The following is a 72,089-nucleotide window of genomic DNA, read 5'->3' on the forward strand; positions in this document are numbered from 1 at the left end:
CCACGAAGTTGGCTAAGTTGTATAGATAAATTCTTTTCTCCTTCATGTACTTAGAAGTGTATTTTATATGATTTCCATTGATACTAACAGGGTGAGCGATAGCGGTAAACACAGCTAAAATAATGAGAAAATTGTATATTAGGTTTCTGTCCTGGCAGAGTTTTCTTGGAAACACCAGTCTGGATATTTCAAAAACCTTCAGGCAGGCCCTCAAATCATGAGGGTAATGTGCTTTAAAAATAATAAGATTTCATAAATACAAATCAATAGTGAGGTTCAGTTTTGTCTTTCCAATGGGTTCCTTGGCCTTCATGGGCTGCTTGGTCTCACTCTTCAGTCCCGCGAGTCCAAAACACTATCTTTTCTTTAAAATAAGAAGCTGAAATCTCTTTTACCCCTGACTCTGGGAGCCGGAGCTTCCAGAAGACTACTGAATATTGCCAGCCTCTTAATCAAATAATCAGAAATTTTTTATTTTCTCTATTTTTCAGAGGTTGAGGATTGTACAGTATGTTAATGAACAGCTTTCAAGATCCTTCCCCTTTCCCCTCCTGCCTTCTTTCAGGAGTTTATTTTTAAAAGTACCATCCAGGGCATTGGAATAGCAATAAAGAATAGGTTAAAGCCTCTGATGTTTCATTCCAGGAAAGCTGAAAAGATTAATGCACTTGTCTGCAACTTGAGCCTTTGCTATTCCCAGCTCTCCAGAAACCAAACAGCATGTACAGCAATTTCTTTATTACTTAAATCACATTGCACGATTATTACACCACTTCGGCTGGAAGGCAGCAAAATTGCACTGGCCGCCAAGGTGAAAGGTGACCGAAAGAAGGTCAGCTTGGCAGCTGATGGGGAAATCTTGTTGGCTTCATAGGACAACATTGTAGGTGTAGTAACTTGGAAGGCCTGGAAGGTAGAGGCTACCCCCTCCCTGCATTTTGACATCTTTTGTTGTTGCTTTGCATGGGAGAAAGGCTCATTCTGGCAGCTACGGTGGGCGCTGTCCTCGGGACTGGAGCTCCTGGAAGCACCGGCTGTTACGGCTGGATCTAGAAAACCAAGCTTCTCTCTCACACCTCAAACACCCAGCGCGGAGCAGTCACAGTGGGTTGCACATGTCCAAGTGTTGGCTACGTTTCTCTCCATTCAGGGTTTTATCCTTAGACCACACAGATTAGCAGTGGCACAAGTCAGATCAAAGTGTAACATCATCCAGCACGGAGCAAAGAGCTTCATCTGCCAATGATGGTTTTTAACAAAGCCTTTAGTACACAAGGTAGTACCTTACAAAAACAATTTGGAGTTCCTGTACAAAGCTCTGGGCTGTTGGGTTCGGTCCTTTTTTCATGCAACCCTTTCTCGTAACCTCATCATTGCTCAGATCAATGCTTTGAGAGAGAGGTTCAGGAGAACTTGAGGTTAGGCCCATGAGAAAGCAAGTATCCCTTTAACTGCAATTTTGCGTTACGGGTATTGGACCAGCTCTTCAGCTACTAACACAGACATGGCAGATCTCATTTTTCTAAATGCTACGGCTCTTGTAGTAATATTATACACCGTAAAAATGGGCACAAATTGGAGAGCACTGCATCGTTATTATTTGCACAGCACAAACATATAATTAGATGGTGTATGAGGACAGAGTTAATGGCATTTGCTAATTGTTAATATTAAATTACGTATGTTTCAAAAGATTTGTTTTTTACATTATTCTTTAATTTGGATTTTCTTGCTTTCATCTTTTTTTTTTTCCCTAAACATCTTCTCAAAGGTTAGACTATTGCTGCTATTAATATTTCTGGGTATTCCTAACTTTAGCTGTATCTATTTTTTGAGATTATTTATATGTTGAGTATCTCTGTTAATAGTAACCAGACTCTTTAGGATGGCAAGTATGAGTGACAGCCAAAGAAATCACTTTATACAGGATTCCTGACACAATATTTTGACAATTTCATTTTAAGTAAGACACTATGATTGTCAGTTCAGTTACAATACGGTTGTTGCTCCCTAGTGGAAAAAAATTCAGAAAATTGAAGGAAATCAAATTCCCGGCTAAGTGATTTTTACAGTAAAACATTCAGGTCTTGCCCTCACCTCTCATTGCACATGTACAACATTGCATGATGCTTGAAATGCGTAAGGAGAGAGCAAATGCCTAGCAAACGTCTGAGAACCCAGGCATACTTTGAATAAGCATCTAGAAAATACAGGTAATTCATCACTCTTCGTAGGCTGGTAATAGTGTTTTGCCATTTCTGCTCATTTTCTGCCTAATGCAATGCCCAGAACAACACACAATATTGCTGATGGAAATGCTTTGGGGATTTCTTTTTATTTTTAAGCCAAAAAAAATTCTCACGGGAATTGAAAGGGAAAATGTAAAGCAGTGCGTATGCATAGCTTTCTTGGACGTCATGGGGGTAGGGCAGGAAGAGCGTTAGGAAGAAATGAGGTGGCACTTGCGGGGAATTGTTGGGGAAACATTTATTTCTATGGTAGAAAGAGAAGTTTTTAAAGTGGAAATGTTACAGGAAATGTATTTGTTATAAATACATAAATATAAATCTGCTCTTCTTGCAACTTTTACCAAAAAAAGTGGTTTTTGTATCACCGGGTCTTTTGGACAAAGGGAACAGGTAAAGCTGGCTCTGGGGCCAGGAGTCTTAGATGGATGCTTTGGGAGAAAGTGGGTGGGAGAAGTCCAAGTCTTGACTGTTCGATTTAGGGCCCAGAGGCTGAACCCTCTATAATAACTCTCCCTGCCTCGGTTCTTCAATACCAAGTTTAGACGGTTTCCCTTCTGTTCAAACACATAACGAAAATGCATTTTGAAGCTGTAATTATATTGTTGAATGGAGTATGTGTTTTCTGGACAACTCTAAATTGTATGCCACAAACCCAAAGGAGAGTTGGGATTAACTGGGGCAGGTCATTGGAGCATTTTGAAGAGTTATGGGATTAAATTAAGAAAGGGAAAATTCAGGCTGAGTATCAGGAAAATCTTGTTGTTAATAAGCTTATGTTGCTATGATTTATATAGCCATTACTGCCTAGAAGCTTACATCAGGGCCTCTCTACAGATCTATAAATTAAAGATTAGGACCTCACTTTAGAGATAGACAATGGATGATACGATACCGAAGTTGCTGCTGGAGTAGGTGCTGGACAAACGCATTCTTAAAGTCAGAGCTTAGACCAAACAATTTGCCATGCAAATACATCAGGCAGAAATTCTAGAGCAGGAGGAAGAGCCCAATCGAAATACAAATGATGACAAAGCACATTGTGGATAGAGAGTGGATTGTAAGGCAGGCCTCTGCGGATCAGACTGCCATGGAGCTACTGAACCTCAGTGCCTCCTGCTATCTTGAGGGGGAGTCTCTTTGGATTTGACAGAGGGAAATGCAGTCCAGCTGATGCAAACCCATCTTGGGCTGAGCACATGCAGGGATAATTGAACAGGGTTTTTTCTTGGTGTCTTGTTGGAACACTCTCTCACTCCAGCCCATCCAAACCCTTTGCTCTCTGATAGTCCTTCCAGCTACTTCTTGAACCTGAAGACTCTTTTGGTGGCACGCTTCATCTTTATTCAATGGCTGCCTGGAGATTTTGCCTTCTTCTCTTCACCACAGATCTGCATATGGGCTGTGTGTCCTGTATACATGTACTTGCTTTTAGGGATTCAGTGTCCGGGTCTCATGGATTGATTGCCGTCTTGATTCATGGCTGTTGAACTCAGCCCAAGAGTGGGATGTCTCTGTTTGTCAGTGTTACCTCTCACAAAGGTCACTATAGGCCTGAGCAGGTTCACAGAGAGAGTATGGGTCTCGTAAGGCAGCGTATCCTCATCCTGGTTCACGTGGGCACCAGCAATGACGAGAGGAGCTCTTGTCAAGAGCGGCAGAGCCAGCTCAGGGTGGTGGCGGGTCACGATAGCCCACGTTGGCAGGGCAGCTGTGACACCTCGGTGCAACAACGGTCTGTTTACATTTCTTCCAGTCCCAGGGCAGGGTCTGAGCGCAGCCGAAGGATCTCTGCCCCATGCCCCGGGGCACCAGATAGATGATCTTCAGGGGCTCCACAGGGCACACCTTGATATGTCTAACTTAGGCACGCCTGCCCCACTGCCAGGTCTCTGCTGACAAATGTGTAATACTTACTTCATCTCCCCACTCCAAACTTTGGACAATTTTAGACATTCATTTCACTAATAAATGTGGAGATGTTGGAGTTGGCTGATGAACTATCTGGGATTTAAACTCTGCCATTGCATCACATTTGATTTGATATAAAGCAAGGTCACTCCTCATCCTTTAGGTTATTCAGGATTAGAAAATTGAAGCCATTTGAACTGAGATGATATTTCTTAATGTAATAATGGCTGGGAAATTGAACTGTAAGAATGGCTTCTTGTTCTTAGTTCATAGGAGGTGCTTTTTAAAAATTAGAGTAGAAGGAGGATGGCTATAGTTTAATCCCAAGATAAATCATGTTTCCAAAATGGCTAGCAAAACTCAGGAATTGATATGATTAGCAGACTTAAAGCTGTGGCAGGGCAAGTTAAAGTGCTCACTAATGATTTTCACTGGATTACAGAGGGATACATAGGATTCTTAATACTCTGTCCGTTCTTTGCACCATTATATGTTGCAGGTGGTTTTCTGTCAGGATTGTTTCACAATAAAGGCAAATAATGACAAATACAACCAGTTCACCTGATCTTCACATTTCTGTGGCGTTGCAGTTTTTTAAATCTTTCTCCAAATTCTTGAAGACACCAGCAGGAGAAAACATACTGAACTGGTTAAAATAATTTTAGTTAAAATCCCTCTCTCTCCTACTCTGTGTATATTTAAGCATGGAACAGCTTTTTACCCAAAGTGAGAATTTTAGCAGAAAGCTGTTGTTTGGGTTAAAATATCTCCAATTTTGATCACTGAACATTTTGATTCTTTGCATACTCTTTTCATTTTCTTCCTCCCTCTTGCTTGGCTTCAGTCCAGCAGGAAAAGAAGGCAGGGTTTTTTGGTTGGGTGGGGTTTTTTTTGCTTATTTTAAGTTTTGCAAAAAAAAAAAAAAAATTGCAGTCCAAAAGATATCCATGTATTTTGAGATAGAAAACACTTTTTCTCAAACAGCTGCAACACACCAGCTGCTCCTGTCGCTCTTCACTCATCTGAATTCTTTCTACCCTCCTCCTTTCCTCATTAAATTCCCTCTTTCAACTTGCTACTTCCATTGTTCAACGATGAACTTCTGGCTGTTGGAGACATGACCTATTTAGCTACGTTCACAGGAGGAGGAGAATGGGCTTCTGTGAGGGCTGCCTCCTAGCCCAGACCACAGGCAGTGCCACAAGCCTTGCATTCATTTTCCACCTTTATTCAAACAAAAGTCCCATTGCTTGAGAATCGGAATCTGTGTTCGGTGTTGTGTAAAACAGGGTTTGCCTTTTGTTCTCCCATACGCGTTTTGCTGTTAGAGAGCTTTTGGATTGGCAACTCTGATGAATGAAGACAGAGACATTGTCAGAAAATGCCTTATTTTCCTTTTGGAAATGCTCACTAACTATGACAAGAATGTTCATTGTTTTGGTGAAAAACATAATCTCTTTTTTTTTTCCTAAAGAATCCAAATGCGGAAGGGCGTACCCCTTCCCTGTAAAAAGTGTGAATTCAGAATTGGTTGAATTTGATTTGTTTCATCTAAATAGGCTGCTGTAGAAGAAGGAAACAATCTAATCTCTTTGTCCATCTTTGACAAAACAAACAAAAGTGGATTGAAATTCATGATAGAACAACTTGTTAACAGCAGGGACAGTAAGACTGGAACAGGCAGCCTAGGGAAAGTGAAATTTCCGTCATCGATGGGCTTTACAGGGAGGTTAAGCAATCCTTTGTTGCCAGTGGTGTATATATACACACCAGTTACACCTCTGGGATAACGTGCGGACTAAGTCTTAAGCAGCATTTTGCAGAATACCAAGGTTGAGAAAGACCATCAAAACCTGAAGAGAATTAAGTAAACCAACTGAAAACTGGTAGAAATCAAAAGAAATGATGCATTTTCAGCTGTAATTTTGTCCATCTCTCTCCCATTAGATAAAACCCCAGGTATTTCCCTGCAATAATTTCTGACCCTGGTGCCAAGTGAGGTGGACAGGGTAGCACCAGCTCTTGGATATGCTGGGGGAGTGGTGGTGTCCTATTAGACTGGCCTTGCACAGGCAGAAATCCCTGGGTCTTGAACTGGTCAACACTGGCTCTACCTCACTGAAGTCAGCAGAGTTATTTCTGCTTATACCAGCTGGGAATAAAGTCCCTAAGTCTCTACATTAACATAATCCTCTGCAATGTTGCTGGAAAAGGTTTATTTTGCCTACTAAAAGAGCAAAGGAGAGAGAGAGTGCCACAAAGAGACAGCAACAGGCAGCTTATCCAAGCTGAGGGTGCCTCTGTGGATTAGAGTAGTGCAGGAAAGGAAAAAAAAAAAAAATTAAAGTATATGTTATCTTTTGAGAATATTTGCAATCAAGTCCTGCCTCTGTAGTGAAGGTAGGTCTTTGTAACGAAGGCTGGTTGGACTCTAGCTCTTGCTTTATTTAAGTTTGTTATGGGCACAGTAGGAAAGCAGATAGGGACGGGTATATGGTGGATCAACACGTAAGGCAAGGCTTTCTCTAGCCGCTTGTAATTTTAGCTGTCAGCTGAGTTGTTTACACAGTTAAATAAACGGATCCCAGTCTCACTCCCTCTTATCTCTGGTACACACACATCGCGGGAACAAGTTAGAGAGGCCCCTCTAAAAATATTGCCTGCTTACTGCTGGGCGCTGGGTCAGGAGCCCTGAATTTGTTCCAGCTGCCTCCATATATTAGATTAGAGCCCTTGCTCTCTCTTCTGCTTGCATCTCCTCTCCGTGGGAGCACGCACAGGCTCAGCGTTGGTTGCATGGCTTTGTTTTCCAGGAGAGTCCATCTGCTCCTGCCTCGTGTAATCCCATTACAAGAATTCCTGGGTTTGAGCCCTGCTGCTGGCTGCTGTGAGTGACATTTTTCATTTCCCCCTCTTGCTTGCCAAGGCTCAGCACCATCCTGGAGAGGCCTCGCTCTCCCTTTCCGACTTTTTCCTTTGCTATCCGCTCATTGATCCACACTGAGCACATTCAAATGCTTCCTCTGTCTGATGGAAGAAGCGAGGACACTCCGGGCGAAACCAGGTTCACAAATGATCAGAGAGTCATCCATCCTCCCAAGGTCAAGCACACCAAAGCTTAATGCTCTTTTTCTCTTGCACACGTACAGCTGCATCAGTTCACTCCAGGAAAGATGGCAGCAAAGTCTGTGTTTCTGCCAGTAGCTGCTTGCAGTAAATCAAAGCAAATCAGGCACAGACACCACAGGTTACTAAACTCTTCAGCTGACTTTATTTTAGCTGCGAGGCAGGTGATGTGTCTGACTCTAAAGCATCTGGATCTGAATTTCCTCGTGGGGGAAAATATCGAACCACTCTTGGTGATTCCAGTGGACGTTTTCGCCTCCTAAAGGTTTCTTATGGTGGCTCTTAAGAGTTGCTTTTGTTGAACTGTGGTGGGGAAACGGGCAGAAGAGACTTTTCCAGCCTTTCCCCTGGACTGCATGCTGTTAAGCAAAATAGGCAGGAAAGAGCCTTCAGCGTAACGTAGCCTTAAGAGCTGAGGATACTGAGGGACCAACATACAGAGCAGAAGTCCCTCCGTACCAGGCATGCGCTCAGCCGGCTGAGTTGGAGGGAAGAGGAGCCACAGAGATCTGGATTCACTTTTATCTGCAGCATCATTTTCCAAGTGACCAAAGGAAGGGCAGAATTACGATCCCACCTTGCAACACAGCAGGGGCCTCTCTAAATTCTGGCTTTGCTCAGTGATTGAGTTTAATCTGAGCAGTGAAAACTCACAGGGAGGGAGGGAGGAGTTAAGAACCAGGCTGTAATTTATCCTGCAAAACACCCGCCACGCCGAAGGCTTGGGGGGAAGGTTCTGCTCCTGGCTGTATGGCACGACAGCAAAGCAGGATGTCTCCGTTCGTGTCGGTGTACTGCAGTGTTTGAATTACTACCCTGATGAGAGGAAGCTTGCACCTGAAGGGAAGATGCTGTGTGAAAAACACAACCTGCCTGGAACGGGGTCATTGAGTTCATAACATCAATATCTAGTCAGCACCTACAGATTGTTTCCAAAGCTCATTATTTCAGAGAACTGCTGTACATGTGAGTGAAACTCATTACCTGAGAGGCTTGTTATATTTTCTAGTCGCTGACAAAATGTGGGCATTACTTGGCTACCTTAATTAATGCACGATTACACACTGAAATGTACCATTTGTATTTAGATATGAGTTTTGTTGCTGGAGCCACTGAAATCCATCTTTCAGAGAAGCCATCAAAGGCCAAGCAGCCTCATCCGACATGGCAATTAAAAATATTTTTCCCTTTTGTAGCTGAGAACTTAACCTCAATGCTCCAGCGGGACTCCAGGACCAGGTTTGAAACTGCTGCAGGGATGCTGCACCCTGCCCAGCGTTTGCTCGATGGCTGCGGTCCTCCACTCTGGAGGGCCCCATTTTACTGGTAAAATGACACCAGCCTCCCCTATGACTTGCAAACAAACTTGTGAGTAATACTTTATATATGTGAATCTCTTCTTTGCAATAATACATTACATCCTTTATATGAAAAGAAGCCAGCCTAAATATTTCACTGTAGGTACCAACGGCAATACTATAGGACGCCCTTGGGAGTCATATGGATATCTTGGAGGTAAAGCTGAATTGGTGCGTGGATTATCCAGCACTGTCCTAACGTGGCCCATATCCTTGCACTCCTGAGCAATAACCAGCGGTGAGTGGGGAAAACATTTCAGCTAGCAAGTTGGTTTTTTTGTTCCCCCCCCCCCAGCTTTCTGCTATAACTATGGCTGCAGTACGAAGGGACCCAGACGTGCCCCCCGCCACGGAGCCCCAGGGAAGCTGCAACAGGACATGAACAGCAGAAGGAAAAAGAGATAGGAGGAGGTGATGAATTTGCCCGAGGGCACCCAACAACCTGGTAGCAAGGTTGAGTAGAGCAGAAGTGTTGTCAGCCCAGAGGGTTGAGTTAGCATCACTAAAGCTGAGATTTATTGGTCCTAATTTGGTTATCTAAACCCAAGCTGAGCTACGCCACCCGTATAGGCAATGGAGAGAATCAGGCAGCTCAGAGCAATTCATCCTCTCTTAGGACAGGTACTTTAGGTAGGCCAGATGGTTCACTCGATGCTTCTGGGTGGAATAAAGCTGAAATTTCCTCCCAACACTTAAATCAGCAGTGTAATCAAACCTGAATTACATCCAAATCTTGACCTGCTGGAATAAACAAGGAATGCAGTTTGAAAAATGTGCCTTGTTTTGAAAACAACATTTTAACTTTTTGGAAATGTCACACAGCTGCACCTGAAACTCTGCCAGAGCTGAACCGGTACTGTGGGAAGGGAGGTGAGCAGGTTGGCGAAACCAGCCTCAGGATTCGGGTTTGTGTCACAGTTTTAATTCCAAGTTAGGAATTTTTCAGTAAATGTTTTCAGAAATAGTTAACTTCAAAAGAGCACGCTTAATTGGCAGGTTTGGAGAAAGGCAGGGCATTTTTTTCCTGAAGTCTTCTCTGAATTTTTTTTTTTTTTTTGAAGTTTTATCGTTTTTCACTGGAAATAGAAGTTTGGGTATGCGCTCAAGTGCTTGAATAAACAAAGAAAGGTTTTTCTAATTTTGCTGCTGAATGCAGTACACTGCATTAAGTAATTTTACTTTTGCTGATGTTCTGTATTTGTGCAGTGCCTGCTGCAATGGAGCACTGTTTTGAACAATGATGATAACAACAATAATGCATTAACAATAATTACAAAAGCAGGTCAAAGATTTATTTTCCCTTCAGCTTTCATATAATTATTCTATTCAGCTTGCTAGAAGTATCTCCTTTTCCATGAGAAATTTAGCTTCTCATGAAAGCAGTAGGGGTTTTTTTATGTGTTGTTTTTTTTTTTTCTTTTTTTTTTTTTTTAAACCTATCAGGATTTAAGAGGAAACTAAAAGAAAAAAAATCAAATTTCTTTGTTCAAAGAAAGTGCATAAACTCCAACTGTGAATTACAAATAGCCCCTGGGAGTGAGGTCTAGTGATTAAAGAAGAGGAATGGAAGTCGGGGTAATCATGTTAAGCCAGTGTGTCTTTGAATCCTATAGCATTTAAAAAGGTATGGAGGCTTATGACTTCTGTTACTAGCAGAAGACTCAAGGGCAAACATTTATAAAACAGAATTTAGCCACTTCTAATATCAGCTATATCGCATTCACCTACTGCTTGTATACAACAAATATATGAATTGACACACTTTTAAATTTACTACTACATCTTTCCTGTTGAATAGGTAGTCTGTGAGATGGCTGAAGGGGCTTGTGTGTAGGGGTGTGGGATCCACCTGTAGTGCTGACCTAGGCAGAGGCATTAAAACATACGTGTGTGCTTCCGATTACCACAGCAGCACCTTATGGGAATGGGAATGTGGGTATCCCATCCCTTTCTTCCGCTCCATGGGTGTAATTCCCCAGCCAGATTTATCTGCCCAGGTTGAATCTACCTGGATTTACCTTACCAGGGTCAACTAGCTAAATGTTGGCCATGAGATGAAAGCATCTCCAAAGGGTGACTTCTTCCATCCTCAGGTAGATGTCCAGCACACGTAGGATGGATGAACCTGCAGAGCTGCCCGCTTGTTTCCTTCAGCTCTGGGGGGAGTCTGAAATGACCAACTATAACACCTAACCTTTAGGTAGCTAAAGCTAAATGACATGAACTCCGCTCTAAGTCTTCAAGAGCATGCCAGGATGCCCAGGATGGACTATGGTGGGGAGTCTCAGTAGTCTAGGAGGGTGGCTGAGATAGTGACAGTGCTCCAGGACATCAAAGTGGCATTTTATACAGAAATTTTTCCAAGTTTTGACTGATCATTTTTCAACACTCGATTTCCTCTATGAAAAAAAATTTGTATTTTGAGGGGTGGGAGAAAAACTCTTCTATTTCTTGACCCTGTGCAGAACGGGTTCAGATAAGTAAATCTCCTTGGCAGCTGCCCTGTAGTCACAGGTTCCGGTTCACCCAGAAAACCCAGCCTCCTGGCTGTAAGGCTGCTTCTGGGCCTGACTGTGATCCAACAACTTCCTAAGCAGATGCTCCTTCCATTTACAGATCCCTTTCAACAGTTTGTTAAAGCTCCCTTTCACTAACAGCTGCTTTTTTAAACTACGGGGGGAAAGGTGCAAGACAAGTGGCTCTTCCTATTGTGCTCCAGGAGAAAGCCGAGGTGGGAGGTCACCTTATTGCCAGGCGTGCTGGAGCAATGTCGAGCTGCTCTAGAGGAGATGACTTCCCTCGCAAGCACAAAGCCAGCATGCAAATTCTTCTGACTTTGCTCCTTGAGCGTGTGGGGTCCTGGAAACCTCCCTGTCACTCTCTAATCCGTTGCGCTGTTGCACTGACGGACAGAAGAGCCCTTCTTGCCAGTGGGGCTCGTGGGCATGAATAAACCATAAGCCACGTGGCCGTACCAGCAGCCTGCTGAGGCTGATAGTGGACAGGACCTGCCAAGCAAGCCCGGTGCCACCGCAGCTCTGCGGCACAGGCAGGACTCCCGGCTCCAAGGCAACCAGATCACAATGTCTCTTAAAATCATCTTACAGTGCCCCAGCAGGGCATCGCAGGGATTAGTCCATATTTGCACGACTGATCGGATAGTTTTGGAGGAGGAAACGTCTGCTACTGAAAAGCAGGTAGTTTTGCTCCGCGGCCGTGCAGGGAGCTAAGGGCAGAGCCTGCAGTCCAAGTCCCACGGCCCCCGGGGCAATGGGCCGTTAACAGTTCCTGTTAATGACGCGCTGGTCTGGTTCTCAGGACAGAAGTGCTGGAAATGCCTGGGAACGGCAAGATGGTCCTTCTCTCCGAGCCCCAGCACCACCGCAAGCTAACCGGGTTAGCGTGGCTCCCGCCGCTCCGCTGCGCCTGCACAATTTTGCAGTAAGTTCCTCTGACAGCTTGGTATCGCTGTAACATCTTGCCGTGCTGTCGGATACCTCGCCCGGTAAGAGACGTGCGAGCTCCCCGACGCTCACGCAGCGCTAATTCCATACCTTAACATACGGCTCTGCTGTGCCTCCCGTGGAGAGCAGCAGGGAGACCCAGGCTAATGTCTTCATCCCGTCAGGATCCAATGTGTCTTGTGAAGGTGTGAGGAAGGCAGAGCACAGACGAAGGCCAGACGACGTCCCATCTGCCACCCAAATTGGGCAATAAGAACCGGGGTGCAGCACTGGACCCCCGCCAGCCCCCTGCGGGTCTGGATGAGGGCCGTGTCTGGGGCTTGGCCAGAGGGGCACACGTGGGGCACGCTCCAGCTCCTGTCTGGAGGAGAACGAGCTGATCAAGTGTGCTCTACTTCACGTTCCTCATTACAAAGCCTCTGGGTAATAAAAGCTAATGAACTAAATGTCACTTCAAGCCCTGCTGTCTCCTCCTCTCCTTCCCCTCTCCTCCTCCTCACGGACTCATCTCTTCTGTCACCTCATGTCTCTATCCTCACCTAAATCCAAAGATTCGGGCTCTTCATTAGGAAACAGGTAATTTAATAGGGATGCCAGTTAAGAAAAGAGCCTCTCTTTCTTCCTCCCTCTCAAAAGTTTGAGCCCGAGACCTCTGCCACCCCACGGGACAGCTAGGATGTAGCACATGTGGTCCCCCCCGCATCGCTATGGGAAGATGGAGGGTTTTGGAGCTCTTGGTTTGACACAAGAGCTATGACCTCATGCACAAGACACTTCATAGCAGCTTCTCATTGCAGCTTGCTGGGCAGGACAGCATCTGCCCAGGCCTTCAGCCAGCTGTAGGTGCACCACACCAGCTCAGTCCCTTCTCCTGAGGGCAGTTCAGAGGAGGACGTCAAAGTGCGTGCTCTGAATAACCCTCTGGAGACATCTCTTTCTTCCCCTTGACCATGGAAGTAGCCTGGGGTGGTGAAGTCCCCAATTTCGTTGTCTCTGAAAGATGCCTGGAGTGCTCTGCATGCCCCAGGGAGCCATTTGCAGCCACGGCAAACCGGGGAACACGCTTTCATTTTTATCCCCAATGACCTGGTTTCCTACTTGGGTTTCATAACAGTTACTGCCAGACTGGTCAGAGTTAAATCCAAGGAAGCTGCAAAACAGTTCCCGAAGAATTAGCAAGAAAGATAAAGCATATGCAGATAAAACAGCCTCCGGTACACAGCTTGAAAGGAGCACCGAGAACACCGGCTGGACTGTCGAGGAGGGGAGGATTTACGGCCAGCTCCACCTGGACCACGGTGTCCTACCCCTTCCTCACATCAAAGGATATTTCTCCCCCATGCAGTGAGTAGCTCTCAGTAAAAAAGGCAACAGGGGGTAGGAGGCTGGCTGGAGACGGAAACTGCCCATGATACGTTAGAGAAAGATCTGACAGACCGGGAAGACGTTATTCAAGGGAGAAAAAGCAAATGTTGCGTGGAACACAAGCTGTTCCTCATGGCTTGGGGAGGTGGAACAAACTGGACCTGTCTGAGCTCAGAATGGAGGGGTTAAACTTGGCCAAGGGAAAACACATGCGGGGTCTCTCTGCTTCCTCTGCACATTGCAGGGATGAATAAGTCGTGCTTTGTTTTAAAGTTGTTGTTTTGCAGGCTTCGCTCTGCGTAACAGCGGGCACAAGCTGCGGCACGCTCAGCCCCCAGGCTGAAGGGTCACGAGTGGGTGTGCGCTAGCGAGTGGAGGGGTATGCACGCCGCTGGTCAGAGGCGTGGAGATGGGAGTAGAAAGGGATCCAGTGCTCCCAGGAGGAACAGTGGGGAAACTCAGCCTGGAGCCCTGCCGAGGCAATGTAATCCTATTCTGGGTGGATTATCACACAAAAAGTGGAAGACAGTCCTGGTTCTCCACTTGCTCACTCCAGTGGATGCCGGGAGGACCTGGGCTGGAGCTAGTATGCCTCTTCAGCCCCACTGCAGAGCAATGAGCAGTCACAGTCTAGGCAAGGGAAGGTTTTCTGGGCTATTTTAAGGTCCGTCAAGGGATTTGCTTCCTTCTCTAAGTATGACCAGTCTGTTATTGTGTGAGGCAAGTCCTCCAAACATACAGGCACAGGACACAGGGAGACGGGAAGAAGAGAGAAGGTGTTGGTGATGGAGCGTGTGTTGGGGCTGGTGGTGGATGTTCCTGTTTCGGGCCAAAGGTAGGAGGGAATGGGCTGCAGAAAGAGCAGGTGAGACTGCAATAATGCTGCAAGGGTCACGGCTGAGGCCATCCTCCTCTGCCCACTCTCCTGGGGCTCCTGCCCAAGAGGCCACCAGACCTCCCAGCAGGGCATCAGCTCCGAGTGTTTCTGTGGAAACCAGCCAGTGGCTTTTTTTTGTTTCCTTCCTCCAGGCTGGACCTGTCCCAGGGAATATCGCAGCCACAGGCACTGTTTTCTCCTCTGCACTGAGTTGCCCTACCAGCTACTGCAAGAAATGGAGAAGAGACAGGAGATGATGCGAGAGAGACAGCTTCATTGCCTGCTCCTTCCCTTTGCAAAGCTCTGTCAAGGATAACAACCCCGTATTTAGTGTAATTTACAGTAACTGTGTTTTAATAGATGTTGTGGGATCCTTAGCCTTATTATGAAAATCCTCTTATGAGCAGCAGCTCCTTTAATAACCTGGGCTGCAGAAAGTGTCTGTCTATTTACATCTATTTGCATGTATTTGCATGCAAGTTGCTAATATAAAAATCTAAAAAGCTCTGATGACTTCACATTTTTTAAGTCTGCCCATAATCTGAAGGACTAGGAATTTGATAGCACGATTTTGGTTACATGTGCAAGCATTGCCCCAGTGCTAACGAAGAGGCAGGGTCCAGTCCGCGAGAGAGCCGGGCTCCTTGTCTGTGTGGACACTGCCCAAAGGATTTGATTTTGGAAGGATCCATAAGTGGATCCTTTGAAACCCCAGCCTTGTGATCAACAGTCCCCCTGAGCTCTCTGTGTCTCTAAGGCCCGTTTACCTATTTTCTTAGTGCCAGGTGGCAAAATTATGGAAAATGAAGTTGCTACAGCAAAAAGAAAAATAAAAAGAGTGCTGTCAAAACCCGAAGTGCTTCATCTAGGAAATGGGATGATCACACACCCATGTGTGAGTAGGTTGATACCTGGGGAAAGGGGAATACGCTGCGAGATCCCAAGGATTCATTCTCAAACCTTACTGATACTGAAAGAGAGCTTCTTCCCTGCAAAATCCCACACAAACTGTGAGGTAAGATTGCAACTGGTTTGAAAATGGGATTTCCATTGTTTGGGAAACGTTGCCACTTCCCATTGGAACTTCTGGTTCAGGAAAAAAGCCTGAATAATAATCATGCAAAAACCAGTGAACAGGAATTCTGAACATTTTCTATATTGGACGTTGCATGATAGTTGTTTCACACAGCTACATCATCCGAGTTCAGTAATTTCAAAACTTATCATTCTGATGAAATAAAAATGTTGTTTAGATGATCCTAAACATTGCGATATGAAATCTGAAGCATGAGACAATGTGAATTATGATATAATAAAATTGATCAAAAGAAACGAAGCATAACAATAACATAGAAAAAAAGTGCAGATTTACTGTCTTGAAACAACAGATTTAGGACACTACTGAAATGAAACAAGACCACTGAAATGAAACAATTCGACTTCCCATAGAAAATTATGTGTAAATTGGCGTATTTGCACAATGTTTCAATTCTGCATGAGAAAACTCCAAATTTTAAGCACGACATAAATAACCAGGGCCAAAAGTACATGCCCAGCACTTCCTGCAAACCCACAGCTTTGCATCTAGAATGAATTTGCCTGAATACAGCAACATGCTGCAGATCTGGGGAGATCTCATCTGCTGCTCTGAGATGAGAAACCCTTTCCCACAACTAGGCCAGCACAAAGCACGTACCTGAAATCCACTGAAAAAACCTCCCATTAATTGCTGGATATTGCTGTAACTCCTCTGAAGTCTAATTGGGAATATCTTGCAGAACAGAGCATGTAGCAGCCCTGTCAACCTTGGTATCCCCATCCTCGTACTGCCCCTTCCATCTAAACCACTGCTAATTTAGCCCTGAACTCATCAGCAGCTGAATTCAATCTGAAAGAGCCTTGGATCAATCCCTGTTGATGAGCTCATGCCCAGGCTCATTACACTTTCTTTCACCTCTCAGTTTTGATCACAAGGAGCACACGAAGTGCGGAGGTTCTCGTGAGAAAGGCTCTGTCCTCTGAGATTTCTAGTCCTGCTTTTTAGACCCAGGGAGTCTGGACAGTGCAGAGAAGCACCCAGGTTTATGGATTCTAGTATGAATTAAGTACAATTTCAGAAACTTGGGGGGATTATCTAGTGACCCAATAATCTTCACCTGGCTCGCAGAAAGATCCTCAGTAGAGTCAATCCCTGCACCTGGCTCCTGGTGCGTTTTTCCTGCAGGTGGACACTTTGCTAGCAAAGCTCAGCCCCAGGGAAATAAAGCAAATGAAATAAAGACGGTGATGTAAGATGCAATAACCACAAACCCAGCAAATTTAAAAATTAAATGTAAAAGGATCGCTCTCATAGACACAATATCTCACGGGCAGCATCGCTAATCCCACACATTCAAAAAGTTTGTGTCTACCTTCCAAGTCATCAGCGCTGCTGAAATACCAGGAGAGTTGCAGAGATAATAAACAGAGGGCTCTCTTTATCTGCTGTCTCAGACACTCAAACTACTGTACAGCCGCCCAAATTTTCAAGCTTTTCTTTACAAAGGCTGGAAAGGTCTTGTTTCTTTTTAAATAAAAGCTAAGACTGCCTGCATTATAAGTGCTGGCAGTGCTTCACGTAGGTTTTGTAGCTGGATAGCCTCGTGCTCTAGGTGAGCATAGCAGCCAAGAAACTTTTAGGTAATAAATATACTTTTCCATCAATCGGTGATGACAGGAATTGCCCAGAAGCACAACTGTGGAGTTAAAAAAAAAAAAGCCTGTGCCTCCAGATTCAGACAAGCTGTGACAGTCCAGAACTTGTACGCTGATCCTGCTAACACATCTGATAAAGGCAAAGGTGAGGGTATTTGGATCGTCACCGAGAGCTGCCCTGAGGACTCGGATACCTCTCCTGCCTCTGATACCCAGCATTCAGCCCCTGGCCCTCCAGGCTCGGTGAGCCGTTGGCAGTCCCGGGGCACCATCCCATCCTCCCCGCGTCTCTCCCGCCCTCCCTCTCACGAGCCATCAACCTGGCAGCGCTTGGGAGTCTGATAAAAGCTGCCATTACTTTCCTCCCCAATCCTCTTCAGCCAGCCCATCTCAGTTTCGTTTTCGAGCGTCTCACAGAAACAATATTATGTCCCCATCAATTACCACTATTAGGTTAGTGCCAGCAATCTAGTCCTTGGGGTGGCATCTTTAGTGCTATTAAGGATAAGAAGCAGCATCAGGGTCTCTGCTCCTCTTCCCCCCTTGCAAGTGAAAGCCCTTGTTGGAGACTTCTTTCAATATTTCATTAATTCTCAGACATATGCTCCAGGAATGTCAAAATGTTAGGATCTTCTGGAATGAAGCGATAAACAGAACTGACATGGAATTAAACACTGAATTACCTAGAGAGCCAACATCGTTTATTTGGGTGTACGTTACTACAGCTACAGCCCTTGCAGATGCACCTCCACCCCCTAACTTTACCCAAAGCAAAAAAAAAAAAACCCAAACGGAAATAAAAATAAAATGTAATAATCTCAGGAAATTTGTGTGTCTTCTCTGTTATTGAATGGATGTGCTTGGTGTGTATGGCTAGCTGATTTAAGCTAATTATTTTCTGTGTTTATATTTATTGGCTGTGATTAGTTATGCAACAAAGACTATGGGAGAACAAATCATGTCAGTGCAGCTAATTGGAGATAACACAAGAGGTAGTGAAAGCCGTAATTTTTATATTTTACGCATGAAAAGCAGACCTAATCCTGCTGGTTGTAAATCAATAAAGTGCTGTTGAGGTCTCCATCTGAGGATATGAACCAAGGGCTGAAAAACAGCACACTCTATGAGCTGTCCTGATTTTCTGGGCTCTGTCTATAAAGCTACCGAAAACCACAGATTTTAGTGGAGTAAAGCTGGGGCTGGGGTCAGAACTGCACTGGAATAAGATATTGCAGAAAATGAGATATATGGGATTTTGTTCCTTTGGAGTGAAGGCTGCTGTGAGGCTATCCGACTACAAATTTTAGGGCTTTTTACAAATTGAATATGAACCTCTTCTGCTCATCTTTAGATTGCCAGACTAGAAATATCTATTTTCACAAACCCTCCAAAACTCTGCCACTCAGACCCCAACAGGAGCCCCAGCTCTAGGCAAGGCACAGTGCCTAAAATGAGCCCGTCCGGGAAGCCACCTCCTGTCACAGCTCCTGCCTCGCTTCCCTGCCCTTCCCAAAATCTGGGCAGTCATTTGCATCTGCCCGTGACAACCCCAGCATCAGCTCGCGCTCAGTTTCCTCTGCTGTGCCGGCACGTAGCGGCAGTCAAACTCCATCTCTCCAGCGCATGTATCCAGCCCCAGGACCGTGCTGCCAACACGCTTTGCAACGCATCGTGCATTTATGTGCCTAGCCCTGCTCTGAAGAAGGGCAGTGCTACCGTCTCCACTTTCCAGTGAGGAATCAGCCTCTTGGAGCACCTGATGACAAGGTTTGTCAGGGCGCTGAGGCACCTGCAGATGCAAACAGATGCCTGGTGCTATATCCAGGATGTCTAACGTGCCTGGTTCATCTTCTTGCCTACAGCTGGAGCTATAGGTGCTCAAACAGCCCTTGAAATCAGACCCTAAGGCTGGGATTCATCTGGCGTCTGGCAGGGGACTGGGGAGATGTCACCTCCCAGAGGCCCCGGGCTCTTTCCCGTGACCACCGACGAAGCTGAGAGTGCCCAGCTCTGACGTAGAGGTCTGTTTTCAGAGAGCTGGATCCAGGAGCGATGAATCCAACCTCTGCTGACTCTCCTCGTGCTCTGGGCTGACCCAGGGAGCTCAAATGTGCCACCCAACACCCCCTTCCCTGTGTCCTACGAACTGCTGACCCTTTGAAGGGGTCTGCAGGCATTTCTCTGGCTGGATTCAGCATCCCCTCTCCTCCCGACGGACACCACCAGCCTTTGCACCCAACGATGAACAAGAAGCAATCTTGCCCTGCGCCGCCCTTTCTTCCCACCAATGCCGTGTTTGTTTGTTTATTTCTGGAGTGCAGACCCTGCTAATTTATGTTAATTGGAATTGCACAGGTAGAGGGTTTTTTTCCCCTCTCCACGTCCCCCCGCATCCTGCTGTGAAATCAAGCTGGCTTTATAATCTCCTAGAGCAGCCTGCAGCCTGCTGGAACAACGGGAGCCTTAGCATGCAAAGCATGTTGATGAGTTGCCTTTTTTTTTTCCTTTCTTTTTTCCCTGTTCCTCATGAGGAAGTTTGCATATTTGGATAGTTTTGAAGGCTCGCTGAGCCATGATTACAATCCCCTGTTATTTATTTATTTAGCAAGAAACCGCCATTTACGAGGCTGGCTGCCCTGCGGCACTGTAACAGGATGGTTTTCTCCACCCCTTTTGCTGGCTCCCATACACCGTTTTGGGGAAGAAGAAGCAAGAAAAGGCATCTGTGCTCCTCGTGCCTCTGTGCCGGGCAACACTTGTCGTTTGGTCCGTGGTGTGGGTCTGAGTTGCAAGCCCACGGCGTGGGAGTCGGGGAGCTTTGCCTTTAGCTGCTAGGGGAATGGGGTCTGGCTGTCTTCCTCAAGAAACCGAAAAAGCGCTGCTTGTCCTGCTCTTTTTTTTTCCCCTTAGAGCAGATTTGAAGGGGAAACCCTCCTTCCCCTCAGGGATGGCTGTGGATGCGCAGGTTGGGACCCAGGAGCTTCTCTCCCGAGAGGCCCCATGGAAGGAGAGAGCACCTGGGGAGGGGGGACCTCTAAGCTCCAGGGGCACACCACCCTACTGCTATTTTAAGAAGCTCAGGAAACGCAAATCCTAAGAGTTTTGGGGGCTTTGATAGCTAAGGGAGTTTTTAAAAACTGGCTTATATCATGAGAAAATTTGTTTTAGCCACCAGACAAAAGCAGGGGCTTTTATCTTCTGTAGGGAATTAGCCCAGATGCATAACACTGTAATGGAGATCAGAACTTGACCACAAATATCTCATTAGCTTGAAAAGTTACCTGTTTTATTTCTGTCCAAAGGATATTTTACTTGGGTGCTTTCATCTTAAAAACAATAACTTCTAGAAAACCGAGCTTTAATGTCATGTGTGTTTTTGCTTTCTTTGAGGAGTGGAAAATGCCACACACTGTGGCATATGCACAGGATTGAGTCACAAGGGAGAAAAATAAACAGTCGTCTTTCTTGGTTTGATCTATGTACATCTGTTTCCTGGGAGAGAGGTGAAATGGGATATTTACTTGGGTAAGTATTGTAAGCCAGATGCACTCCACTGTGAAATAAATAAAAAATGATATTAAAATTAACTATGTAAAAGGGATCTGGAGCTGGGCTTTTCATCAGAAACTGGAGGTTTTGCGTATAGCATGCATATCAAGACTATGAATATTCTCATCTCTAAGGTTCCCAAATGAAATGTCAGTCCCATCAGAGATAAAAGCAAAACTCCTTGCTTTTAATGAGACTGGGATTTCCCTCTGTGCCTGACGGGGCTGCTCTACTAATCTTGCTGTTGGCTGTGGTCTGGGGGAGAACCAGCACTCTGGGCTGGCACACAGAAATCACAGGCTCTCTCACCCCTTCCCTGCTGCCTGGACAGACACTCACTGACTGAGCAAAGACTTCAGATGCTGCCCCAGCACCTCTGCATCATGTCAAGAGACACTCGCTCCGTGGGCAGGCGACGTGTGGTCCTCAGAGAAGTCATGGCTTCAGAAGGGACTTGCATGTTCCTGCTAAGAGTAAACTGTGATCTGATCACTGTCCGAAATAAGCTGTAGGAGAATGGCCTCTATCAGATGTATAGGAGCTCGCTAACCCAGCAGACCGCTTTTAGTAGCTTGAAGATGAATATTAGAAGAATTAAAAGAAAAAAAAAATACCCATGTTTTAACAAGGTGGGTAATTTATCATTACAGGGCTTACTGAGGGATGATGTTCGTTCTCTGTCATCTGCTGTCTTTAAGTCAAGATGGGACATCTTGCTAAAAGATACATTCTGGTTTAAACCCATGTTGTTGGGCTCAGAAAAGGAATTGCTCTGCGACATTGTACAGCAGGAAATCAGACTTGATGGTTGTAATTGTGTTCCTATCTGGCCTTAAAATCTATTGATCTGTGAAAATAATTGCCAGAGTTTACTGATTTCCCTGAATGTTTGATGGTAGGTAAGAAATACTTCTGTCTCCTGTGGCCTGAGCTGCCCTGAAAGAATTTCCTCTTTGCATTGAGCAGGAATTAGGAAAAAAAAAAAAAATTGATTCAGCATAACCAAAGAAAATTTTTAAATGGATCTTTGTTTAGCTGTTTGATATATTTTTTTCTGTACTTGCTCAATGGAATCTGGCTGTCAGGACCACTCAGCATCATCCCGTGGGTGGGCCTGGGAATGCTGGTACGCAGAGAAACACGGGCACTTTCCGACTTACTTGATTTAATTGCAAGCCATCACATTACTCTCGCTCAACTGGCGTGACTAAAATTGTGGACATACACCAAGCTGTGTCCTAATCAAGGCTGAAGGGTAAAAATAGAAAGTTGTTTTTACTTCACACACAAAGAAAGGCTAGAGCATGTAGAACAGAAGAGAAGACTTTTTTATTTTTCCAGGAAAGAGTCCTGATCCTGCAAGGCACTCGGCTCCGCGAGGCGCTGCTCCGGAGCCACAGGCTGTGCTGGAGTTTCTCAACGCCTGGCAGAACGCACTGCGAACAGAGCGAGCTGGGTGCGTTTTCTGAGTGTAAGTGCTACATAAACGGTGCAGAGACCTTGTATGGGTCTGTAAACACAAGGTAAGTGTTTCTTTCTGTACAGCAGGCAACCTGTCCCGACACATTGAAATATGCTTGTTTGCACTTGGCATTTTAAAAGGAGAGCCGTTCTCCTCCTGTGCACCGAGCCTGCTCCTTCCTCTTGCCAAGACCTGCATGTTTTGTCTTCCCAGTTATCACTGTGGAAACTCAAACATGATATTAGTTTAATTAGAGATCAACTCCTTTTATGGAATGCAAATGCCCTATCCGACTAAATCCCCCTTCTGAAGTTGGCAGATGCAAATTAAATCCTGTGCACTGAAGTGTAATTTGGCTTTGAACACTCTTAAAGGCCCTCAGTGATTCAGTGGGTGGAGGGGAATTAGTCTTAAGCTGCATTTGTTGCTTTCTCCTCCCTTAATTTGTTTATATGAATGCTACTGAAGCAATATTGAATGTAGACAAATTGCCAAGTGACACAAATGAATGAAAGCCAAGGTTTTACTGTTAGTTTTTGGAGCTGTAAATAACATCAGTCCAGTCTACTTGAAATAATGGTAAATAATGGGCCATCTGCCACTTCACCTCCCGTCATGTTCTCAGTGACCAGCGGGCTTGGAACAGCCAAGCGGTCCCTCCTGCGGTCACACAAGGGCAGCAGCGCTGGCCTCGGGCGTTTCTGAGCGCTCCAAGAGCCCCATTTTTCAGTGAAATGCTTTTCTTTAGCTGTTACATCCCCCGCCTGATGGCTGACTTCGGAATCCCCATCTCACTTAGAGAACCCTTGAAGCTCTCCCCACTGATGCACTAAGCTGGTTCCTCCAGACACCATCCTTCTGGTGGGCCTCCGCAAAAATTTGTGTCTAGGATTACCAACAGAAGTATCACACTGAGGATCTGCAGGAGGCTCTTAGGAGCTCACACAGCGCGTTGTTTCTCAGCTTCTTTAAATTAACAGACAACATAGACGTTTTGCAAAAACAACCTATGACAACTGCATTGCCACAAATATAGCCAGCTAACGGATACCACTTTGAACGTCCCCTTTTATTCTCCTTCACTGCATTGACTTGGAAGTAGATGTCTATGACTATGTGGGCCAAATACCATAATGTGAGTCTGATCACATTATATCAGTCTGATCAATCCTTTTACTCCGTACATTGCAATTTAAGCAAGAGGTGTTTTAAGCCAGCCCCAACAGATTAATTACAGACCATAGTCAGCATTTTTCTTCATTGCTCTTAGATCAGACAGCGATCTAGCCCAAGTATTTTTGCTTCACTGTAATGTTTCTACAGCTTTTATTTTGGAGTCTCTGTTTCCTCCCATGTTCTTCCTGTCTCTGATGATGTATTCTTGGGTCTGAATTCAAAGTATATGTTCATCTCACCAGCAGGCGTATTATCACACTGCACAAATTGCTTGTGTCCCACACTCACCAAATGGCTTTCATCCAGTACCTTCAGGTTTTTTTTTATAAGGAGTGATTTTAAAGCCTTCCATGTGCTATTTTGTAGAAATGAATCAAACAAGAGAATCTGTAGGTAACAGGCACTTCAATTCCTGTTCCTGGTTTTCTGCTGAACATTTTAACAACTGAGCAAGTAAGTGCCTTTCAATTACCTGCTTGTTGCAGACACTCCCTGCTTATGTTTTATAACAATGATTTTGGATCAAGAGGTTTGCAGCTAAAGGGATAAACATTTAGCCCAGATAAGCAGATTTGTAGAAATTATTGTTATCCAGAGCTGGTTTGATTCATTAGGAACCAGCAGTGGACAGCTCTTGAAATCCGACGGGGATAAATTTATCCCTCCAAAGTGAAATCTGCTAAGGGATTAGTCTGAATTATGTTATATTCATAATAGCACTTCCTTCTGTTATTTAATATGGCAAAAATAACCATGTGAGAGAAATTATTTTCTCCACCAGTCTCCCTGACCTCAACAAAGACCTAAAACACATTTGCAGGGAGATTTCTGGGTCCTCCCAGCAGGAGAAATGGGGTAGGAAGGATTCAGAACCAAAGTGCAATGAGATCCTGGACATTTAATTGTGTGGGCTGCAGGGATGGGCAACAGGAAAAGGGCCGTATAAATTAGCGGGTGATACTGATCCCAAACCACTGATATTCTCAGTGCATTATGGTAACAAGCATTTTGCTGCAACCCGCATTTGCACAGAGGCTTCTTTGACCCTAGAGATGGACTCACCGTATCGTGTTTGAAGGTTTCCACCTTTTCTATTCTGACCTAGCAGCTTTTCTTGTTTATATTTATTTCTCTCTCTCTCTCTCTCTTGCTCTACCTTCTACCTCCTTTCCTTCCTTCTGTTTTCATGAGCAATTTTTTTTGCAGAGGAACATTATTTTGGGAGAGGGGTGAGTATTTGCCTGTCCTATGCAGTAGGGCACGCAGCTCCCTGGGCAGAAGGTCACCTAGAAAGACCTCATACATCACGCTGTTCCCATCTTTTAATCTATGAATCGTCCAGGGGAGAAGGCCACTGACATAAAGCACAGACAAGGGTGGGCAGCAAAGCATGCACTTGTCACAGAATTAGTGCCAGAAATATAGGGGCAATCAATCAAAGTTATGGCATGCTCTCCTTGTGGGTAGTTGATATATAATACCCCCAATCAATAACTAAAGAGGGGGGAGAGAAGAAAGGGATTTGATTTAATATTTGCCTAGGCTTTGTAGAAAAGTAAGATTTATTGCAACATAAAAAAAACAAATTTAGCCTCTAGCTTAATAGCCAATTGGTCCCTGTGATATTGCTGGAATCATATTTACTGTGCATCCTAATACAAAGACATTAATATCCGTATACCTGCTCAGCCATGTCATGCTGGATATTAGCCAGTGTGAAGCATACATCTGGTCTTGACTTGCGAATAGCTTGCTTAAGGAAACATTTTCTTTATTGCATTTAACATTTTGAATTCGTAAGAGGTTTGCAAACTACCATCGATATTAGCAAGGAGATCTCAGGACCTGATTTGGCTTGGCCCTGTATCACTGGGTCTGTGTGTGTCAGACTGAATTAAAGGCAGGGCTACAAAAGGCATCTGGTAGGTCCAGAACCTGCAATAATCCTTGGATGTTTCTGCTTGCCCTTTGCTGTTGTGTTTGAGACATTACGTTATGAAATCGCACAAGACATTTCTTTTTCTCTTGTGTTCCTGGATCCCTTAGGCCCAGGCCCCTCCTGTTCTGAAGGGCTTCTGGTCCATGTGAAGTAGCTCGTGGGGATCTGCACAAGCTTCACACCCAGGGCACAACTCCTGTCCGGATACTGCATGGAATGATGCCACAGTAAGAGAAGGCAAATGATCCAGTTCAAAATAAAACCGTATTCCAAAGGTTGGGCAGAGCCTTGCAGAAGTTTCATATGTTGTGCTTTTTTATGCATGATCAACTAAAGCTGGGAAAAAACAAGCATAGCCTTTAGCTTCAGCTACTAATCCCTGTTCTTGGCCAAAAAACCAATGAAAAACTGTAAATGTTAGTGAATTCAGACCTTAGTTACGGCAAATCCTGACACAGAACATAGTAACAGGTGGTTTGATGCTGATTTCAGCAATTAGAGTATTTAGCCAGAAGCATAACTGCCCTCATAAGGCATGTTTGCTTTCAGATCCCTGCGAGAGACTACTCCAATGCTTACCCAAATTCCCAATAGATTAGCTGAATCTGCAGAATTTGACCAGGATGCACAGTTCTGAGCTTTTTGGTACTTTTCAGTTCCCGTCAGATCAAAGCAAAGAAAAAGGTGACAACCCTGAGGGTATTGCGACACTCATATTCACAATATCCATCACAATTCCAACAAAAATGTGTGGAGAGAGCAGCAATATACATCCCCATTTTGCAAGAAAATCAACAACCACCATCCCCTCAGGCCTCCATCTTCCATGGACATTTCAGATTCTTCTGAAAACCTCAGAAGTCTGGCTCAGAGAAAGGAATAGGCTCAAGTATGGAGGAAAATTCTCAGATTTATGACACATGCACTCAGTTCACAGAAGTATTCTTGCAAGATCCAAATATATCCTCCCTCCTTGCACAGGACACAAGAGCGATACATGAATTTTGCCAAACTGTTGACCTTTTGAACCAGTACGCCTTGCGTAATGGGAAGACTAATGTCCTCCAGCTTAGGAATGACTCCATGTGTGACCTGAGCTATGGAGGAAATCATCTAAATAATTCCTCTGATATCTTCTGGCCTTCAACTCCATTGCCCACATTATTCATTGGCCTGAAATTTATGTCATCAATTTGTGGCAAAGTGCAAGGTGAGTGCAGACCATCAGAGTTCTCATTTAACAGCTTTTTATACCAAATTTGTAAAAGTACAGGTGAAAATGCAAAAGGCAGAGCAACGGCGTCTCAGACAAAATCTGCGACTCAGCTGGAATTTCACAGGCTATTTACTCTTAGTCCATGGGCAAGAAACAAAAATATCCACAGCAGGAAAGTTACTGAAAACAGTTCAAAAATAAATATGATGTGTGTCACCATGGGCCACTGACAGATTCTTCATGACAAGAAAAATCAGCCCATTTTTCCTCCCAGCAAATGTCAGATGTTTTAGGAATGGTTTGTTCTGCTGATTATTTCCATTAAATGAGTCCTATTATAATTATGAAGCCTGTGATCTAGACTTAATCCCTGGCTCCAATCTCCCCAGACTTGGAAAAAATTTGATCTCAGTCTTGGCATGAACCATTGCGTTCAGTCTCCTAAAAATTCAACTCGGGGTAGACAAAGCTCCATAAATGTTCCTGAGGTCGGAAATGAATGCATATTTATTGCAACAATAGCTGTATTACCAGCTATTCACAGCTCCAAGAGCAAAACACAGGAGTTTCTTCGGAAATAAAACCACACAGATGTCTCCAATGAACACAGTTATCGTATCGGCAGAATATTTCTTTCAGTAATCTCCCTAGTAATTAATTTTTCTGTTATCACGGAAGACATTTCAGAGACTGGGAAGAAAAAACCTGCTTTTCTCACCGGCCTCCATCGCAGCCCGTCTCATCCAAAGGCAGCTTCCGAATGGAGAAGTCACTTGAGACACCCCTCCTCTGCCATTCACCGGCAGAGGCCGGCAGCCCCCATTGTCTTCCTGCGGAGAGATAACAATGTGGTTTTTTCCCCCCTAAAAGTGAGTTCAAAAAAGCATTTACCTGTAACAACAAAAGCAAGTGGATAAACAAGAAGAAAGCACACGTGGTGTTCAGGATAACATGCAATTAAAGGATTACAAATTCATACTTTTCGATGGGAAACGGCATTGAAATTGCTGAGCCGTTAATGACTTGGAATGAAAGGGGGGCTTATCTCTTCACTCAACCGGAGTGTTCAGAACCAAGATAGACCTTTTATCATTTTTAATTGTTTCATTCATGGCACGCCGGAGGTGTGTGCCTGCCAGAGAAGTTTTTATTATTTCAGTGACTGAAGGAAACTTCTCTAACCCTGCTGCTCTTGCCTGGGGTGGTGGAGCTGCCTGGGAGGATGAGGCAAGGGGAGGAAGACCGTGGATGTCCATCAGCCTTTCTAGCTTTTTGCCCCACGCTGTCTTCAAGAGCTGGATGGAGGTGTGTGAGCACAGTCCACAGCCCAGTCTCATACAGACAGAGCCTGATCTGGAGATGTTTAGTCCTAATAGGATGGTACCAATCCTCCTGTGTCCTAAGTTCACTTGGCTGAGCCCTTCAGTTGCCATAGGGCTTTTACTAGGAGAAAATCACCCTTTTCAACAGAGCCAGCACTAAACCTAAACCATTTCTGGTCCTCACATAAAGGCTTGAATAAGATTTATGGGATGCAAGGCCTTCTGCTGCATGACTGTCACCCCTTCTACATTACTTTTTAAACACATCTGTAATTTTTAGAAAGACAGATAGACAATCAGCTAGCTAGGTGGATAGGCATAAATAGATATACTGGAGAAAGAGAAATTCATACCAGCATCTTGCTGTCTATCTCTCTCTGAGAAGCAGCGTTTTAAACATTACTCTTTTCATAGCCATAAAGACAAGATGACTGATTGGTTTTTTAAAGCGAGCTGAGAGTCCCGTCTGATCACACAAATGGCTGGAGTGGAGCTCGAAGAAAAACCTCAGCTATTGGGAGAATTGCAACAGAATTGTAATTGGACGATAGCCAGTTCACAATTACAGACAAGGCTGAGGTCTGATAGATGCAACACAAGACATTGGCAATGGAGAGCTCTATTTTCATCATGTTAGAAAAGTGGTCTGATTTTCCTCATTTTTGGAAGATGATGGGCACCCTTGATTTATAATTTGGCCATTCAGTTTGTACTACTTGATGATTCTTTCTTTTATAATTGTGACCAAAAATGGCAGAAAGGATTTTGCTCACAGTATTCAAAGACACAAAACAAACAAAAAAACAAGGAATCATCTAATGAAAGGGATCAATCAGTAATAATTATAGCCTGAGAGATGAAAACTTTGGGAAGCAATGGAGGTGTGAAAAGAGGAAATTGGAAAGAGTTTTCTGAGCTTAACATCTGGTCAGATATACATTCTCTAATAAGCATCAGATAAATTTGTCTCTTTACAGGGGACGAGAATTACCACCAATGGTGTTTGCCATGGGTTCCCTCGGTGCCCAATGTGCAACATGCAGAGGGTCATTCCTACCGCTACAGTGCTGTTTGGAGGGCTTTAAATGTGATTTTAGTGGCGGTCTTCACCCTTATTTTAATCTTGTGCTGTTGGTATGGATGAATGAGTTCCAGAACTATGTAAATCTATGTAAATCAGTGTTGTCTTACTGAACAAAAAAGAGTTATACCAGCTTTTCCCAGCAATAGGCCTTTCTCTCCAGCTCAGTACAACTGAGACCTGGTAGCTCTGACCCGTGCTCCCACCAGAAGTGTTCACAAGCTCTTGATTTATTCGGCTCATACCACAGAAATACTTAAAATTTAGGTATGTGCTTAAAATTAGGAGTGCCACTTTGAAATGGGACCATCATGGTTGTAACTTCTGTGAGTACTGTAATAAAGACCGTTTGTCTTCGCTGAATTTTAACACGCAGATGTAGCATCTGTCTGTTATTTCTCCATTTGCAATAGGAAAATACCAAGAGGTGAGTTTTTTAAAAGCACTTTTTTATTGGCATTTTCATTTTTTAAATATAAACATCATCTGGTTCACATTACATAGTCAGCCACACAGGAAATGGTAATAAGTTTTGTTGATATTATTTTTCTCCAAGGGATTAACAAGCATAATATTTATATATGTATTAAGAGATTGGTGCATACCCTCAGGCAGTGGCAAAGAGAACAAGAAATATCAGCAGCATCAAAACAAGTTGCAGATGGCTGCCCGTTGTTGCATTTCAGCGGCAGGACCAAGGGCACAGAAAGGACATCACTTTGGGCACTGGCACTGGATTACTCTAAGCTAAATCATCCTGTGCCACTCACCACAAGGGACAATTTTCCAAGTCCTCTCTCTGATCAACTATCGTGGGCTGAAGATTTGGGGCCAAATCTAGCAGCTGTATTTCAGTAGGGAGAATAAGGGAGAAATTGCCCTCTAAAGAAAATACTAGATTTCTTATATCCTAATTCTCCGGTAGTCTGATCTGGTACATGTTTATGATGATGAAAATCAGTGTTGTGGTACTGTTTGGGGATCCCAACTCCAACCAAAGGCCCTTTTGCAGGGTATGACCCACACAGCCTGCAGCATTCACCCTCCCTTCGAGGTGCAACTTTGGCACTTAACTGAACCACCTAAATTAAGCAGCAAGTCAGTCCAGTTGGCCTCTGTAGTCAACAGCAAGAGATGGGTATCTTCAGACAGTGTCAGACTATTTGAGGACCCCAGTTGGCTTCTGTAGGGCATCTTTCTGTTTTCGTCGGCTGAGGAGGGAACATCGGGTGGGATTTATCTCACTACATATTGGTAATGTGGTATCCAAGCCTGAAATAGTTATGTCTGCGTCTCCTTTCACTACAGAGAGATCCGACACAAAGCATATATCTCCAATCATTTATGATCAGGGAGAAACTGGTCCAATTGTAACCGAAGAGAGGGAATAAAGGGGATGAGTGGGGGTACGATGTGCTGGAGTTCACGCAAGGGCAGGAGCCCATCAGGTACTGACCACATCTCCTGAATCCCTGTCCTATGGCCACTCTAGTGAAACATGAGAAGATAACCGTAAGATGATATTCAGATTACAACCAGACATGCTGAAATTATTTTGCTCTTTTGCCACCCACTTGATGCCAGACCTTTACCACTTTATGTTGCTCTGTCCTTCCAGTTCCTCCACAAGCAACAGCCTCTTTAATCCTCACCAGGTCTGTGTAGGATGGAGAGCAATGAAGGAAAGAAACCTTGTGGCATTAGAGATGGGAGGGAAAAAGGCAATCTGTGACTGATGCCTGTAATACCGACCACACAAATCATAGAGCTCAGTGAACTCCTATAATTTAAGGGAGAAATAAGAAGTGAAACATTATGCCCATGTCACATATGATGGCTCTTGGAATAAGACAAACACTGTGCAATCAGTTTAGCCAGCAGGACACAGAAGAGAGGCTACATACTGAGATTATAAATATTATGGACCCAAAATTGTCCATTCCCAGGTCTGGGTGTCTGGCATGACAGCACCAATCTGAAACAGACTGCAGCATCTACTCCAGGAGACTCCTCAGAGAACACAGTGAAAGGCAAAGCATCTCTCTCTGATTTAACTGCTTTGAAATGTTTTCCATTCGTCCTGCACAAAGATTTTGTCTGAGCCAGCCTCCTTTCAGGTCAACAGGACATAAACTTTGTGACTGACTTTAATGAGATTTTGTTCATGCTCTGAAGGGTAGAACCCGCACTGAGTAAAGCTTGAATGATCCTAATTCCCATTTACTCTTACTTCAAATGTAGGTCTAGCCCCTTGAGAGGATTTGCTGACCCTGTGCTGAGTGGCTCCCTGGCCAGTGAAATTTTGGATAGAAAAGGGTACAACTGTCCTGGTCCCATCTATAGTGCCTGGACACCCAAGTGCCTCCCAGATGAGGTTCTGCAGGAGGAGAAATGCTTTATTTGTAACTCCTAGTAGACCTAAACCCAAGTTTTCCTGTGTTTATCAGCAGCCTGTCGAAGCATTTAAGCAGAATATTGTCCCCTCTCCCATAGAGAAGAAGCCTCAAAGAGAAGCCTCACACAGAAATAGAGCTTCTAGGAGGTGGATATAGAATCAGAGAATCATAGAATCATTAAGGTTGGAAAAGACCTCTAAGATCAAGTCCAACCGCCAACCCAACACCCCCATGCCCACTACACCATGTCCCCAAGCGCCTCATCTACACGTCTTTTAAATACCTCCAGGGATGGGGACTCCACCCCTTCCCTGGGCAGCCTGTTCCAAGGCCTGACCACTCTTTCAGGAAAGAAATTGTTCCTAATGTCCAATCTAAACCTCCCTTGGCGCAACTTGAGGCCATTTCCTCTCGTCCTATCGCTGTTCCTTGGGAGAAGAGACCAACCCCCACCTCGCTACAACCTCCTTCCAGGTAGTTGTAGAGCGATGAGGTCTCCCCTCAGCCTCCTCTTCTCCAGGCTGAACACCCCCAGTTCCCTCAGCCGCTCCCCATCAGACTTGTGCTCCAGGCCCTTCACCAGCTTCGTTGCCCTCCTCTGGACACGCTCCAGCACCTCCATGTCCTTCTTGTAGTGAGGGGCCCAAAACTGAACACAGGATTCAAGGTGCGGCCTCACCAGTGCCCAGTACAGGGGCACCATCACCTCCCTGCTCCTGCTGGCCACACCAGTTCTGATACAGAAATACAGGACGGGCTCTTCCTCTTCCAGTGCAGTGGTGTGGGCATGGGAGAGGAGGCATTGAGATAATCTGGGAAACCTTTCCATGGATCCAGCCTGGGTTGGAGGGAGGCAGACGTGGGAGAGGTGTCACTGCCCTAAGGCAGGCGAGGAGAGATGCTCAGCAGATCCCCTGGTGCTCCGCGGAGGAGGTGGAGCAGTGCTCTCCCCTGCTCCCCCCTTGCACCGTGCCACCCCGCTTCTGCTGGGCGCAGGGTGGACACGGATCAGTGACGGGGCTGCAGTTCCTGCGCAAACGCCCTTGCAGGCAGCAGCCGGAGCGCGCCTGGAAGGAGGATGGAGTAACGGTTGTATTAGGGCCTTGGGGGCTGGCTGCTATATCTGTTAATCAACTTTATGAAAACCTTTGGGGTCAAAAGAGTAATAAAATATCGGAGGACAAGCCCACGCTGCCTCTTGGCACTTTCCACCTTTCTAGTCATTTTATCCTTCCTTCCCACAAAATCAGCTCGCTTTGGCCTGACCTTGTAACGTGACAGCTCTGTTCAGCCTGGCAAAATTAAGATGATTTGTCCCCCTTCATGTTACTGCATTTGCTTTCGCTGTGCTCCTCCAATCTGTTTGCTTCAAGCTCAGGGCTCCCTAATTGTATTCCAATGGAGACAAACCTCATGATTAAAACTCAAACGCGAGCCTATCCAGGCTTCAGCAGCACAGGCGTCAGGGACCCTGAAATTGCAAACTCAATCTTTCTGATGGATTTAATTCAGGGATCTGTTTTGTCACCCTTGTGTTGGGTGCAACAGCAACCCCCGCCCCGCCTGCCCCTCCTTCTCTCACCCCCCTGGCAATTTCCTCATTGCTTAAAAATATTCAGTGAGGCTACATCAAAGCGAATATTGAGACTTGTATTATTGTTGCCAGGGGTGACATTAGATGAGAATTATATGAAACAATAAGGGCGCTGGAGTATAATCCATTTGACATTTGGAACATGTTCCCAGTGCTCTGTACTCCTCGAAACATTCACACAACAGAACCGTCTTCATTTTCATCACAATATTTGTGCGCGTGAGTAGATTTATCTCTCTTTTTATTTCTCTGTCTGGTCATTCTCTGCAAGGCCAACAGAAAGAAAAACCTCACTTCTGGGGCCGCTGCCCTGTCCAAGTATCATTTTTGCTTGTTTATACCCAGAGGACAAGGGGAGCAGTAAATTGCTGTCAGCAAAAGGCTGGTCCAGACATCGGACCAGTGCTCGTTGCTCTCGTGCAAAGCCATCAAGCTCTAACCCTTCCACTGCTGTGCCTGCACGTCCTGGGCCAAAGTTTGGATTTTTGGGACACCCAAGTAAAGTCGAAGAAGCCCACGTGAAGCAGTTTTAGTTGACAATCGCGCCGGAATGGCAGACGCAGACGGCGCAGAAGCGTTCGTGACAGATCGGTTCCTGCTCTCCTTCCTCTTGTGCCACGGAGGAGCTCACCTTGGGTGCCAGCGCAGGAGGAGAGCACGTACCTACACAGCTGTGTACACGGTCTCGCGCGGCTCAGGCACCGAGCCCGCCCGCTGAACGGCTCGGCCGGCCAGCACGGGCACGGCGTGGCACAAACACGGGGCTGTGACTTTTAGCCCTTCTGGAGCACAGCCAGGTTTTGCTTCTCCCACCCAGGCTGCACTACGCAAAGACAAGAAAGCACGGCTGCAAAGTAAAACCCCAATTCCTCTGAATTTCCAAAGACTTCAGAAAAAGTTTTCAATTTCATGGCCAGAGCACATCTAGGAGGAAGTATTTTACACTACGATTCTCGCTTGCATCCCCGTTATCCCAGGCATTTGCAAAGGAGCCAGAGCAGGTCATGAGCCTTGTTCCCACTGGGTGATGGTGATGTGGGCACCTAGCCTTGCTCCTTCCTAAAGTCCACCTTAATAGTTGCTCTTTCTCCAATATTACATACAAATACTAACATTTTTAGGAGTAAAAGCCTGGCCTCCTTAAAAGCATCATCATGAGTTCAACTGGTCCCAAACTGCAACCAGTGAGTCAGCTCAAATATTCATGTATCCACACAAATACATGAATAGACGCACCAGCACACACAGAAGCTCCTCCTCCACAACCTCAACATCCATATTCCAAGTAATTATCTCAATTACAGATTCAACAGGATCATCTCATTTGCTTGCTAGATTCCCCATGCACAACATCTTTCCACTCAAAGCGCCGTCTCTGCCATATGCTCATCCCCTCCCTGACGCACTGGCTCGCAGCTGAACTGTTATTCCTTACGACCACTGAGCAATTTAGCTGGAGAAATTACCCCGTACAGCAGTGGATCACTTTTCATCTGGAAAATGTGCAATATTGCATCTTAAAGAGATACAATACAGAATATACAGCATGGGCTGGATTTTGCAGAGATTTTCAAGAGGTTTTTGGGGTTACTGTTAATTTTGATGAGAATTGCAGGCTTTCGGTACTTGCGATGTTTGAGAGAGAGAAAAATGTGGGCAAAGTCAGAGTGGTCAGAGCAGGCAAATTTACATTCCAAGATTACAACAGCAGTCTTCAGCATAACTGCATTAAAAATGTGTTTATCTCATATAATATCTACGCTTTATGTTATTTTCTCTTTAGAAATCATTATCTTGCCCTCTGAGCTGCATGTTGTGAATTATTCCTTACGAGAACTGTGCATCTAGACTGGAGATTCAGCCCAGGTTTGTTTAAAGTTTCCCAAAGGTTCATGAACTTGTTTGAGCGTCTGGGCTGATTTACGGGGCTGACATGAACACAGGTGAGACTCATTGGCCTCTGCTTGAGATTCTGGGCTCGTTCTTGCTCAAATCTCAAAGCGAAGCTTACAGAACGTGAACCTTCCTAAACTGCCAATGGATGAAATGTTTGTAAAAATTTTTGCAAAATGAAACAGCGAGAGATCCCACACAGACTGTCCCTGCTCTGATGTTGTTTCCATCCTGGAAGACAGCAGTGGAAATGATATTGCTGCAGGGCCCCACCACTGAAGGACTGGAAACCGCAGACTCGGTTATTCAGGCTGTGTTTTACCTTGCTGCAAACGTTGATTCTGCATGTGGCTTTATCAGCAGGGCTTGGGGAATTAGGGGCCCTGCTTTCCTTCAACTGGCTACTGGGGTCCCTCTGACCAGGTCTGGCCAGCATCCACACAAGCACTAACTTCTGGGTTGCTTCTCACCAAGAAGGGGAAGCTATATCTGATTTATGACCTGATTTATGAATAAGTTCCTACACAAGCTAACAAGAAAACGAAAGCTGCTCAGATGGCAACGGTATGTTTATATAAAGAACACAATGGCAAAATAAAAAGTCCTTTGGAACAAAAGGATTAACACTTTCCGTTTTGGAAACCACAGATGACAACTTGAAAACGTTAGAATTTTTCTACCAATATGGAGATGTGTTGACATGGCTCCTTTCCCACGAACAGTCCCAGAACGACAAATCAGTGCTTCTCCACGCCAGAAGTCAGACATGTCCTCTTCTGCTCATAACCACTGACTGGCTTCCCCAACATTGTTTTCCATACACCTTGGCCCTTTTTATGATGAGTGATGCTACAAGGTACTAAGTTTGCATTCTGGGTAGTGGGAATGGAGCTGAAGGATGCACCATATTGGCAGGAAATATTTGATGGGATCCGTTACACTTCTCTCTACCAAAAAGGGTGCTGAAGGGGACAAGCTCCGGCTTCAGCATCCAACCTCTCGGTCCTCCGCCCAGCTGCCCTCCGCCCGGCTGCAGCCGACAGCCAGAGAACAATGAAGTGAAAGATCTTCCCACTGAAAAGTGCATGTTGAGCTTTTTAATTGGCATTTATGGAAATGACTCCAGAAGATACGGGGCAGGGCAATGGCTGGCTTTCTAAGGTGAGATTAGCAGGAGCAGCTCCCTTCCTTGCCAGCCTTTACCCAAGGTCCTGGTTCTGAAACCTTTGTACTGTCCTTTTAACTAAGTATGAAGATAATTAAATTTTGCAGTGTAGTTACACCTCAGTAAATATTGTCTATAAAAATCAATTGGCATTTACTGTACTTAATGTATAATAACGATTCTTATAAATCTAAATTATCCCTATAAATCTAAATTAAATGCCTAGGTTTAAATGTATTTAGGACGTTTAATTAATAAAGTGTTACCAAATAACCATTACTAATCTGTTTACTTCAAGCCTGATTTCCATTTCCAAAGGATTTATTTCTCAGCAGTGTGTGTGGGAGGGTAGAAGTGAAAGTATATGAAAGGGTTTTAAGAAGCTGCTGCAGGTACCAGGAATGTTCAGAGATTGCCCAGGAAATTCCCCCATCTTTTCCCCCATGGAGAAATGCTGATGTGCTGGAACCAGAACTTTTCAAAGGAAAAGCTCCATTTTGACCCATCTGTAATTTTAAGTGTTCAAAAAGTTTTGAAATCTGAAACATTCTGTTTCGACATTTTCCTAATTAAAAGCTCTGGTTTTCAGTTTAGGCTGGTTTTCCAATTCAAAATTTAACTTAGTTTACAAAGCGAGAAAACAATTAAGGATGAAAAAGTCCAAATAAAAAAGAACTGATCTCAATAAAACCTTTAGATTACACATACACATAGTATGGATCACCCATTTGTGAAAAACGCAGATTTTTACTTTTTTCCCTGGAACTTCTCTTGAAATTGCCCTTCATTGAGGTCTAAAGGGCAAAGTGGCTCCTCCGAGGTCCATCAAGGAGCCTGTGACAGGCAAGGACTTGAGGTTACCTCCTCCAAGTACAGCTGGGCTCAGCTGTTTTATGTTGAAAAAACCCAGATTCTGGTCAAACTGGAATATGTCACGAGCTAGTGCTGACTTCATTCACTTCAGCTTGCTGGTCCCCTTCCCCCACTTCAAATTCCCTTATCAAAACATTGTAATGTTTTATTTTGAAATGGGATTTTATTACTCAACGTCTTTCTAGACAATTGAACAACAAAGACTTCACAATCTCCCCCAAATGAAGCAAATGCTTTGTTCAAGCTGGAATGATTTCTTATTCAATTTCTTTTTGCTAAAAAGCTGGAGAAAACACAATTTGTATCAAGTCAACCCCCAAATATTTTGCAATAGCCACCAAGTGCAACAGCCCAGCCAGCTCTGCTCCACAGCACCCAGCTGGACTTTAACCAGTGGATTATTCTTTCCTCCCACCATGATTAACATCCATAGACTTAGCTCACATAAAGCCAGAGGGTCAAATGCAGAGTAAGTGTAGCATGGTGCAATTCTGTTGAACCAAATACTAGATCCACTCCAGTGATTAATTTAGCTAAAACCATGTAATTATGAGCAATAAAAAAATTATTTTCTGCTGCTGAAAACTGGCTGAGACAGTTCTCCTAGCCCAGTCCGTATTGACTTAAAATCATTAGTCTTAAACCTATTCAGTGCCCGTAAGATATAAACGGATGGTCGCAGTCCAGCCGTGCGAGGGGAGGTATCGGCAGCAGAGTGAGCCGTTGGTACCTCCTTGATAGGTTGAACAGACAAGTCCAAGCACATTAAATTCACTCCTTTGCACAGGGCGTAAAGCAAGGTTTATGTACTAATTAAGCCAGAGTTGAAGGTTATAGTCAGACACTCAACTGCAATTGTTCTAGTGCATTTTAATTAGTTCATCACTCGTAGCAGTTGGTTTCCCATTCCCAGCGTAGGCAGGGTGACTCGTTCCAGGCGCACTCCTGTGTCTTGCCGTGCTCTCTGGGTGAGAGACACCCCGACGGCCACCGGTTCGCACACCCCTCCAGCGCCACCTCAGCCTCCAGCCCAGCTCTCCGGGGGTACGCCGGGGTGAACTTCGGTTTCCCCTTCAACTCTAAGCCTCAAATCGGGCCGGTGCAACAGCCCCGAGCCCCGCGGTTCCCTTTGCTGAGCCGCTACCGGCAGAGATGTAAGTAGAGGACCTCCGCACGTCCAGCTCCCAAAGGGCATTTTTAGCCCCTGTTAAATTCACTATGAAGAGTAATACAAAGGAAAACACCTTCTAGGAAGATGAGGTATTTTATAGGCTGTCTATCTTTTTCTACTTGATTCAGACTGAGTTTGGCAGATGGAAGCAAGCCTAAAGAGAGAAAGAGGTTGAGAAAATATTTTGAAAAGGAGCCTGGCATCTCTGCCTTAACAACTGCTCATCTCTTGGAGTGACATTTGACTTCATCTGTCTAACTAGTTTGATGGTCTCTCAGTGTTTTTTCTGATTGGGCTAATTTATTTGCTTTCATGCTAAGTTTTATTGCTTATTGATTTTCCAAGTCATTCTGAACCTATGTCAGTTTTCATCTGCTTGAAGTAATAGAAATCGTTCTGCGGAAGATATACCGTGTAAAATCTTATTGCCAGGCAGACTAAAATCTACAAATACTGTTAATTACTGTGATTACAATCCCCTTAGATGACAAATTCAGACCTATTGTCCCTCCATTGCACCACACAACCCCCACTGTAAAGAATTCACGTACTCCAGACACCAGATGCAATGAGTGCGTAAATCACATGCCGAGGAGAAGTGAGTAGCATCCAAGCTGTCACTTCTACAAAGTCCAGTGCTTTAGATTCCCCCAGTAGTCCTCTCATGCAATCTGAGGAAACGACAAACTGTTCATGCCATGATTCTGCTCAGATTGCTCCAACGTGCTTTTTTAATGATTTCCAATTATTTCAACCCGATTTGAATCAAAAAAGGAAACTAACAACAAATCTAACCACAGTGAGAAGAACGAATAGGTCCTTTATGGGCTGCTTACCATAGCTTCGTGTCATTTTGTGTTTTTCTAGCACGAGATGGAATGACTGCCAAATGAGAGATTGTTCTTAATAACTATTTCCAGTCAGCCTGCTCTTGGAGCCCTGCACCTCTGTGCAAGGCAGGCCACGTGGTTTCTTTTGGAGATGCTGGAGTCCACCCGCCACAGCCTGCCCTCCATGGCAGATGAGATGTGTCTCTCACTTAAACAACATGAACCCATCCTTATTGCACGATGGGTCTGCTCCCAGCCACAACCTGAAACACGCAATTGTCACCAGAAAGCGCGCCCTCCCTCTGCCGTGTGCAGGCCAGCAGACATGAAGGGAAAGGCCACGGGTTTTCTTTTCGCTTCTAGTCCTGGTTATTCGCTAAGGCTTAAGGTCCACACACTCCTCCGGCTGCTGGGGCTCAGCATGACCCCCGGCTTCCCCCACCTCTTGGAAGATGCTACTGCTCTCGTTATCTGCACACCCATCTGCTACGGGAGCTCGAACTTCAACTCTCAGCCCAGATGAACCAAAATCACAAAGATCTACTGTCCAGTGCTGCTCTGGCCTACGTTGGCTTAACGGGGTGAGCGAATGATCACACAAGCAGCTGTGCCAGCAGACCCTACCCTCCTGCTCGTGGAGTTGATCGGGACAACAAACCCGTGGCTGGGAACAGGGCAGAGATCGAGGGGGATGTATGGGAAGAGTTTTAGTCCGGTCAGCGTTGGTCCTCTCGAAGGTGATAAGAGGAGACAGAGGTTGCAAGGAAGACTCGGTGGTTACTCGCTGCTCCATCTCCTCCCTCCTCTCCCCTCTCCTCAACGCGGGGCAAACGAAACCCATTTTTCTTCTCACCCAGACGGAGGGGCAGGTCCTGCGTTGAGCTCAAAACCCTGCCCGGCACCGAGCATCCCGCCCGGGCTGGGAAGTGCTGAAGCTGCACCACCGCGAATCGCACGGCGTGCGGGGGGGAGGAGGAGGAAGGAGGAGGGGAGCAAAGGGAGGAGGGGAAGCGTTTCTCAATTTAGAAAGTAATAATGCAGCTTAATTGTACCAGCAGCTGGCAGTGCTAGGCGGAGTGAGGTGAGGCCCAATTATTGCACTTGGCAGCTGTCTACTCTGCTGAGCACGTTGATGGCAGAGGAGAAGACTCCTTCCAGCAGACAGGTTGGGAGAGGGAAGGGTGAGGGATGCTGTCCTCGCACCCGCTGCCGTGGTGGCTGAGACTGGAGAGGGGAGGCACATTTTGCTCAAGAGCATCAGGTGGGTCTTCACTCTACCTCCAGATGGAGGGGTGGGAAAGGAGACGGCTCTCCGAGGTGCTCCTGAAGGGAGCGGGGGGAAAAAGGCATGGAAAGAAAGGCGTATCTGTGAATGGAGGCCAGTCTAAACTCCGTGAGAAAGGTGAGGAATTGGTGGCGAGGTGAGACCTGCCAGCCACATCCCAGTTTGAGGTCTGACCTTCCTGCAGCCCTTACACCTGCAGCCAGCTTCTCCTCCCAGCAGTTCATGCGTCCAGCTCCAGAGGTGTCCAGGTTACCTTCTGGCTGCTGAGGGCCCCTGATGTGGTACGACCTTGGGGACTTCTGCTTAGCAAAGACTAATGCATACAGTTTAATGCATGCAGTTTTGCCTCCCTTTCTGCTTTTATCCTCTTCCAACACTATGCAGGGGGAAGGGCAAATGCGATTGGGATGGTTTGTATTTCCAGAAGAAATGAGCTTGATTTTCATTAGCACTAAGATCCCTTTCCACCACATAGGTTATAGAAAAGGTCCTGAAACCAAGGCAAAATAACTTACATCTGCTTTACAACTCCTTCACACTGTCAGAGGGATGTAAAAGAGTTTCCACATAACTGCAAAGAAAACTCTTCATTCTCCCATTTCTCAGCTCACCACCACGCAATGATGCTGAAATTGTTGATTAGCTGACATCCAACACTTAAATGTTACAAGCCTTTATTATTTATTTCTTGGGCAGAGAATTACCACTAAGTGTTATTTTTATTTTACAGATCCAGCTTCAGAAAATACTTAAAAAGCTTTCGATCAAAGATGTACAGTGGTGCTGACAGAACACAGAAGAGTTTTCACTGGGGAAAGCCATCATTAATTATCAGACTGTAAGTAGCACTGATAGTGCAAGCATTTGATTTTGATTTAATGTCTAAATAAGCTCGCTTACAATGGCAAAGTGCTTCTTGTTTAATTGAAAAGCACTAAGTTTTCTATCTCCCCTTCTTGTTTTTCATTCTGGCCATGATCCAGGTGTAGAAATAGAAAGAAACATGAACAGAATGCAAAAAGTCAGCGTGAAAAAGCATCAGAGCCACAGGAGCCTGCTGAGCCTTCTGCCAACACCACTGCTGAGGTGTCTGGACCATCTTGTCTCTTCACGGCTGCCCTTGCCCTTCAGATTTCCTGCCATCCTAGCCCCGTGCCCGTCCATCCATCCATCCCCTCTCTTTTTCTGTATCTCCCCTTACATCTCACTGTCTGAAATCATGTCACCATGGGTTTCTCCCATCCTCCCCCAAACGGGGATTTGCACCTTGAAAAAGGTCTTCGCTCAAAGACAACTAAGTCGCTGTACACGAAGACAGAGACGTTGCCTTGCCAGGAGGAGAGGAGGGACTTTGGAGAGCCTCACCTCGCTGGCAGGCCCTGTGTCTGCATGGGTGCCCCACGGTTTTGCAGCCTAACAGACAGCAATACCTGATATTTTTAGTGCTGCCAGACACTCGATACCTGCCAAGGTCACTGTGTGACAAAAGTGACGATGAGTCGGCGTGGCAGCGTGTACCAACCCCATCGCTTCCCAGCAACCGGCTTTAACAGGCGTGCAGCCGCTTGCCAAGGAGAGAGGCGAACCGCGAAGGAACGACAGCAGCGGCTGCACAGACCGCTGCCTCTGCCCTTTGCTCTCTGCTCGACGCGTTGTCGGGCCAGGTCCCCGCAGATGCTGCCCAAAGAGCGGCAGAAGCTGCTGAACAATTTGTGCTGACGAGGTCTGGGATTTGTGGGGATGTCGGAGCAATAGCTGCCGTCTCCGTTTGGGACCGAGCGTGCGCCCATCAGTCATTTCACTGATAGGGAGACAAAAACCAGACAAATGTGCATTGCTGGAAAAAATGGAAAGCTTGGCTCGTTTTGCCCTGAGCCCTGTGTGATGAATGCCACAGAGGCAAAGAGCAGGATTGTCATAACTGGGAGAGAAAACCGTTTCCCCTCTCTTTTTCCACCAGCCCACATGGTTAGAATAGGTACAAAGGAGGGGAGAATTTATGTCCTCTGCCTGCGGATGGCAGCCCCCACTGTTCAGGTCCAATCAGTCTGCTCTAGCCACCAGGCTAGACTATTTTGTACAGCGAGTTTGTTGTAGTCAATTATTTATCTCATTCCTTTCACAGACAAATCTCCTGCCGGACTCTGACTCTGCCAGTTCAGGCAGATAAAAATCTGGCTGCAACTTTAGAGCCAGCCCAGATGACGCTGGGTAGCGCAGGGTGGGAGTTACATCCATGTCCACGCTCAGACACTGCAAAAGGCAAACTCCAAATGGAGGTGACAGTTTCATGGGAAGCAGTGAACTGGCACGACAGCTCTTCGCCGCCGCCCAAACGGCACGCTCATAAACGATTTTCCACTTCAGGTGCCTTCTACAAGTGTTAATGAGCTAACCCTTATGATAGCTCTCTGAAGCAAGGGTGCTGTGCGTGGGGAGAAGGCGAAGCCCAGGCTTGGCTGAACTCCAGGAGAAGTCTCCACTAGAGCAGGTCTGGCAGGCAGCAGAGCCACACGCATCTCCTTCTGCTTGGAGGCCGAGGTGTGTGCGCTGGTGTGTGCTTGTTCGTGCTCCTGTAAAAGTCTCTGTGGCTCAAACAGCTGCCAGTAGTTAGTGCATTGCTACTTGAAACAGCAAAGATCAGAAGAAAAACACATTTCTTCTATTTTTAAATAAAATTAGTAGGTAAGAAAGGTAAACTGAGGCACAGATTCATCACATTAAGATCTTAAACCCTGAAGTGAGTGTCAGACCACGAAAGCTGAAATCAAGTGGCACATACCAGACAGTTCCACCCAGCTGCAGACTAATGTCTTTGCTAAATGACTTTAAACCTAATGGCATGTGACATGCAAAGATCAGGCTGTTCAGTATCGCAGGAAAGACAGCGATAATGATCATTTATGAAAAACAAACCTCAGAAGGACCCAATGCCACCCAGTGCAAATATGACTTTGGATGGGAGAAAATGCAAGAGCAGAGTGAATTTGCAACCTTGTCAACATGTAAAAGTTGGATGGGCTATTTAGGGAGGGATAATAGTACCGGTGTGTCTAGACAGAGGTTGTACTGACTGAAGAAAACAAGATTTAGACATTGAAAAAGTTATCATTTCAAGATGAAACTACAGATTTATACTTCGGCTCTCATTTTCCTCTTACTGTATGAATGTGGATATTTGACACACAGCAAAGTTGCAAACTTCTGCAAGCCCTGGAAAGCAATTTGCTTAATAAGATAATGTTAGTTTGACTTACTAACCAAGAAACCCTGAGTTTTGACAATGTCTGCCCAATCCTTTCCTCTAAAGCCATCTGGATGGCAAGGTGGAAATGTTCAGGCCAAGAATCAGAAGTGCAGCCAAAAGCCTCTGCCGTGACAGATAAAGAACTGGGGAGAGTGGCGCACACTTCTCTGAACAGACACCATCCTGGCAGATTCTTGCACCTAAACCAGTAAGGAAACAAGTGGGTCTTTTCAAATACGGGTGAGATGTTGGATGGACCTGGAATATCAAGGGTGGAAGAACCCTTTTGACAGCTTACAGATTATATACCCAAAAGTCATACAGAGACTCACAGGCAAAACCAGGACTTGAAGGGCAGAGCCTCGGCCTCCCTGCTGCTCTCCTCCATGGGATGTGTTTGCTCTGCCAATGCGCTGAGCATTGCAGCAATGTTGAGGAGGAGAGCAGCTGCTAACAGCCCTCTGAAAAGCAGCTTTGGAAGCCTGAGCTGATGCTGACTCCTGCAATCCTGCTTGCTCATCTCTCTGTCACTGGGTATTTATTGATTGGGGTGGGGAGTTGTAACCATCTGCCACAAAGCCCTTTTTCTCCTAGCAATAGAAAACAGGCATCCACCACAACAGCACCGCATCTCCTGCAAGAACAGAAACGTAACCGAGCTGGACGGCAGCGGCGGTTCCCCAGGCAGGCTGAGCGGCTGGGGAGCGGAGCAGAGCGAGCCCAGCAGGAGCACATGCAAACCTGGGGAGAGGCTCCCAAGAGCTGCTCGCAGCGGGGTACCCAACGCATCGCTCTGCACAAGGAAACTAGTAAGGAGTGGACAAATGTGGAGAAAAAGAGGCTCGGAGAAGGACAGCAAATGGCAATCACAGCAGAACTGGTGGCTGGCGTTACACCTCCCTTAAAGCCAGACCTAATTAACGAGGATGGCGAGTGAAAGCTGGATCAGACCTTCCTGCTCTGACACTGCAACGTGGCACTGGCGCTGGATGCAGATGAGATGGTAGTAAGTGTGATGCAGGAGGGCCCATTTTCTCCCCCCGTGTTCCGGAGTGCTGGGGAGAGACAAGGTTTGCAAAGCTTCCCTCCCCTTCTTGGAGCCGTTCTTCCACTGCAAGGGCAGGATTTGTCCTTCAGTGTGGGAGAAAGCAAAGACCCGTTTGAATAACTGGTTTCGAGTCTCTTTGGTAATGCTGTATAATTTAAAATAGGAAATAAAAGATTCCATTTAACCTCTTTTTTTTTAACTTTTTCTTTGGAAAATTGGAGGGAAAAAAAGTAATTGCAGACCCAAGGGAAAGTTTTTCTTCCAGCTTGAGCATTTTCAAAAATGATCATAAAAATAATGGTGAATTCTAAGCAAGACTGCCTCAAACTGGAAAATGTAAAAGTTTCATTTTAGCACTTTCCAAGGGGGCACATCTAACTCTTCCCAAGCACAGCCAGCAAGCGCAAGCTACTTAGCAGAAGAGGGATAAGTTTGCTAAAGACTTCAATCAGGCACTCTGTGTTTTGCAGTGGAAAAAAGGTTTTACTCCACCAACCCATCGCAGAACTACCTGTCATCTCCCTGAGCTGCTGTGGATGCGCCCACGGTATAGGACTCCACCTCCCCCACATATCGAGAGATGCGTCTGATCTATTTACGGGTGACGGAGATGAATCCGCCTTTTCCAGCCACGCTCTGTAAGCTGCCACCAAGCCCATTTCCCTGTGGGACAGGAGGAATTTTGTGCTCAGCTATAAAGGGCAGGACTTAGGCAGAGAGGAAACAGGCAGCTTTTCTGGGGCATCTTCCTCCTCCTTAACGTAATGTAAAACACAGTGTCATTATTTTCATTTAATAAAGTGGAACAAACTTAAGATGCTTAAATGTTGATTAAAGGCTTTGATCTCTGAAAGTGTGATTAGTGTCCTTCTTGAGGAAAGTCACTCTGAGAAATGTATATGCTGATTCTGCATAATCCCCCCGTTAATTCTGTGTCAGATATTGTGTTTACTGGAAGCAGACGACAAGCCTTTCCTTCTTCCTTTTTTGCCCCTCCTGAACTGCTCTTGACCCAGCATTTTTGTGCAGCTTGTGCCAGCCCTGCTGTTCCTCCCCTCCCCTTTGTCTTCCTGTATAGAGATGGGGAGGGAAGGAGGTGACAACCAAAAGCCCTGGCTGTGAGACGCAGAGAGCCGAGCTCGACAACGTGTAACAGCCCAGGGGCTGCAATAGCTGCTCTGTAGCCTCTTAAAATCTTGGACTCTTTTATGGCTCTGCAGAGGAAAGGGAGACCTAGCAGAAAGCAGCTAGGTTCAGGTCTAGGGTTTCTTCCCGACTGTGATGAAGAGCCAGTAGACTGTGCCTCAGTTTCCCCACCTACAAAGCAAATGTGGTGCTGCTGAGCACAGTCTGCGATCTGTGGATCAGCTGTGCCATGCAAGAGACCACACAATCATCCCCCACCTGTGTAGCTGGGATGTGCCCGTGTGTACCACTTTCCTCTGAACATGAAACATCAAGCAAACGGTGGGGAAGCAGAAATGAAACCAGCGAGTGCTTCCACTTATAATTTTCTTTGTTCACATTAGGACTTGTACGTACACAAGACAACTCTGCAAACTACTCTTGCTCCAAGTTTCCAGTTTGCTGGAAGCTCCAGTTCATCCTGGCACCAGCGTGTCTCTGTGCAGGGTTTGGTGGGCTTCCCCACCTGCCCAGGAGAGCAGCCACCGGCTGAACTCCTGAGCCACCGGCTCGTTAAGGAATGAACTGAAATGCCTGGGAGCAAACAGCACAACCGCCGAAGCTGGCAAGCAGCCTCAGCAGCAGCAGTTCCCTTTGGATTTACTTTTTGAGCAGGAGGGTAAAGCTTCGATATCTATCATAGCCGTATTAATCGAGGAGACAGGTCACTAGAAACCTAAAACCACCTGAAACAGGCCCCAAATCAGAGCACCTCCGAGGTCTGACCCAGCTCATCTTTTGGATTCTGGGGTTTGGGGGCATTTTCATCTGGTTAAAACATTTGCATTTGGGATCAAAACAGCTTCATTTTGGATTCCTAAGTAAAAATTGAGTTGGATAAAACATGCACAGAAAACTGTCCTTACGCATCTGACAAAAGATAAAAAGTAAATGAATTCAAAGATTTATATCACTGCAGCAAGCTCTCTGTTGCACAATGAACATCTGGGTTTATTGTTCCACAGCACATAATAAAAATATATTCTACTATTAATTTCAAATGAACATTTTAAGAGTCCTTTAACAGAAAGCAAACCCTTCATGTAGCCTCTGGTGAACATGGAGTTACAGGGCTGACATTCTTTGTGTTTTGCTGACAGTTCTGAAAAAAAACGGGGGAAAATTAAACCAAAAAGGGGTTTTAGAACTTTTTGGCAAATAGAAAACTCAAAAGGCTTCTGCTTTGAGTTCAATAAAATACTTCACTGATGTGTAGCAGTAAATAAATAAATAGGTCCTTCTCACCCATAGGCAGCTTTGATATGGTTTAACATGCTGGAAAGGAATTTCAAACCCATGGATTATTTCAGATTTCTGAAGTGATCCCTGTTATGTGGAAGCCCTTGCCGCGAAGCGTCTCATCTGGGGTGGGGGGAGGCTGCTTCCACTTGCATCATGCAGAACACAGGCAAAACCAACACCAGTGAAAACAGAAATATTCCGCTATCACCAAATCTGCACTTTTCTCCCCCTAAAAAAAAAGTTCCAGCTGCAAAATATCCCCCGTTGCTCCGAGCAGGCCAATTGTCCTGGACGTGCCCTTCCCTTGGCCTCTGAGCAAGTGCCCAAGGCCAGGAAAAGTGCAGGAAAGGAGGGGAAGGTACGCGGTGACCTCCACGCTCTGCTCATCAGAATAATGTGTGCAAACTTCTCTCCAGGAACAACGTCAAAGTATTTAATATACCTCTGCCTGCCTCCGTAACAGCCCAGACTGACGAATGCACCTTTCTTTGTGCCTTGCGCTGTTCTTAAGAGACTAATGAGAAAATTTTCCCGTGATTGCTTCTCTTATACACATACTCTCTCTTTCCACACTGAGTAGCTAATGGTAAGAAGATTTAATAGCGTGATATCACTTCAATGTGAAGAGCATAAATAAAGCTCTTATAACTCTGTATTTATGTCTGCATTGCACCTATTAACCGTTCATCTGCATACAAGGCTCTGCACAGTGACAGGGTGATTTCAGAGGTTTTTCCATACTAGAAACACATCTCCTGGGTATCGAGTGGATGATCCAGAAGCAATCCTGGGGTCGTGATGCTACACTTAAAACTGCCTGGTGTCTGGCATTTTATTCTAGGAAATAAGAAGTCAAAGGTCCCAGCTATTCCCACTGTCCGTGGCATCATTTGGCAGGCAAGGCTGATCTCTCAGATGCCAAAGCTTGGGCAATGCCGTCAATCAGCTTCGGTGCTGGGCGCGCGGGGAGCACAGCCAGCAACGTCCAGTCTGCAGGAGTGATTTGAGCTCAGGAACAACCTCTGCATCTTCACCAAAGCAAAATAAGCTCAGTCACTTAAAGCAAATAGAAGCAGCGTGTATTTGATCGGTTTAACTCTGTGAGCATTCAAGAGTACAAGCATTCCTGTTCCCCGCTGCCCTGAGCACATCATGTAGATCAGATAGAGCGATGATACCAGGCGAGTGTGCTAAAAGCTCGTCCTAAGTTTCTTTGTTGTTAAAGCTGAGCAGAGGAGTGGTGGTTTTTTTTTGCCCAGAGGTCTCAATTTTCACACTGGTTTCATCTGGTGTCAGAGAGAAAACAAAACCCAAAATGCTGACATTCTGGTTGCAGGGTGTCAAGCTTTAAAGCTGACTTTTTGATGATGTAATACGTTATCACTTGCCAGGCAAAAATAATCATTCAAAATGAAAAGCGATGTAGAAAGGAGAAAGTGAGATGTTGTATTTAAAAATACCAGCATTTTGACTTCATCTGAACTTTGCTCCAGTTCTCCGCAACGACAAAAATCTAGGGAAATCAGGATAAATCTGGAAAACATTTTCACGTCAACAAGTGCTAAGCGAACGCGATCTGTCAGAGTTCCTCTGAGCCAGCTCGGTGGGTTTATTTTATTTTAAGGTTGTTAAGGCTTGAATATGAACCACGCTCCTCCAAGCAAAAGGGGAACGCAACCTTTGTCTTTTGGGATAATTACGCTGCACAATGCAGAGCGTGATGGAAAGCCCCCCTCGCAGCTCCCTTCAGCAGGAGAAGGCCCTCCTCTCGACGCCGAGTTTCTGCGATGCAACAGCTGCTCCCATCCACCGCTGCCGCAGGAAATTGCAGAGTGTATTTAAGAAGGAGAGGCTGTCAATGATTTGCATAGCACAAGAGCTTATAACCCGGAGGATAATTTTGCCATTCACGATACACTGTCTTCTGAAACAGCGTCTGAGCTCTCTCACCGATGTGCAAAACGCCCTGTGACTGTGCAGGCTCACGGCTGCTTCTCTGTCCTCCCCGTGCCCGTCCCATCTGCAGGGAGACGAAGTTTAAGCACCTCTGCGCTGCCAGGATTCCTGACCAGTTCTAGAGTCCGAAGATGCAGTTAAACTAACGTAAATTAGGGTAACCCTACAGGCTTCTCTAAAGAGAGACCAGACTAAGTGATGAAAACAGAGATGTGCTGATGGAAGATACAGATGGCGATGTTTATCATTTCAATTTTAGAACCTTGGATTTGAAAGGGTAAGCAAAGCTAATGAGACCAAAACCCACACTGAAGCTGCAGCAAACAGTGATTTACACCAAAGGTTGTGATGATTAGTAAACAATTAGGACCAATGTTCCATCTTAACTAGCACCATTGAAGCTAGATGCAGCTAATTTCCAGTAACAGGAAAAGCAGAGATGGAAAAAAATGGGATTCTAAGCACACAGCCAACAAAATTAAACTAAGAATTAATTTCATCCATTATAACTGATTGTTGTAAATTAAAACTAGAAGAAAATAATTGGTAGCATGTAGCTTTTAGTGTTTGATACAGATTAGGGGAATTAGATTTTTTTATTAGGAACACTAAACTCATCTGCCATGCTCTTGTGTCTTTAGCAATATACGTTTTTCCTGATTACAGCATACAGCCCGTTGTCACGGTGGGGTTTGCGGCCATGAGCATTTGCTTCATTGAGACCTAAATCCTCAGCCATTCCTGCAATCGAGGTAGCTGAGCTGGGTTTTGAATGAGTTCCCCAGCGAGCAGGCCAAGAGAGGTGTTTTCTGTTCCCGTAGCATCTGCAGAGCAGTATCATTATTTCAGCTGTGCTCCCTCCAAGCTGGGGCCAACAGGATACCTGCTCCACTGCTGGGGAGGTTCAGCATCTCCAAGGACTGTCCAACATCCAGGAAAGCAATCGCCTTTTGCCTAGAGAGGAGGGAGAGCTCCTTGAACCGTATGTTCTGCAGCAGGGACTACTGGCAAGTTGGGATAATCATGTTGGTCTGCTCTAATTGCTTCTGCTTGGTACCAGGCAGCAGTCCCAGAAAGACCCTTGCTAGTGAGCTAAGCCCGCACGGAACAACCAGAGTTTGGTGGTGAATCCATCCTGTTGATCCAGCTTCCCTTTGCAAAAATCCTTCGGGTCCGATTCCTCTCTCGTTAATTTAGTATAACGCAGCGATCATTCCCCTGAAGCGGCGTAAGCGGTGCTGGGCTACAGCCAACACGGGCAGTGCCACCTGCGCCTTTCTGGGGCTGCTTCGGAGCCTGCTCTGGTCCTTTCACCTTCTGGATCAGTAGCGGCTGTAAGGAAGTCGGTGTTGGTCCCGCGAAGCTTGTTGCTACACCTTGAAAAATCAGGACTGGTAAAGCAGTGCTTGGCAGGAGTGCGGAACCGGCCTCACGCTGTACAGCACCAGGCACAGCACCCTCCAGGGCTGTGGCTCCCTGTGCTGTGCTTTTATCCGCATTCCTTTGTATCTTACAGGTATTTAAAAATCCAGAGAATGAAGCTGTCACCCTAATACAGAAAGAGGACAGAGTCTTAGGGGTTAAACTTTCTTCTTCTCTATCTGAAGATATTTTCTCACAAGGTGAAAAGCATTAGAAAGACCCGGCTTTGTGCTGTAGCAGATTTTAGAGAATGGCAGGAAATTAAGTTATATGCTAGCTGTTCTGTTTTTCTGAGAGGTTATTTTTATGCATTTATTTAATTAATTCCTTTGGCTTATATAAGGGTAATAAGATTTTGCATGTCTGCAGTGCTCCCTTTCTCAAGAAACTCCAAAACATTTTGCAGAAACAGAAATAGTCCTCGCAGCTGCCCCCGCGCAAAGACAGAGCACAGTGGCAACCACTTAACACCAAACAAGAGCACGTGCTACTTTCCTAAGACCATACGTAAAGGCCACCGCCACTAATTAAAACGGCACGGAGGATTGCAGAGAGCTAAACCGAGATTATTCTAGGCAGAAATGTGCCGTGGCATTGAGTTTTACACCTCGATATTTTTTTTTTTTTTTTGCAGAGGGTGCTCTGGGATGCGGGGTGAGCGCATGAGTTCAGGGGGTCCGTTTCCCACCGCTCGGGAGAGGTAGCACCTTTAGGAAGGCAAAATCCTTCTTATCATGCCAGGGCTGCCACCGGCAGAGAGCCGACCGAGAGGGAGGAGTGCCACCTACTGAATCATCAACACTTGGCTTGCTTTGAACGTTTCTGCGCGAACTAAAATAGAAACTTCTTGTTTTGTAGTTGGAAGTATAAAGGAAAGGGAAAAAAACGGGGGGAGGGGGGGAAGGAGCAACCTAAAAAAAGGAATTTGCTGAATGGCATTTTGTGCCAGCATCGTATTTATAAATAGCCGAAGTGACACTGCTCTTTGCAAGATGAATTTCTGAATATTTCTGATCAGCAAAGAGTTCGAGCTGCAAATAACAATAAATGAGGGAAAATGTATATAAATAAAAGGCATTAAAAACCCTTTCTGTGTGGGATCAGCGTCACATCTTGAAGCTTACATCAAAGGGACTCAATTAGCAGGCACATTTTCTAATTACATGTTCTAATTTACAACAAATCTGGGTTTCTAATGAAGCCTTGATTATTGGTCCAGATGGTAGGGATCGGACCTGATATTCTGCAGCATGCAGAAGCACATTGTAAGTGCCAAGAAGACCACTTGATGCTCAAGAACCAGCCTCGTTTTCTTGTTTGCCCGAACACCTTCATTTTTTCCAGTTCCCTAGGAATCTCCCCAAGCAGTCCCTTTGCCCAAATGTACCTGAACGAGCAACTGGTGAAAGCAGGTGCAGATAATTGCCACTGTAGAATGAAACAGCAACTAAACCACCTCCCCGGCCAGTCAATCCATCGACTGTTAATATTTTCACTTTATAATCTTGATTTGCACATGCAGAGAGAGGGAATAGTACTTTTTTGAAACACAACCCACAGGCGGTCACCCAGACATTGTTTTTAATTACAGAAAATGTTCCCTGTAAACTTCCCATGGGTATCACTTGTAGTTTTTAGTATTAACCGCGACAAATCAAATGAACACAGCGCCGTAGGGTTTATTTCCTAGCTGGCTGCTGGGACACAGCTCAGAAGGAAGCAAAGAGCCGTTCCCAGGAAAAAATGGCTGGAGAACCAGCACAAACCCCAGCAACAGCTAGATCTCACAGGAATCTCCAAAAGCAGAGACTGAGAGGGAGCAGAGAAACAGAAGCTAACCACAAACCATGCTTTTCTCCCCCTTCACGCTGCGGCCATGGATCTGCGTTTAGGAGCAGAGCGGCAGCTGCCACGTGCTCTCACAAGGTCCCGGCTGTAGGAAACTCCTCCCTGCCGTGGGTGGCACGAGCAGGAAACCTTCGGTTTTCCAGCTGAGCCGATAAAAGCAGGGGTGAACAACTCTTGGCTGAAAGATACTGTCTCTCTTCCTCTTTGCAAGCTAAATACCTGATGGATTCAATTGCTGTGCCATCTGCGTGCCCCCAGCAAGATCAGGGTGCCGTTGCCGTCTTCTAAACCCCTCTAGGAGACCGCCTCTGCCCTGAAGATCTTTCAGTCTAAACAGACATGGCAAAGCGCTGGGGAAAGAGGGGACCGAGGCCCGGAGAGAGCACAGACAATCTGGCCGTGTGTGACAACAGCAAGAAAATCTATTTCCCTTCCATCCTGATGCAAAGAAAAGAAAATTTTTCCTTCTAGGGCTTTTTTTTTTCCTTTCTTTTTCTTTAAGATGCTTGTATGGTACTAACTGAGCCTTGCGCCATTCTTCATGGCTGGATAGCTGTATGCTATCTTGGATCTAACTCTTAAATCCCATTAGCTTTTAAACCTGCTAAATCAAAAATTCATCTCACAGTTCAACCTCTCCGGCACATCATCAGAGTTTACAGACCCATTTCGGGTCTCCGTGCTAGGAAATCTGCCCTTCAGCTTCACCCATCCGTGCTCCAGTTGCCCTTCATTCACAGCCAGGACTGAGCCCCTCAGAATTCCCAGGGGTCTTCCCAAAATACCAATATTATAGTTGTGATTTTTTTTTAAATACTCTACAGACCTGTGACAAAACCCCAAAGGAACAGACTGCATTGACAGAAGAGCTACACTTTCATTTACATATGAGCCCAGGAGCTCTGGATTGAGGCAAAAGTGAAAAACCCCTGCAAAAAACCCCCTGTTCTAATGTCCTAACCGCTCCAAGAGCCTTTTTGGCTTTTGTTACCCTCTTTTAATAACATGGTCCTAAAAAGTATAGAAATCCGGGATAAACTTGAACAGAATTAAACTGGAAGGGAGAAATGCCTGAGCATACCTTTCGCTGTTGAATCACATTCTCTCATCTCTGGACCTCTGTAAGGCCTTTGACACGGTCCCCCACAACATCCTTCTCTCTAAACTGGAGAGGTATGGATTTGATGGGTGGACTGTCCGGTGGGTGAGGAATTGGTTGGATGGTCGCATCCAGAGGGTAGTGGTCAATGGCTCAATGTCCAGATGGAGATTGGTGATGAGTGGTGTCCCGCAGGGGTCCGTACTGGGACCGGTACTGTTTAATATCTTCATCAATGACCTAGACAGTGGGATCGAGTGCACCCTCAGCAAGTTTGCAGACAACACCAAGCTGAGTGGTGCGGTCGACACGCCTGAGGGATGGGATGCCATCCAGAGGGACCCGGACAAGCTGGAGAAGTGGGTCCATGTGAACCTCATGAGGTTCAACAAGGCCAAGTGCTAGGTCCTGCACCTGGGTTGGGGCCACCCCCTGTATCAATCCAGGCTGGGGGATGAAGGGATGGAGAGCAGCCCTGCCGAGAAGGATTTGGGGTACTGGTGGATGAAAAGCTGGACATGAGCCAGCAATGTGCGCTCACAGCCCAAAGGCCAACCGTATCCTGGGTTGCATCCAAAGCAGCATGGCCAGCAGGGCGAGGGAGGGGATTCTGCCCCTCTGCTCTGCTCTGGTGAGACCCCCCCTGCAGTGCTGCGTCCAGCTCGGGGGTCCTCAGCACAGGACAGACATGGACCTGTTGGAGCGGGTCCAGAGGAGGGCCACGAAATATGATCAGGGGGATGGAACACCTCTCCTATGAAGAAAGGCTGAGAGAGTTGGGGTTGTTCAGCCTGGAGAAGAGAAGGCTCTGGGGAGACCTCACTGCAGCCTTTCAGTGCTTAAAGGGTCTTATAAGAAAGATGGGGACAGACTTTTTAGGGCCTGATGCGACAGGACAAGGGGGAATGGTTTTAAACTAAAAGAGGGGAGATTTAGACTAGATATAAGGAAGAAATTTTTTACGATAAGGGTAAACACTGGCACAGGTTGCCCAGAGAGGTGGTAGATGCCCCATCCCTGGACACATTCAAGGTCAGGTTGGACGGGGCTCTGAGCAACCTGATCTAGTTGAAGATGTCCCTGCCCACAGCAGGGGAGTTGGTCTACATGACCTTTAAAAGTCCCTTCCAACCCAAGTATTCTGTGATTCTATGATATTGCTGCAGTCCTATGCATAAATAGACAACTTATTCTAAAGCAACACGTTGTCTAATATTGCTGCCTGGCTTGAAAACAGCTCCGAGAGAAATTTCTCTCCAGCATCAGACCTAGTTGGACTAAACTAATAATAATAAAAAAATAACATCAGCATAGGATTAATTTTAAATTTAAGCAGCTAGTCTAACGCGGTCAGCAGGACTCCTATCCTCTCATCTTTCATTCCCCTCTAAGACAGCATACATTTCTAAGGTAGGTGGATCGGGCTGTGCTTGTTTCTTTCTACAGTCTATAAAGGGCTTAGGCTAGATACTTAAGGCTGTAGTTAAGTAGGATGAAGCACCGGCTGCATAAAGCTTCAGAAAATAAAGGTCAAGTAAAAAGAACCTGCAAATGTTGAGCATCGTGATTTCGAAACAAATCCCAGGACTTCCTAGAACCTTGATTTAACTTTGCAAGTTGAATGACATTATACGCTGTTGCCAGCAAGGTATTTCCCTTGACCTAACAATTGTTCCCTTTTCTCCCGTAATCTGAAATCTAAGCTCTGTTCAGTGAGCCAGTGCTATAGCTTGCACTGCCAGTCAGACTGAGACTTCTGCCTCTTTGGAAATGAAGAAATTATTGAATGACCACTAATTGGAAATCCTACAAGCCCTCGGTGGATTAAAGAAGATTAATGGAGAAAGAAGAGATCGGACATTCACTTGCATTAATGCAGTGGCTGAGGTCTCTAAGCAGCTGGACTGCCCACTCTTAAACATGGTGTAGTAGCTTTTAGAGAAGATTTTTATTTATTTATTTATTTGTTTTACAGATAATAATTACTACTTAAAGACAAAATTTTGACTCCAAAGAAAAGTAATATTAGCACAGGATAAGAGCAGCCAATTAGACGGATGCCTGACGCACTCCAGCCTGTCTCAGCATGATTGAGATCAGTTTGATACCTCTCCCCTTGCCAGGGGATTTCAGAGAGCAGAAAGCTCTGGCTCAGGATGTGCACCAAGGTCTGTCTTCATTTCTTTTAGCAGTAAAGGCAGAGCTGGTGTGCTAGACCACTGAGAACTAGCGATGCAGCGAGGCATGGTGGGACCACCCAGGGTAGGATAAGCTAGGCATGGTTGGAATACGGCTGGACCACTCGAGGGACCGCAGTGCTGTAGATGTCATCCTGCTCTCCTTCCAGCTTTCCAGATGGGATCTGGAGGCTGGCCTGAGCCCAAACTGAGTGATTAAGTGCCACTGACAAAAGAAACTCCATGTACAATATTGAACTTTATTTATTATCCTAATTGGTTTTTACTCTAAGATGGAGTCACTGCTGGGAAATACATCTTAGCGCAGGATCCAGGCTGCCCTGAGTGGTAAAATAAGTGTTCACAAATAGAATGGAAAAATGCACCTTGCAATCATTTCCAGGCAGGTTTACAGCTGGTGAGAGGTGGAGAGCAGAAGCAGAGGCCAGCACAAGGTGACAGGAGGAGAACGTAGGCAGGGAGGACAGGAGAAGAGGGTCTGATGGCGAGTCCTGTCTCTGGCTCTTTCCCTCCTGTGTCTGGGTTTCTTTTTCCACCCTTTCTCAGTCCACTGAAACCATAAGGTTTTGGATCGCCTTGTGCTCTGTGCCTGGGCAGCGGCTGCCCCGATTAGGGACCGACCTAGCCAGGGAGCTCCAGTCGGGATGTCCAAGGTGGGACACGCTCTGAGAGCAGGATGTGTTGTGGGTGAGAGCGCGCTGGCCCTCCACCCCCTGCTGCAGGCACCGATCCCACCCACCACAGCTTTAGCTCACTTCTCCCTGGCCCGTTCTGGCTCTGGGATTTCGGCGCAGAGGGCCAACACAAGCACTGATTACTGCCAACTGTTGTGCGGCTTTTCATCTTCCAGGAGCTGGGCCGAGAACATAAACTAATTTTCCTTAGGTCTTTCTCCAGCTGCTGACAGGGCTTTAGGATTTAAACCTAGGGAATTAGATTTGAAAAGCTCCATATCTCATTAATAATCTGTCGAGCCATTAAGTGCACTCAATAGAGATTTTACCACCATTTTTTTGCCATTGCAGAAGCAAATTACATGACCTTCCTCCCAGCCTTGGGGGTAATGGTACAAGCGGCTTTTCTTGCAGTTAGCTAAGGAAACAGCCACGTATCCCATGCCAAGGGCATCATTTAAAAAACAATTATTGGAGAGTAGACGAGAAACCTTTTTTATCTTTGGTCTTGATTGCATTTCAAAACTGACACCTTTTTCCTCCCATTGTTTCATTTACATATCAAAATAATTGCCTTCTAAATTCAACAGATTGCTGGAGTTCTAGAGGTAATCTGCCTTTCAAAAGCTGGCCAGACTCACCGGATGAGACCTGGGCATAGTGAACTCCATGATGAAGTACAGAAATACTTCAGCAAAGCCCATGCTGAAGAAATATCTCTGTAGAGAAGCTGGTAGTGAAATACGGATGTCATTACTGTAGTGACATGAAACCCCACAATATCCTTTTCTTTTTATCGCCCCACATCAATAGCAAAAAAATCCCCCAAATCAAACTAGCTTTTCCCTTTATTCTGGAATGAAAGTCTGTTTTGATGTGTTCAGTTTGATTTATCACAGTGAAGTGAAAAGTTTGACTTCAGCTTCGCCTGCCCAGCTCACGCGACTTGTAGTTTGTGTGGTTTGCATCTCCATTTTGCAGGTCACCATGGTGATTCCATGATACTGGTGTAGCAATAGTGTCACATAGCCTGCAAGCCAGAGGGCAGGGAGACGTCTTTAAATACCATATGGAGAATCATTTGGGAATTACAACACTTAACTTCAAACCTTCTTTACTCTGTTTTTTATTTCTATTTTGTGCAAAAATAGAAAATGTAGAAGGACAGGGAAAGAAAGACTATGGAAGATGGATAAAGTATGTGAGAGAGTAGACATGGACATTTTGCAACACTTAACACTTCCGTATGATTTCGCAAGTTTTCCATAAACAAAAAGATTCACAAAAGCTGGAGCAATCAACACAATAGCCTGAAACCCCGCAAAGATTAACCTTTTGATTTCTTGTGCAATAGTAAGAAAAGAAACTCTTTTTGTCTGGAATTTTGGAGTCCTTAATAAATCTTACATTTAAAAAAAAAAAAAACAACCAAAAAAACCCAGAAATCATGTGCTACGTCTCATTTGCCCCAATGATAGCCTGTCTCCTTGAGATCTAATGGGAAACTTAATGACCCCCGAATTTTACTCCTGCACAAAGTGCTCCTGAAGGACCTGGTAAGTGTTCAGAAATGATGAAGCTCAGACAGTCTTGGCCAAACCTCTTGACATGGATTACATTAAAGTCAGTTAGGAAAGCACGGGTGAGAAGGCTTTGCTAACTCCAGTGAGCAACACAGTTAACCCTAGCGTGTCCTATCTGGGTTCGTTCCTGATCCTGCAACGGTCTCATTCAGCCAAATGCCAGGTATTTTCCTGATCAAGGCTGGATGTTCTCCTGTGGCCCTGACAGCGTCAAGGACAGCAGTCAAGAGGCAGGACTGAGCCCACAGGGTCAACGTTTGAGAAAGGAGGCAGAGATCCAAGACGTTGGTGCAGTCTGACAAATCCTTGCATGACAAGAAGTGCTCTGTGAGATCTAAGTCCCAAGAAGAAAGACAGAAGTGCCAATCTCCAGGCTGACACTGACCAGTGCTATCACATCATGACGGTTACTACTCCTTTGTGGCCCAATTTATCCCTTCAATAACATGGAAATCACGTCCTCCTCTGTAAAATGTTTTACGCTTTATGCACAGGAATAATTTACTAAGGGGGAAAGATCTTATGAAGAGAGGAAAGGAAGGTCTAGGAGATCTCAAATTTTCCCTAAGATAGCACTTTCTCACCTATGGTTTCTTTCCTTAGTTTTATCCCATTCCTATTCTCTGACTCCAAGAGGAATCTGGACACCCAGCTCGGATACAAGTGTCCACACCAGACACAGACCTCTGGTTATAGCTCCTGGCTGAGCACAGGCGTCCTTCCATCTACATCCTGTGGTTGCCAGATACGTTTTGAGCTGAGGATGAGCTCAAGTTTAGGCCTAACACAGAATACAGATATACGTAATCTCTATGTCTTTTATCCCTAAAGGAAGAAAAGGTAATAATAGTTCGTATCTAAGGCTGCTGAGGAAATACTGCTGGTCCTGTAGAAAAAACGATCAGATTTTGCTATCATCTCAAAAGAAAATTGTGAGCAATCGACTATTCTCCAGCCTTCTGAATACCATGGGCTTCTAAAGTTCAGTAGCTAATAAAATCATATTGTATTGTCCTGCTTGTTTAGTAAGTCGCCGCTATGCCAAACCTCTGTGGAATTACAGGAGTCAGTGATAAATCTTACCCAAACAATATCTCCATCAGCATAAAATCAAACTAAAAAAAAATTTATCTATTGTCCCTTCCAGGAAAAACAAAAACCCAGAAGAGAGCTAGGATCCATAGGGCAGACCCCCGGATAGCAGCAGTTCAGCTAACACACGTGCGCTTGCCTCTGCCTCTCCCCAGTTGTGCCGTTGCAGGACTGACAAGGAGAGAGATGACCCAAATGACAGATTCCCTTGACAGCACAAGCCCTTCTAATAAAATGAAGAAAAGAGAAATAAATCTCTCTATTCATTTTTAAAACTGCTTCCCCTCCCTCTCCATGAGCTGCGTGAGACAAATTGAAGCTGAGGCATATACTGACTCAGTGGGTCTTCACACCAACGTTGCCATACATCACAGCCTGTCAATACCATTTACAGCCCTGCATGGTGAGGGAGTAATGGACATTTTCACTGTCTGTCCCCATGCTGGGGCGCTCCTACACCTCACCCCAAGAGTCTTCAGCTGGTAAAAAATACGGTTCCTCCCATCAGCAGCAACGCTCATTTGATGGAATTGAACATCTAGTTAGCTCTGCTATCAGCCTGTAAGGTTTTCCTCCCCTAAAAAAGCACATCCTAAAAGCTCCTTGCTGCAGTCCCAAAAATCTACCTGGAGTGGCATCAGAGATTTTCCGCCTTAGCCCACACTTAAGACTCTCTGAAGAGACACTAGGCCCAAAGCTATACCTTGAATGTGCAACCTACCACAAAAAACGCAAAAGATTAACTGAGTAATGCAAAGAGAAACTCCTGCTCTGTGTCGCTGATGCAGGTGGCTGTGAATGCTGTTCATGGGACCAAAGGAAAATGCTCCATAATCTACATCACACTAGCTTTGCAGGGAAGTGTGTCGATCGTACAGCTGCGGCTGATTGTGATATGACCTGCTGCTTCTTTCTTTTCCTTAATTGCTCACTTTTAAGAGGTGGCAATAAAAGTTGAATGCAGTTTATTGCGTAAATCGTATGTTGTGGGCTAAATCAAATGCTACCTGCTTTCAGATCTCTCATTAGAAAAAAAATCTTCTGGTGAAACTTGTGGACAGTCTATGATCTTGCTTACCTCGTTTCCAAGTGACTAAAACACACACATTGCAACACTGCACATTTTTTCAAAACCACTGGTGTTGGTGTCTCATGGTGGAAAAGAAAAAACCAACACTCCCATGCAAAAGAGGACTGCTTTTTTTTCCTTGGTAGGCAGAGCAACACCAATAAAAGAGTGTTAAAGTTGCAGAGCTGAATATAAATAGCCCCAGATAAGATTGAGGCAATAGCTTTCCTTCCAGCTGTCAGACAGCCAAACCAATTGCATTTAAGAACCTGTGACTACATGTGTTATAATTTGATGGAAAATAATACTGTGACCTATTACAGACAGGAAAGTTGAAGGTCTCATAGGTCACCAAATAAATGTGAGGCAGAGCTATGGATATAATCATTTAAGACCCGAAAGTGAAAGTAATGGATGAATACTGGATTTCAATTATCCTTAGATAATTCAAATTACTTTAAATAGATAGCTGACCTACTAAAAACTGCCTGGTCTCTCGTCTTGCATTTGCTGGCCAATCCAGATAATGACTATTTGATCCCGTTCTTCTTCTTTTTTCACGGAACAGTAAAATTGTTAATAGCAGTGAAGGTTTCTTTTTGAGCTGAACTCGCAGTAACCTGCTGTTCAACATCTCCCTGTGTTAAATTCAGTTGTTACAGCACTGACATTTGCAACTTGATAAGTTAAAGTTGTACTGGTGGCATTTTCTCTGAGAACAAGCAGGCTTATTTAGAGCATGGGCTGAAGGAAACAGCTGGACGTTTTGCTTCAGGACTAGCTTGTATACTCACTTTCGATCATCTTGTTGGCTATTTTAAAATTAACCTTGTGCAATCTCAAACAAGGAGGAGGAAAAAAAAAGGTTTAATTGCATGACTAATGAACACTAGGGATACAGCCAGGATCTGCACACCTGCTGTGTTACATACCATTTTGGAGTTTAGTGTAATTATTACATTATTGCTATCATTTGTATTATGTTAAGATACAGGAGTTCTACTCATGTACTAAAATCCTGCTGTGCCAGGCAAGATACCAATGTGCAACAAAAAAATCACCTGCAATCTAAGAGGCAGAGGGTGGCTTTACTCTACTCAGATTCCTTGCTTGAAAGTTAAACACCTAATCTCCTCTAGCAAACCTGGCTCTCTACTGTCGGTGCAGGCAGAGGGACGCTTCCAGAGGGTGACTGATCCTGCCCAAAATCGGACACCTATCTCAGAACAGGGGGGCACCAGCATCACACTACTGCCAGATAATGAAGCTCGAATGAGGAGGTGAAATTAGATGACTAACAGCTGAAGTTTGATAAGATAAATTTCCCTCTCCCTTTACAGTCTAAGGAATGTCCCTATCAACGTTAGGGCACCTAGTAGGTGTTCTTGATCCGCATATACCATGTATTCGAGCCACAAGGTGGACAAAGTGATGGAGAAAGAAAACATTCCTGGCTAGATAGGGAGCCAAAAACACAGGTGTCTGGATTCATTCCATGTAATCTATTTGAGATTAAGTTTGGAGCACAGTTGCCCGACGTTCCCTTTGTAGTCAATGGATATAAATAGATATTTCCAGAGGGTGACTCGGATCAGGTGATTGGCAGGCTGACCTATTTCTCGAGGTGTCCCTCAATTAAATGCCTAAAACTTCATTTGACGAACGTCCATGCGGTGAACTCTTTCCTGGAGTTGGGCAGAATTCACAGGAATTTAAGTAGCTATATCTGATCTAGCCATTGCAGTACCTCTCTGCGTAGGTACATCCCAGAGGAAATACAGACAGTGGAACTGAGGCCACTCATCATCTTGTTCAAACCTCTACGTCTGAAAATTATGATTTCAATCTCTCTCTCCATGTGCCCATTTCTCTCCACTGTCTGTAAAGGGACGCCGGGACCCCATGGTGGCTAGCTCAACTGTAGATATTCATACTGCTGATACCTCACGTCAGCTCAAGTGAATTCTTGCCATGCAAGATGCTAAATCCCAAATTAAATTCTCTGAATGCTTCCCCAGTCTTGCCTAAATTCTCACAGCAGTTTAACCTCCATCAGTAAAGTTCTCCAGCTGTGACATTGATGGCGTTGGGTACGCACACAACCACAAAATCAGAACAACATCCAAACATCCCGAGATCTTCCCCACAGCCACAAAAGTTGGCGTTCCTTGTGCCTGTGGGGTTTCTCAAGTACTTGATTTTCCCTGTACATTGTACAGTGAGCTCAGGCGCACAATTACAAACAGGAGACTACCCAAAACACAATGGCACTGACCGCATTTCTCTTTCAGGTGTGTGACCATATGGCTCCCTGTAAGTTAGATGTAGTCCATGTGGGTTAGGAAGGGTTAGCTGAGCTGGAACCTGCATTCAGGAATATTCCAGCCACTTTGCAATGTATTCCCGGGCAGGCAGGGAGCACACACCCGTGCTGGAGCTGGAGCATCCTAGCACATTACACAGTTGAACATTTAGGAATGAGAAGATGGGATGCACCTGCTGATGACTCTTCCAGCTATGTCTGCTACTCTGGTAAATGTCCCAACAATTTGCTAACAGACGATTGATTCAAGCCGTTTACAGAGTCAAGGGAGATGTATGGCGACAAGATGTGACTTTGCTGACTTTATTCATCACTTCTAATTGCTAAGCAAACGATGAGTGGAAAAATATCCTCAACATTCATTCTCTCTTGTGAGCAACTGGTTACTAAAGTTACAGATTTTATTTGCTGAGGGAAGGGGAGGTGGCGAGAGGTGAAGACCCAAACTTAAGGAAAAATTGAGTCTGGCATATCCTTATGGTCTCTTGTCAATGCTGAAAGTGTAGCACTAAAGCTCACAGTCAAGCCAGAGCTAGTTTTGGACTAGGCACATCAGTTTTCGTAAGAGCATAAAAAAGGCTTCCCAGCGTGAAATAAATTCTTTTATAAATACCAAAAAGCTCCCACATTCTGCTGCTTGTATTAAGATGTGGATTAATACAATTGCATTGCTGCTAATCTCAATGCTTTCATGCCTAATGAGACACCTGACAAGCTTTTCAATTAGAGACATTACATTAAGTTGCTAGAGTCCCAGAGTTTGCTTTATCCTTGACCCTGGTTATCCCATTTAACCATATTTTGAGGGGAAACACGCTGTGAATCAAAGACCTAGCCAGACTGGCTACGTGACTCTGGTATGTCTTTACCATGCAGCCCAAATTAGCCACGAGGGCTTGAATTGGGTCTTTAGCCAGACTAGACTGACAACGTCCATATGGAGCCGCAGAACAGAAACATGTTATTGCATTAAGTAAACAAGTACAGAAAAGAAAACCTCACTCACGTTAAAATCGCGTAAAAAAGAACATTACAGCAGATCCTTCTTGAATTAACAGTCAAGGTCTGAACCGTTGCCCACCAGGGTTATTGCTAGAACAAAAACCAGTGTTGCCATTACCAATAACGCAAGGAAAGCTTTTATGTGCGTATATACCCGCTGCGTGAAGAGAGTAAAGACTCATAGTACCTGAGCACATTTTCCCCAGAAATTAAATGGAATAATTAGAAGCCATCAAAAAAGGTGGCCGGCTCTTTTCACAACACAGCAGGCTTGAATGGGGACTTTCTGGAGCCCTTGATTTCATGCTGGCACCTGCCGATGCCCACTACCCCTGCAAGCCAGCTACTGGGTACAAGCCCACTCAGACAGCACCTCGTCTCCAAATCCAAAGCACAAGTGCAGTTTGATGTTGAAAGCAAGTCACGCTTTAATTAAGCAGTTCTAATTATACTACAAATTGTTCTAAAATTGCATGTAATAATTTAAAAACCAAAACACAAGTATGTGCTCTCAGTTGCTGAGTTTGTGAGCATCTGGTGCCCTTTGAAAGATTATTAACAGTACCATTTTCTCCTGATCATCTCTCAACTAAGTAGAGGACCTTCCAGGCTTGTATTTGTTAATATTAATAGTGGAGCTTTGTGTTAATTGACTAAGAAAAAGATGAATGAAATCAGTCTTGTAAGAGAGAAAATTATTCTCAATGCTTCCACTGGGGATATCTTCTACACGGCCACATCCATTAAGTTATGTATAATTTTATTTAGCAACCCATCCTAAGAAACATTAAGTCCACTGACTCTGCAAATACCTCCTGTATCCACCTGAAAACCTGCCTGGATTTTTTTACATGGATTCTGTAATATTCATTCTGGTACAACTCCAGGTAATTCAATAGTAATTTCCTTTCCTTTTCATGCCTCAGAAGTAACAGCTCATGGATTTTCCCTGCATTCTTGTTGCAAGATTAAGTACATCTGAGCAGCAGAGGAGGCTTCATATGTTTCTGACTTCATGGCACAATGATGCAGTGAAATAACAAATGAAAAGGAGCAGGAAAAGGGATACAGCAGCGAATTGACTAAACTAAGACTTTAGGTACCTGAGCTCTAATCCTTGGTTTCTCATTGTCCTCTTACACCACCCAGGGCAAATCTGCACATCCATCTCCCCTTATACTCCCCCTTTACTAGCGCACGATTGATCAGCGATAACGTCTATCATTTGCAGAGGGGGTGATCAACTTTCCATTAAGAAGAAGAAAAACACGCCTGTGCCCATAAATCAGTCAGGGTGGGAAATAACAGCACAACAGAGGCACTCGAGGGTTCATCTTGCAGGAAATCTCAGGTAAGCAGCAGGTTAAGAGAAACTGGGTAACAGCACAGTTGTGTGCAGGGAGGCACGGCTTAGATGGCAGATCCCCAAAATATGCCGCGTCTGGGGAAAGCACAGCCAACCCCACCCAGGGGAGCCGCTCATCTGGCCGCTACCCCTCACGTGCTCGTTCCCAGTTCCCCTGTGGGGTGGCTTTCGGCAGGGGCTCAGATCATGGCTTGACTGCCCACCTCCGGCTACAGCAAAACCCCTCAGGCGCTGCCTCCCCTCTCACCGCCCACACGGGAGCGCGTACAGCCCCGCGCGTGGGTGCACAAGCCATCCCTGACAACAGGACAAACTCTTTGCAACACCCTGGCAGTCGGGCCCTGACGGTCCTTCTCCAAGGCTGCCCGGTGGGTGAGCCATTTCACAGCAATGCCCGTTTTCCTTCCTCAGCCTCTCGGTGATTTCTGCGGGTACATCGCTCTTCTCTGCAGAGCCAGACACCCCCGGGCAGCTCCAGACCCCTTCTCTGGGTCACACCTAGACCCTCAAGCCACATAAATCCGCAGGGCACACCGGGCAAAGAGCAACGGGGCAGCTCCTCTGACCTGGGAGAGGGTGCAGGACTCTGCCCTTGACATGTCCATCCACATCTTTTCTGATGAGGAGGGGGAGGAATCCCAGCTGGAAAGATTTTGTTGATTTTACTATTTTTTGGGTGACCTTTGGAAAGTGCACTATTCACTTCATATTTTTACAGAGCAATTAAATGGGAGGAAACATGAGTCTTTCACAGCTCGCTGACCTCAGGAACCGTTCCCCATCTGAGCTGTCAGGAGACACACCGTTCTCACTGGCCTATTCCACTGTGTTTAAAGAGGATATTTAATAGCTTTTTTACATTTCGTATGGAGCCGTCTCAGAGCTGGCTGTTTCTTTGTTTCCAGATTGCATTGGTCACATCCTCTTTGTAAATAAATTCACCTTTGAGATTTTCATTCAGAGTATTTAAGCCTAAGACAGCTAGTAAACAGCTCTGAGGGGGTGGATTATTCTCAGATCCTGGAGAAAAATAGCTCGCCTTGTAGCACCGGAGCCCTGTCCTCACCCTCCTGCTGCGGTGGGAGAGCAGAAGTGCCCCCGCTCTCCAGGTGACCACGCTTCAGCACTGACCCATCCTTCGGGTGAACGGGGACACACAAACCTCTCGGAACTATTTTTCAGGCTGTCCACCCAGCCAGGCAGAGCTCTGGAGATCACCTGCTAAACCTTCCCTTTGCAAACTGGAAAGCTAGGAAAATCTATAGTTTTATAAAGAAAAATTACTTGATCTTCTGTTTTTATAGAAGAGGTTTTAGGCATAAGCCACGTTTGCCCGGGAATGCTTTCAGGCCTTTCACAGAGGTAGTTTTTTGAGGTACACCAGCTAGAATAAATGTTGACTGACTGCTTCGGGGTCTCAGCTGATCTTGAGCTGGGATGCAGGAGGAAGTCTCATCATCCCAACAACACAGTATTGCAAAGTTACTGATACCCTCCCTTTCTCTAAAAACTCCAATATTAAATTCGTAGAGAGAGAAAAAAACCATCCTTACCCTGAAGACAGAAAATCACTGGTCTATTCCAAGCTGGCAAAAGCCAAACTAAAGACAGATCACTGCTCATTTAACCCTCATGTTCATAAAAAGTAGTAAAAAGAGAAGATGCTTTCAACCTTAAAAATTAGATTTAAGAGGTGAGTTTTACCCTCTCACAGCTCTGTGAAATATTCACAGCAAAATCAGCAAGCCTTGCAAGAAGCAGCTTTTGCGTCTCTTATTGGATTTTGTACAAAAAGTACAGTGAGGTTTCTCAGATTTTCTTTGGCTAAAGGAGGATTCTTTTCAAGCCAGCTCTCTCAAGTCTAGCTAAAATACCCTCCTCATTCAAGTCTGCTGAACTGAGTCCTTCATCTCCGGTGTGACTTCTGCTGCTCTGGGTTTGAACTGAACATTCAGAGCAAACGCCCCGTGTCATGGTACTTCAACTCCTTCTAGGACTTAGACTTGAAACTCCCACTGGAACCGAGCGCTCTGCAACATGGCATAAGCTTTTCCTGAAGTCCATCTGCTCTTCCCCCCCTCAAACCACTTCTTTTGAGGCGGACATCCCTCCACCCAAAGGAAAGCAGGAGGAACATCTCCGTACTGGTAGCGGTTACACGTAAGGCACGCCGAGCTCTTTAGGTGCAAGCGGCTCCTCTGCTGACTCTTTCTTGGTTGCCTTAGCTTTCGTTGTGATCAACAAAATATGTCAAGTCCTCTGACAACAATCTAATCTTATTCCGGGATGGATCAACTCAAGCACTCTCTCTTTCACAGAAGAATGTTTCTTCCTAGAAAAAGCAATTTTATTTCGGCTGCCGTATCAAGCTGCTGCCTCTGATATTAGTGCTGAGCTTCTCAGGAACTTTCTCAGCTAGAACATTTCTGTTCTGGCAGATCGTATCAAGAGAAGTGGGAAAATATGATGCCCATATGCCTTGGCTATTCTGAATAAAGACACAGATATGGAGAGAAAGAGAGAGAAAACACAAGACAGAGGTACAAACAAACAAAACATATAGCAATATGCTATGGAAGGGACAGATAAAGAAGAGTCTCCTGACTCCACAGAGGCCAGGGCACAGTCTCATGGTCCACCTTTCCCCCCGCTTTTCCCCCCCCCCTTGAGCTAGTGATATATTTTCCACTCAGCCAGCGATGTGCCTGCTGTATGGAGAATAAGATGATGGGACAGACCGAATGTGGCATTAATGGTACGGAGACAGGGGCAAGAGACTGAGCAAAATGCAGAAACGACTTGAAAACCTAAGGGGAGGGAAGCCAGCACAGACATTCCTGTCTGTTAAGCACAGTCAATGGCCTGTTGGTATCAATCACTGCTGAGCTCTGTGCACTGACTGATGGTTCCTCCCTGTCTCCAGCAAAGATAAATGGGAACGAGCAGGGAAAGGCTTGGCCACTACACGGGAGGCAAAGGAAAGCTCCTCCAGGCCGGGAGAAATCAAAGCACCACTGCTCTGAGATGGCTCATGAGATTGAGCCATCATTTATTGTATACTTTCTTAATTAATTTTTTGAAAATAATAGATGATTGCTGGAAAGAGACTATTTGTCAAAACCGGTCGCCTTTTGCGGGAACATACCCATTTCAGTGACAGCTCCAAGCTGAGCACTTCCTGAGGTCCAGGAAGGACTTTTATTGACCAGTGGCAGATCCAGGCTCCCTAATAGCCCTGTCCTGGCACGTTCCCCAGGAGTAGTCGTGGTCCAGGTTGAAAACCTGTTATTTGCATGAGAACTCCCACAGCAAGAGCATATAGTGTATCCCAGAACAAGATACCTAAATCCGACTTATTAGTAATGTGTCATTTTATATTGAAAAATACATTTTCATCAGTGCACATCTGAAACTGAAACTATAGGCTAAGTGAACACATCTGCTTGTTTACTCAAAACCAGAACAAAACAAAACCCCAAACGAAGAACAGATCTCCCATTCAAAAACATTAAAGAAAGCTTCAGAGGTCTTTGTTTCCCTAACAGTACAAAAAAAGAAAAAAATTTCCTTCCTTCCACCCTTTATCCACGCTCTTTGGTTTATCTGAGTTTATGGTGACAGCCGGGAATACCCCCAGAGGTACCTACACATCAGACGAATCAGAACCTGAAGTAAAAGACAGTTTTCTTGCTTTAAGGCTGTTGTGGGACCCTGGTTCAAATCCTCTTTGTTCTGGGCTAAATTCCTAACACTAAAGCCCTAGGGACTCAAATACCATAATTTCCCTGTCTTGCCTGATATAAGAGCATGGATCTCCGAATCAGACTCACAGACCTGTCCTGGCTGAGGTTCTCGACAAATCCTGCCTCTGGGATTTAGGTGCTCGCTTAGCACAAGTAGGAGCTAATTTCTCTGCTTCAGATTTAAAGCCTTCAATGATTTCTTGAAGGTGAATTTCTAACCTTCTCTGTCTGAAGGAAAATACTAACCCATTTTCTCCTGGAGACAAACAGCTGCGACGGGATGGAGGCGCCTGTTAAATAGGGTTCGGTATGAGCCGAGCTGTTTTGAAGGATGTAAAATTTAGACTTTGTCTCCTTGTCAGTGTAAAATCTCTTTGCGGCTCTAACTCGGTCACTTGAGGCCATACTTCCCCCCCAGGGCTGACATCTCTCTGAAAGACTTCACAGCTAAATTCCTAGTAACAGACGAGAAGGATGTCTATGCGATGGCTAAACATAAGAACGATGGAGCCTGGATAAGAATTTAGATTTCACCACGACGTAATGTCTGGAGTTCAAATCAATGGCTAGAAAGGAAAGAGAAATACAGAGGTCTACAGTGAATAAAACAAACAAATCTAGGATAATTCTTCCTAATCACTTCAGAGTGAGCAGGTCTGATTGCAAGTGCACCTCCGCTGAAATGAATAGGCTGGCTGGCCCTGGCTGCCCGCAGCCACCGGCACGGCTGCCTCGGCACCGCTGGGGACGGGCAGCACGATGGGGAGGGCTGGATGGAGAGATGCGAGGGGAAACACTCCGTCCCACAGCTCTCTTCGGTAAAGGGATCCGCTATTCGCTAAATAAAACTCGCCTCACCCCAAAGCCGAGTTGGAGAAGAGCTAACAGCATCGGTATCAACGGAGGGCAATGTCAGGCTGGAACAGACCCACAAGAAATCCCGTCACTCCAGCTCAGTCGCACCGCAGCCCGCTGAGCGGAGACTCCCTGCCCACAGCCCCACCTCCGAGCCTCCCGTCCCGTGCACCCAGCAAACAAAAATCCCTTTGAATCCCTCTCTGTCCTGTTGTTCCTACAACGCCATCCAGCCACCACCTCTCCCACGCTGCTTTATGAATTAAGCGTTGTGATTGCAGTCCATTACCCTGCCAAAACATATTCCCAGACCTTCAGAATCCGTGTCGCTTCTGTGGACACCGCATGAGGATGACTGACATTTAACAATTTTCTCTCAGAGGAAAATTGCCCGTTCCTCCCCAGAATGAACCTGCAATTTCGTCAAAGCTGAGGCCACACAGTTCAGGTGTTTCGATTCAAAAGTGAGGACAAAATTGTTTACTCTGCAGTGCAGAAGCAGAGCATGGCAGAAGATGCTCTGATGACAGGCTGTCCCTTTTGCAACAGAGGTTATAACTTGTTTTTAATCAGTGTTTGCCCTCTTTTCTTTTCTTGTTTCATTTTTAGCTGCTCAAGGCAAAAGCTAAAGTCAATTTACTGTACATATAGATTACCTGCTGTTTCAGTGCTGCACAGGGTAACTGATGGGAAAGGTCTCAGGCAGCGATGAAAGGAGATGGCAAAGAGGATTGCCCGTAACAGCAGCTCGCACCAGGTTAGAGAGCAGACGCGAGAGCTGGGTCTCACACGTGGCATTTGAAAGGCCCATGGCAAGCACTGCACAAAGTTTTTTATGCATTAAGACAAAGTCTGGGACTCGACCAAGGCTCTTCACATGAGTAATGAGAAACTGCAGGGAGCTGAGGGCAGGGACTCGCCTAACACACTCCATCTCAAAATCTTTGCCCAGTTGTTGGAAACGCTTCAATGTGCTTTCAGTGATAAAAGCTTCAGAGGTTGGGTTTGAATCTCCCACGGCTCTTAGGTCCACTGACAGCGGGACCTTGTTTTGTGGACTCTGTTTGGATGTATCCCCAAATTTCTCTGCTTGTTCCACATCCTTCCAGGGAATTCCTCTCCCTTGCACTGGACACCTCAGCATTTCCTTGGAACAGGGCAGTGCTGTGACCACAATTATCTCCAGCTAATTATGTTAAGTTATGGGAAGGCCTCTGTACCAAAGATCCCTGTTGACACACACTAGTACTACAGCAACAAGACCCTTATTAATCAGATCCTGCACCCAATTCCTGGCTGGTGCTGGGGCGAAAGGGATCACATTTAGCAGCAGATTGATCTTCTCTGGCACCTTTGAAGCAGCTGGGCATATATATATACACCTCTATATACATCCCGCAGCCCCTTCTCCACATGGGCAGCAATGCCTGCATCCACCTCCTCTGCAAGAGGCACATACGAGCTACCGAGACGCCTGCATGCTCTGGTACTGCACGCTACAGCACTGCTGCTGGGTTTGCTGTAGGCAGCCTACTGTTCCCAGCAAAGCCTGACATGCCAGAGAAAGGTTTCCACAGGTCCGGAGAAACAAAGGGGCTCTGAAGTCCCTGTGAGCTGCCTACATTCAAAAGCTTTCAGAGAAAAAAAAAAAGGGGGGGGAGGGAGAAAAAAAAAAGGAATAAACACGAACTCAATGCCTCCTTTGTGGAATTCACCCACCTCTGCAATGGATTTCAGCCTCTCAGATTGCAGCTTATTGAACACTTTCCAGCAGAAGGCTGGGTACTGGATTTCAGCCTCCAGGCTTGCCTTTCCCATGTCCCCTCTGCCTGCTTAAAAGTGGCCCCAGGAACCCCAAGGACCCACCGATTGCTTTGCCGTGGCACTCCTGCTCGACACAGGAGCTTTCTGCAAGGCTGCACTAGGCTACGCGGGGTCTGAAGCGGTGGGCTGCTCCCCATGGCCCCGCAGTGCAGATGAGCTCTCCTAGACTGAGACAGCCAGGTGATAAATAGGGATGCCCGGAGGGACGGAGGAGGCAGGAGGTCCTTGGAACAGACTGCGGCAAGTCCACCCAGGCTGATTTCTAACCGAAGTTAACAGGGAGCCAGTGGACTAGTGTGAGCAGGAGAGCAACGTGCCCATGTTTCTTAAGCATGGCGAGAAGCCAGCGAGCAGGCTCCCATCCCTCCCGCTGCCTGGAGAACTGGCCCCACGGGAGTCTACGGAGCAGCTATTTGTACCAGACCAGGTGGGAGGAGATGAAGGTATTTCAGAGCTGTGTGTGCAAGGAACAGCAGCAGCTTCCCTCATCTTTTCCCATTTCTCCTTAAGCCATTCCTGTGACACTGCCCTCCCCTTGCTAATAGCCCCTGCATACCTGCAGATGAGCGCTACAGCATAAGCCCCACTCCCTGGTGCGCAGACAAGAATCTTAGCTAAACAGCCACTATATATATATCCATTTTCTTATTTTCCTTCTATTTTTAAATATTTGTCTGCATTTTCTCAGACTCCTTTGCCCCAGCTAAAAAGCAACACCCCTCTGCCCGCATACGCAGAATCCACAAAACTAACCAGCAGCTTCTGCAAGCCACAGAAGTGTCTGCAGCGTTTTAATTTTACCATTTAAATCATCTCAGTCAATGGGAATTTCCTTTCTTTCCCCCCCTCTCACCAACACCCCCCTTTTTTATTTTAAGTAAGTTCGTAGTGCTGGAGCCTCAGCCAGCAGATGTGAGCAGCAACAAAGTCAGAGGAACGGAGCCAGCCACCCGTGACGAATTTGGCCTTGTATGTAAATCAGGCGCTTCAGCATCCCACCCGTGGCAAAGCATTAAGGGGTTGGGAGGAGGAGGAGGAAGCAGCACCTCAGCTGAATTCACAATTCTCCATCTTTAGCCACAATCTTCTGCTTTTCCCCTTCCTCGCTGAAGCACTGGCAGATTTTGCACAGCTCATGTCCAAGCACCCCACCTTCGCTCCCCGACTGCTCCCAAGCTCCCGCACATTTCTCTCTGCTGTTGTCCGTTCAACTGTCAGTCCCCGTAGTCATTAGGGCTGGAAGGAGCTGGTGCGAGATGCTAATACCGGGGATTCGGCTTGCAAGATGTTGCAGTGCCATCTTCAGACAGGAGGGCAGCA

General features: G+C 45.6%; 1 long non-coding RNA gene across 9 annotated transcripts; it reads left to right on the forward strand.

Annotated features, from left to right (window-relative positions):
• The first annotated feature begins 6,757 nt into the window (after positions 1–6,757).
• On the forward strand, positions 6,758–14,850 carry LOC142092945 (uncharacterized). 9 transcript variants are annotated; one of them, XR_012677246.1, is made up of 6 exons: positions 6,758–7,044; positions 8,480–8,651; positions 8,745–8,879; positions 10,735–12,146; positions 12,270–12,528; positions 14,500–14,850. It is a non-coding gene; the product is annotated as an uncharacterized LOC142092945 (long non-coding RNA). The 9 variants fall into 9 exon arrangements; XR_012677245.1 differs by having other exon boundaries at positions 10,735–11,838; positions 11,960–12,528; XR_012677248.1 differs by having other exon boundaries at positions 6,759–7,044; positions 10,735–12,082.
• Positions 14,851–72,089: the final 57,239 nt, after the last annotated feature.

The sequence above is a fragment of the Calonectris borealis genome, chromosome 25, assembly GCF_964195595.1.
Source record: "Calonectris borealis chromosome 25, bCalBor7.hap1.2, whole genome shotgun sequence".
NCBI lineage: Eukaryota > Metazoa > Chordata > Aves > Procellariiformes > Procellariidae > Calonectris > Calonectris borealis.